Source organism: Lissotriton vulgaris, unplaced genomic scaffold (genome assembly GCF_964263255.1).
Source record: "Lissotriton vulgaris unplaced genomic scaffold, aLisVul1.2 SCAFFOLD_354, whole genome shotgun sequence".
Classification (NCBI taxonomy): Eukaryota; Metazoa; Chordata; class Amphibia; order Caudata; family Salamandridae; genus Lissotriton; species Lissotriton vulgaris.
Window position 1 is genome coordinate 414,962 of NW_028253275.1, and position 72,089 is coordinate 487,050.

The following is a 72,089-nucleotide window of genomic DNA, read 5'->3' on the forward strand; positions in this document are numbered from 1 at the left end:
CTACGTACGATTGATCTGCTGAATGAGGAAGTCCAACTTTCACCTACTGTGGTAGACTATTTCTTTGCCAGCTTAGAAGATTTGATGTTTTCTCCTCACAACATGAATGATGTTTGAAAGATAGCACACAGCGTTCTACTTGACTCTGTATTCAACCTTCACTATTCAAAACAAAACTTCCGAACTTCAGAACTCTATTTTTATGCAATTTAACTTTTTCCAAAAAGTACTCTGCTTAAAGTAGAACTATTCTTAGAGAACAAGTATTCTTTGAAACACTTCTAAGTGACAATATTTGATCTTGTCCACAACCTAAAAATAATATATATTCTGTCATGAAATGTTCTTGACTTTTTCTTATGTATTTAAGAGCCATTTCATAAATATTATTTCATGATTCATTCGGATAGCATTTCCAATGTCATACTATATGCTTTTGAATGAAAACATTGCTTTTAAAATTTGTACAGCACAAATGCTAATTTTTTCGTGTACAACCACTTCAAATGCATTTTATGTATTTCGGGAGGGTTATTAACACATCATGCTTTAGATAGGTTTTAAATGCTTAGACTTTAGTAGTATCGAACATTATAAAGTGGAGTGAGTGTGGTGTAGCGTTTTAGGATCCAAGCGTAATTTACCGATTCATGCCCTTATATAGGTATAATTCACCTTGCCCTTATATAGGCATAGAAATCATAACCATATTTAGACATAACCCATCCAGTCCAATACAGGCATGGCTACTTCTACTAGTTCCAAAAAGCCACAACGATTTCTTGGAAAACTCAGCTTCAGCAGTCAGGGAGATCCCTTTTTGTTGAATATTGATTTGTCCTAGAAATCATGGAGTTTTCAAAGAACTACCATTCCCTTGGGGTTCTTTGGTGACGTTATTATGTCCGACTTTACGTCAAACAAGGCACCTTCAAGGTATAAATATGCCTACACGTGCCCTAGCAAACACACGGTAGTTCGGAGCAGCTCAATTATCTACTTGCCCGACGCAGCTCGCTACAGCAAGTGCCGAAGGAAGCCGACCCTCCAGTTGACGCACTGACAGAGAGGCTGCCTTTCTATTGCTGAGAATCCATCTCCAGTGTTTTCAAGCTCCCCTCGCGGGGTGTTGGGAAGTCGGGTCCCGAGACGGTGATACTAGACGTCCTGAAACAGATTCAAAATGAATACGGGGCAGAGCCTGCTCTAAATCTGGGTATGAAATTACTGAAAGTTTTCAAACAGGTCTCAGCTATAATATTAGCTAACATTAAAGGTGACGCAGCATCCGTGGCGATCCGCCAAAAACTAAAACCTCTAGGATAGATTCTTGGCAAAGAAATTAGGGGCAGATTTATGTTAACTGGCGCATCCCGAGGGATGCGCCAGTTAACATGCGCCACAGTGCGCCACAGCTACGCCACCCATGGTGCGCCGCATTTATGATGCGGCGCACCATGGGGCAAAAACGGCACAGATGCGTGACGCATCTGTGCCGGAAATGTGGCGCATTGCTGGAGCTGCGTCGCAAGCGCGACGCAGCTCCAGCAATGCTCTGGGGGGGCCTATTCTTTCAATGCTGCCTCAAGCCTTACGCCTGCTTCAAGCAGGCGCAGGGTTTTGACGCAGCATTGCCCTGAAAGTGACTGAGTGAAATCTCATAGATTTCACTCAGCCACTTTCAAGAGGCGTTCCTGCGCAGGAACGCCCCCCCCTGCGCAGGAACGCCTCCTCATGGCGCAGTGCTGTACAACGTGACGCATCTCCTAGATGCGTCACGTTGTAAATAGGGCGCAGGGATGCGCCACGTTTCCGCGTCGTTGCATCACGCAACGGCGGCGTAAACGTGGCGCATGCCCTTCATAAATCTGCCCCTTAAACTTTTGCTACACCATACCTACTTCTTCCCTCGTACTAGACTTAGGTTAGGTACATTGGGGTAGGCGTATTTTAGAAGCACCAGTTGAGTACTTTCTTTTAGTCTTTTGTTATTTATGTATGTATTTTATGGCTTAGAAACCATATCATGCTTTTACAGTATTATTGCATAATACTCTTCTTGCTGTACGCATTATACTTTACTACCAGTATTGCAATTTTAGCAGTTCATTTCTTTTGCATGAGAAAGAAGACTGTTCAATAAATCCTTTTATTGAAAATGCCCGTCTCTCTATTTCTCTGCACCTCTGATGAAACGAAGCATGCACAATTGACTGAGTAAAATATCTATCTATTGTTTCCACAACTCTGAAGATACGTTTTATCTTTGGGAAACAAATTTGTCATGTTCATGCGGTTGTCAGAATCGAATCCCTACTTGTATATTCAAGAAAGTTTCTAGTGACCTCTGAGCTAGCTGGCACTCACTCAATGGGACTTGATTTGGATTGGTGCTCTAGCTGAAGTTTTTGTGGTCTAATTTTTTAGGGAGTGATCCTGAAAGTGCCAAGACAATCCAACCAAGGTGTTCACCCGATGGGCAAGAATTCCTGGTTTGTCCCTCTCTGTGTTCTTTTGCAGCAAACTCGGAGGACCTTAGAGGCTTTGAAGAGTCCTGCCTGGTGAGAGCGTATGTACTGGCTCAAAATGTGACTAATTCCCAACGTACATCATAAGAAGGGGGAACTGACAGCAAAACCTTAATGTCAAAGTAACCTTACCACCTACAATTCTCAAGTTCCTCCGACTTTAGTGTTCAGTTGTTCAAGATCTCTCTGAGTGGACATGTCAGCCTTCTGGAATGCATTTTAGCCACAGTGTCTTGCAGTGTCCTTTCAAAGAAGAGAGTAAGGGAGCTTTGTGGAATGCTGGGGACCTCCCTCCTCACCAAGGGGGTCATTATGATGGTGGACAGACTTCCGGCCAATCGCCATCGTGCCAGTGCCTGGGACCTTCTGCCTGGATTGCTGCGGTCCTGCACACAAGATTACCATGTGAGCGCCACCGTGGCGGTTGCATCGTGCATCTCTGACATTGTGGCGGGTGCTGCTGGCTGCTGGTTGTTACAGAATGTTCGTTTATAAAATGCATTTCTGTCTAGTATTTTAGTAATTTTGGGTTTTTGCATCATAGGTCGCGGAAAAAACGGACATGGATTGTGGGACATTCATTGATTAAATGGGCATCGGTTTTTGCAGAACAGCAAATCTGTGGAAGGGGTTTGAGTTTGTATGGTAAAGATCACGAAGTTCTGTGGAAGGGTGTGGGGGGTATGAGGTGGAAAGACCTTTTCCTGTTATTGTCAAAATTGGCTGCTGAGTGGGGTATTCCGGATCTTCTCATTATACACCTGGGTGAGAACGATTTGGTGGAACTGTCAGGCCTTACCTTGATAAAACAAATGAAGTTGGACCTGGCAGTGCTGAAACAAAACTGGGTTGGAACAAGGGTTGCGTGGACTGGTTTTGTTTGCAGGCACCAATGGAGAGGGGCGAGGCTACACTCAGCGGTGGAAAAAGGCCGTCGGAAATTGAACAGAGCGATGTCAGTGTTCTGCAAGACAATGGGTATCACGGTATTGGTACATGAGCATTTTTCGAGCGAGATGCTCCATTTATTCAGGAGTGATGGGGTACCACTGTCGCAGATGGGTCAAAGTTATTACCTAATGGAACTGCGGGATGTCCTGGCAAAACTGTGGGGGGTTGATCTGTGGTGTTCTCACAAAGCAGTTAAAAAAAAAAGCCTTTTGTGTTTGGTTTTAAGGGCGGATTTTTTGGGTGGGGCAGGAAAACACTGGAGGTTTTCCTCTGTGGCGTGTTTTGGGGGATAGGAGAGTCTAGAGCCGACATATCCTTTCTCTCTGGGGGGTAGGTGGTTAAGGGTAAAGAAAATTGGAAGAAAAACTTTGGTTGGGATATATATATACAGTTTTGGAGTTTTGGAAAAATGAGGAAATCATTGGGGAATGTGATGGAAAAACAGTTGTGGAAATGTTTTGTGAAAAAGGTACAAAGATTGGTGTTTTAATTGCGGAGTCTGTCTTTGGCTGTCCTAGTAATAAAATGACCTTTTATGCTTTGAACAGAAATGTGTGGAGTGTCTTTATTGTGCGATGGGTCCCGGGGGGACTTGGCATGCGCCGATGTCCCCCTGGGATGGTTCGCACAATGCGACCTCCTACAGGAGGTGGTTGGTTGGTTGGGGTTGTGGGAGGGGCTTAGCCACGCTCGGGGCGGGAGCGGGAACAAGGCGTCACTCGCTGCGAGTGATGAGGGCGGCGTGTCGTTTTTGCCCACCCACCCGCCCTAGGTTGCAAGGTTGGTAGGGTCTGTTCTGTGTATATATGTCAATGTTTTGTGTTTTATAAAAAAAAGGTTATGTCACTTTAGGGCAGCAAGGATAGCGCTCCTGTTCTGTTATATGTTGGTAGGCGTGTTTTGGGGGATAGGAGAGTCTAGAGCGGACATATCCTTTCTCTCTGGGGGTGGGGGGAGGGTAGGTGGTTAAGGGTAAAGAAAATTGGAAGAAAAACTTTGGTTGGGATATATATATACAGTTTTGGAGTTTTGGAACAATGAGGAAATCATTGGGGAATGTGATGAAAAACAGTTGTGGAAAAGTTTTGGGAAAAAGGTACAAAGGTTGGTGTTTTAATTGCGGAGTCTGTCTTTGGCTGTCCTAGTAATAAAGTGACCTTTTATGCTTTGAACAGAAATGTGTGGAGTGTCTTTATTGTGCAATCCATTACATTTAGCTTTAAGAGATGCCTAAGACATGGTCACTTGCACCCCATAGACTAACAAAGGCTTTTCACTTACACATTTCTTTCTATGGATGATTTTTGCTTGTGCTTGAAATATTTATCATTCTTGCTCAGCCAAAACTTCCCCACTGAAACCTGGCTTTAAGGAGCTACATTGTTTAACTTTCTGAGAGCTCAGCCAGGTGGTCAACTGTTTTCATACAGAATGTATCCTACCTGTAAATGTTATTGGTCATATTTAGGAACTTTGGGCATATTTTGGCCAATTCATGAATGGTTCAATTGGGCACCGTGAGCACCTGAAACTAAACCAATCATTAATTTCACGGATTATGAATTCATATCATTTTTAGGAGTTTGTGCATTTTTTGGAGTAACCTATGTTCGAATTGCCTGTTCTTTGCCACTACTTCAACATACCCATTTTGCATATGCAAGAGCAGTTAATTTCACAGTTCTATCCACATTCAAACCGAGGCATTCACAGAGTCAGTTTACGCATGTGTTTTTTAGGGGGTGCACATCCTTTTGCATGTCTAGGAACACTTTTCTGAATTGGATCGGTCCCCGGGTTTCACCAGTTTTTAACACATTTTTATAAGATAACTTACAGGCGCAGACATTTGTAAAAATTCAATATAATTAAAGCTGAGCTCTTAAGATGTAAGGAACCTTCTCAAATAACACTTTGCAAATAGCAACAAGACAATTAAATAAGATTGTACGCTATAAAGTTTAAAGTTCTAATAGTTTCAAAAATATGTAGTTTGCAGTTCTGAATTCCACCAAATGGCAAACTAAAATATAACACAATTATTGGTTCGGATCCTGACCTAAGCGCTCACGTTCCATATATTTTTTAATTATTTTTGACACGGAGGATGTTGCTTTTAACGAATGGCTGCAGGCAGCTTTAACTGTCTGTTGCCCTGTGCTAATGTCATTCATCACCCAAACGATGGACAGCATGTTGGGGATGGTTACACATATCACTACTAGCTTTACATCATGACTTTCTCGTGACCTAAAATAGCTTCTACAATTTAAAATGCCTGGAGTATTCCTGCCATCTCTTGCCTCACTATGTGTATTACAGGCAAACATTTAGTATGCAAATCTGGTGCAATGGTATTTGTCAATACTTGTTTGCTTTTAACCAAACTATGGGGATCTGCTGTCTTAGGTTATGGACTTGCGTAGAGGAATTTTCAAATCACATAACAGAGCTTTCTTCTGTAATCTAGACATTACCATACTGAATAGCAAATTTTCCAATATAAATCTTCACCAAAATATATGCAACTGAACAATAATGATATGAATCTAGATGAAAAAAATACCCTAAATGGAATTTAAAAGAATGAACTAAAATATCTGTGAAACTGTTTGTGATTTTTTTTTATTTCTTATTACTTGTGAAGCTGTAATTGACAAAGAAAATAGAGTAAGCCCAGCCTAAACTGTGATTTGTCCCTGGTTTGTATTGTTATTCCCCCACATTTTTTCACTATACATTATTTTTCGAAACACCGAAGAGCCTCGAGATCGTAGGCATGTATTTTATTTTTTTGCCTCCTAAACATGATCTTTGTCCTACGAAAGACTCAAATAGGTAGACTGTATGTCAGAAAACAATTGTCAGAAATAGAGTCTTACATAAATATCGCATCATAAATTTACAAAAATATTGCACCAATGGGTGTAGATTTCCTAATATTTATGTAAGAAGGTATTCTGGGAACTTTTGCATCTCAGAATATTACATACAGAAACATAGGTTGCCATATAATCGTGTCCGAAATATTGTTTCCAAAAATATTGTCCTATTGGGTGTAGATTTTCTATTAACTCCAATGGAGCTATGCTTTAGGACACAATATTTGGACAAAACATTTATGTCAGATGATAGTTTAACAATAAAACAGATTTCTGGCACCCCACAGCCCGAGAATAATTTTTACCAAATAGGAGTGACATGGACCAAATACAGCATAGTGATGTGTATCTGTGGATAGATCGGTACTACAACTGACCAGCAAAAGTGCTTACTTTTGTGTGAGAAGCAACCTCCCCAGCCAGCTTATAGTCTCTGCTTTTCACCCTTTTCCCCCTCAGGAACATTTTGTCCTCCTTTGTGTTATGTGACTAGATTCCTTTAAGAGCTACCTTGACATTTAAATGAATGGTTACAGATTGTTAGGCTAGTTGTTCAGCTCCAGTATTTCACTACCTAGCCAGAAGGTTTCTTATGTCCTTGGCTTCCTCTTCTGAGACATCCTTATGGGTGCACTTAATCATTGTTTAAGTGGTGGCATGCAAAGTTGCAACCTAGAGGGGCTGTCCCCTTGTCAAATAAAAGACTAATATGATAGAGCAACCAGTGTGTCGAACCCCAGAGACTCAGAAGTCTGCAAAATATTCACACTAGTCAACTAAGAAGTCAATCTGTAACAACTCCATTCATCACAGTTTGATGTAACAAGACACATTTCTCTTTAACACCATTACCTTTTAAAAACGCCTACATTTTCTTCGACTATAAGCATAGCACATTCCACAATATTAAGGCCTTTTATGTACAAACCTGTCTTCTCCTTATTAAATCTAAATATTCACACTTTTATTGTGAGGAATTTTGTTGAACATCACCTTCACGCCATGAAGGCATTTAAAGTACCCTCTGACAATCTTATCCAAAATGTTATTCATCCCTTGCCATTGGTAATCAAATCTCAATTTTCAGTTCATCTTGGTGATTTCTTTAGTGCGTCATTCCAACCACTTTTTGATGGCAAAGCATGGAGTGGTAGCAACCCCAGTCAGAACAGATTTTTCAAACATAGCTTCTCTTGCAGTGCCAAATACCTTTCCAGCTCTTCTCTAAACTCGCTCCTGTCCGACAAACCTTTCACACCCATTCTCCAACCGCTCATAATACCAAATATGTTTCCGACCTCCTTTATCGAATCACCTTTCGCCAGAAAACCCGTTATGTGAATGAAAACTCTTTCCAACGTCTCCTCACTATCTCCATCTCTTTGACCACTGGAAAACGCAATTCACAGTGAGTAGTTCACTGGGTAAACTCCCCCCAGAATCTATGATCCTTTGCTTTTAGATATTTATGCTATCTCATTCACATTTCGTTACTTTTCTATGCCGTTTACACATGTTCACAATGATGCTGCCAACATCCTTTACAATGTGATGTAATGTGCCCTCAAGCCTATGATCAGGAGTAGTTGCGTTTAACTCTCTGGTGTTTGGGGACTCACTGATAAAGCAACTAAACCTTGCTTTAAATTGATGCTTTCTCTTTAACCCTTTTCTCTTTTCTTTCAGTGGAAGACCTCATCCTGAAATTTGACCAAAACACTGTTAAAGTGTTTCTTACATTCTTGCATATTCTTGCCAGAAACAAAAACATGATTTTGATAAGGCTTAATTTCTAGAGGGCATACAAACATATCCAGAATTCTTTGAAACACAGGTGCTGAGTACTCTGGACCACTAAATCCAACTAGAGGTATAGAAAAATGGGTGTGAACATCCACAACCATATGTTTGTAGGTATTCCCAAACTCCTCTCCTTCCCCTTTCCATCATAGAAAGGGTCACATTTTTACACCCAACAAGGTCTGATATAAATACCTTTCCATTGTGGGTAGGGGAAGGGATTCTCCATGAGAAAGACATTTCTTATGTACAAAAAAAATTTGCACAAGAGATCTTCATTCTCTGTGTGAGAAGGTAATCAAAAGTGAATATGTATAATAAAACCAAGTGCACATTCTTTTCGTATTGTTCTCTTCCCGCGAATACGGTAATCAAGCTTACGCAAATATATTTGTGGTATTTAATCATAGAAGTTGGTCATTTCAAGTTTAATCATTATAATAAAACCAAAGAGTTTTTAGACAGTTGATAATTGTGTGTTTGATTTTGTTGCCTTTTCAAAAGGGATTTTGTTTCACAACTGGTTTAAATGAACTTAGAGGAATTTGAATCAAAGGCTCATTAAATAATTGAGCCAAATGTATCCACAGGATTACTTCAAAATTAATTGTATTATTTCTTAGGACAGAGTATACATAATCTCTTTGATAATTCAAAGTAGAAAAGAGAAGCGAAAAAGCACACAGCCAAAGGAAGTTATGTTAAAAGTCAATTGTATTTGAATCAATCACAAAGAACAAATCATGGGGACAAATAATAGAACAACACTTAAATAAAAGTCATGAAAAGCAGTGTTTTTAAAGATTCACTTAACAATTCATAACAATTCATCAGCTCCAAAGACAATTTTAAACGAAGAAAGCCAAACACAACATATGTATAAAGGTGTTCTTCAGTACATAAAAACTGGGGAGTTGATGACTTTGGTCGAAGTTTTGGTCTTTTCTCGTTAGTTATGTAAGACCATCTTCAGGACTTAATATTTCATCAAGCAAAGAAATCCCCTATGTATAAAAATAATTATATACAATTAATTAATGTATCAACAGAAATTCGAGACAACATCAACTAGCTATTTACATGCTATTTATAACATTCCGGCTGTGTGCATACCATCAATCATGTTTTAAATTCATTCAGACTTTACAGATTCTTCTTTACAAAACCAACACAATTTTAGAAGATCAGCTACAGACACCAATTTCCACAATGTGAGTGTCCTATTGCAATAATAGCACTACCATGTATTAAAAATTAATTTAAAACATGATCATGGTCGCACCTTTCTCCTTTTCTTAATAAAATCAGTGACCATGAGTCCAGATCCTTGAAATTAAAAAGTTGAGATAAAATGTGTCCTTGACAGACTAATTTTAGTAAACAGCTATTAGGATAGCATACGTTCTTTCTTAAACTAAAGGTTCCATCAGTTTATGTATACTCTGTCCTAAGTTCATTTAAACCAGTTGTGAAACGAAATCCCTTGTAGTCACTTTTTACTTAAACCAACCATTGCCCAAGTCTACAAGGGTTTATTTGGTTCCCCACGTCCTAAACGCCTTTTCAAAAGTACACTGTCTAATGCAATGAAAATAGCTGGAAATAGCTGAAAGGCCACAATGCCACGTATTTTTGAATATTTATTCGGAAAGTCTTCAACAAGCTTCCAAATAATCTTATAAAACACTGTATACAGAGAGTGATGAGTGAGTGACTATCTTCATGTCTGGCTATAATGGGGATAAGCATAACTGAGGGCTGTTGGAAGGCTATCAGCCTTCACTGGGTGTCTGGCTGGCTGCTTTGGCGATTGGCTAGCTATCTGACTTGGGTTGGCACACTGATGGAGTCATTATAGCCAGGGGGTCTAGAAAACCAAACTCTGCGACTCAAGAAACTGTAACAATGGTATGATACCTAAACCTCTAGTCCAGCTAGAATGGCATAAACCTGCAACCATTGCGGTATGGCCCCAGTGGCGTTCTTCTGATCCTCTGCCATCTGTTTGGTATACAGGGGAAGTTTGGGAAGGTTATAAGAGCAGAGGGTGAACAAGCTGAGACATCAGCAATGGAGAACAGAGCTGCAATGACAAAATATGGGATAAATAAAGCCGGGGAGAGGAAATGGCAAGGGGATGGAGCTAAGAGAAAAGTCTAGCCTGAAAGAATAGGGAGGAGTAAAGTGAGATGGGTAGAGGGTGGGGAATCGCCTAAGAAGGTGAAGAGAAAAGCATCCATTGTGGAGGAAGAAAGTGTAGAGATATTAGAATGGGGTCCACAAAATGTACTACACTTCATATGTCAACAACAAAAGGGAAGAGTGCATTAAAGGAGTGCAGTCGAAAAATACCAAAGCAACTGTGGCAAAGTAGTCAATGCCAGTCCTGTGACATAGTATCAGTCACTATCCACCAGATGCAGACAAATGTGTTTTCCGCAGACAGATAGTTGATGTGAAATTAATAAAGAAGGCTCCTCATCAGCTCCAGTTGAGGGGACAAGATTGATCAGAATCTCTTATCTGGATGTCGAGTAATCTTGGAGTCCACCAAGTAGTCAAAATTGACAAAAGGGGCTGACCTGAGGTGAAGATCAGTGGGTGCTGTTCAGAGTAGGTTTTCCCACATAAGCAAGCTGGTGTTTGTAAGTCAATTATTCAATTTGGTAATTTGAGCTTCAAAAAATGCAAAACCTACTGGGTTTTTTAATTTAAGTATGTAAACAGCTACGCAGTTGGAGCCACAAATACAATAAGGAAGTCACCAGGAGCATACTGTGAGGTTCTCTTCTGTTGTCAGTCATATATGTGCCCATTTACTTTTGGGACGGGCTAAACTGCCGAGATGTTGTGCATCGGAACAAAGTTCTGAGAGGAACAATCCATCAGTGTACTTCCGAGGCACAAGGGGTCGAATCAGAAATGATACCAGCATCAGAGTTAATCTGATCATTGGCCCCTTCTAGGTTAAAGCCTAGAATCCAAAGGTGAATACGGAGGCAGGACAGGCCCTTCTTCAGCCTTTGGCACATGTCCCTGCTCCTCAGTGAGTAGACAATGGGATTGACCAGGCAGCTCAAGAGACAAAGGTTGCTACAGAACGCAAAAGCACTCTTTATGCCTTCAGTAGGGTTACCAAACAAACTGTACATCATAAGCAGCAAAACCGGGGCCCAGCATGACAGGATTACTGCGAGAACCAGGACTAAGGTTTTTGCAAGCAGGACGTTGATCTGCATTTTGGCCTGCTCAGGCGTCTGCCCGGCTTGCTGCCTGTGGTAGTTCATGCACACAACTTGCTTGTGGGCTTTCAACAAGATGTGGCTGTAGCTATAGACAATAAAAGCGAGCAGTAACATGACCAGGGAGATCCAAAATGTCAAGTACTTGTTATCAATCAGGGGAAACAGTTCTGAACAAGGAGAATTTAATCTACAGCAATTCCACCCCATTAAAGGCAAGTAAGCTATAAGGACAGCGAGACACCACGTCGCAGCGAGAGCTACCAATGCTCGTTTCTTCGTGACCACGGACTTGTACGCAGAAGGCATGTGTATGCAGATGTAGCGATCGAAGGCGGTGAGCAGCAGGCTGCCAAGCGACACTGTGAAAGAAGCAGTGACACCGCCAAGTTTCAGCAGGAAGACGTTAGGAGAGCCCGCTCTTCCAAAAACATGAAAATCCACAAAGCTGGAGGTGAAGAAGATGCTGGCCAGGAGGTCTGCCAGGGCCACGCTGGCAAGGAACAGGTAAGAAGGCTTTCTCCTAAGGTAGGAGGATGAGAGTATGATGCACAGCACTACAGAATTTTCTATAATACACAAGGATCCGACAGTGCAGCTTAGCAGAGCGAGAACGTTTTTCTGCCAGGTGGTGTTCAACACCATGTAAGATTCCAGGTGCTTGATCCTTGAGGCGCAGTCTGTGGCATTTTCCACCCCATCCATTCTCTTTTGTGGGGTTGGGGTTCTCTTACACAGTCCCTTCACTTCAGAGTTTACATTCAGAGCTGGAAAAAAATAAAAAAATATTAGTAATATCTGCTAATTCATACTAATTCATAGCTAAATCATAGCTAAATCATCCTGAATGAAAACACCAAATCCCTGAAAAAGTGAATGGAAAAGAATATAAAAACAATTAACATCTTGTTGCTTACATATACGTTTCTACATTGAAATACTACTGTGTTACTTCTGTGGATTGGCAGTGTGCAATATTTGGTGCATAATCAGGCGCACTGGGGTTGAGATTCTGCAACTGTGTTGTGTTCTTCAAAGGTATGGATTCACTGTCTTTGCCACTAAATCCACATTCTGCTGCATAACTAGGAAATTGTTTCCAACTGAATGGAACAAATGTTACAAAAAAAAGGACCACAGGTGGTTCTGCACAGTGACAGTCCCTTCGCAAATGTTAACTGGTTACCCTTTAGCTGTGGACTGCTTTATTCAGATGTTAAATCAGTACTAATGGGGTGAGACCTTTGCCCAGACAACATTGTGTTGTAAATTGTCAAAACTGTCAGCTAACAGGGCCACAAAATATATGGTAATATGTTGTATAATTTGACTTAACTTGGTGCATAATGTAGTCATCATTGCAACATAATTTGGTTCTCCATTGCTGCATGATTCTAGTGGCCCAGTGCATAAATCAAGAGGCTGGAGGTGTCGTAAATCATGGACCCTAGGCCCACATGCTATAGAAATGATGACGCAGACATGGGGTGATGCTTAGTGAACTGGCCACAAGCACGTCACTCAGGCCCTTTTATTAGCAGGCCCACGTCACTCTGCCCACTCACTGCCTGTTGTGGATGGGTGTGGGGTGTGGGATGTGCGTGTCCGGCTCTCAAGGGAGAGGCTGGTAAACTTGCGCCTGCTGGGACACTAGAGCATGTCCCGCAGGACACAGCAGTGTCCAGCATTGGCTCATGAAAGCCAGATTTATACAATATTTTAAACATACCAACTATGTAAACGAATTGCATTTCGAGGTAATGAATACAAATTTAGCCCATGGTAATAGCATGAATTTTTGCACAGATCTCGCCCTCTTGGACGAACGTTGTAAAGACGAAAGCCAAGTGTTGTAAACCACCAAAGGCCCTGTATTTTTTTTTTTATCAAATTCATCCATCAGTTTATAACATATTTGTACACCGTGTTTGTTCTTCATCTCAATATACAGAAATACAAGAATTCGAAGGTGCCCAGCCCGTATTTTTATCAGGTGTGGCCCAAGAGTATTTTTATGATGCCCTCCTCAGTAAGCTCCGGAAGCAGCATGTGAGGTTCTAAAAATTACGAATTCGTTCGTACTCAGCCTCCATTTTGTGACCGCCGCCGCTTTGTGTTGCCCTCACTCAGGCAGCTCGGTGAACACAATATTTTTGTCGTTTCTACCTTTGCGTGTCAGGTGGCTTCTCTGCTAATGTTTACTAGTGAGTGTCAGGGTCTGGCCGAGTACACTAATTCCTGTCTGAGCTGATTAATCCCCGTCCGGACTACATGTTGGTTCACACCATTGTTTCCTCTACTTATCTTATCTGCTGTCCTTCGCTACATGTCTCCTGCATTCTCCTGTTTCACGACTGTCCTCCTGCAGCACACACCTGTGTGTTTTATTTGCTCGTAAACTGAATAATGTGGATTCTTTTGTAATTTACTTAAGAGGTCGAGCAACAAACGAGACCGGGAATTTGAGTTGTCTTGGTCTTAAAACATTGTTTCTAACGTTTGCTTATAGCTCATGCTCTTGTGAAATTGCCTTTTTGCATTGTGTTGTACTGTATATAAACCTGTGCGCCACGGAGTTAAGTGGCAGTCTCTTTTGAAACTCGTTGCATTGATGACTTCTAAGACCACTGTACTAGCTGCAGCTAATAAACGCAATCGTCTACGCCAGACAAAGAGTCTGTGTCTCTGTATTTGATAAGGCAGGTGAACTCCGGGGATTTAGGCGTACCCTGCGCCGCCGGGCCTTTAGGCTGCGGTTCTCCACATGTGCGCCCTAAAAATGGACGGATTGCAAGTAGGCTCACTGGAATTAACATTTAACAATATAGCCTTATAGCCCGCCGTAGAGGGCTATACCAGCTATTAAAGGCCCTCTCTAGCGTTAAAGGCCCCGAGCCGAAGGCGAGGGCCTTTAACAAGGGAGAGGGACTTTAATAGCGGTATAGCCCATCTACGAAGGGCTATAAGGCTATTAGAACATTCTGTCACTAGAGGACAGAATGTTCTAACAAAAAAAACAAAGCCTTTTGGGAGCGTGAGGGGATTGGAATCCCCTCAGGCTCCCTGAAGCCTTTGTTCACAGCCAGAGCAGTGAACAAAGAAACATTGGAATGTTGGAGCTCCAGGCTTATACCAGCCATTATAAGCCCAGAGCACTCCATTGTTTTCAATGGAGCTCCCAACATTCCAATGTTCTAATATCTTTTATGTTCTCCAGAATAAGGTTCGTTCGTGATCTTGGAACAATCAGACTACAACCAGAGTCTTGGGCCATAAAGTTTTGAATGTAAAAATCAAAATTTTAAAAGAAATCTTGAATCACAAACCATTTTGATAATGGAACGCATCCAATTCCAGCAAAAAACACACACCTGCAAAGTAGCAGAAACTAAAATCCTTTTGCTCCTAAGGCCTCCTTACAAAAGTGTGCTCTTGTTTGTGTTTTGTGATGTGGATGTATGTGTTAAGGGTCTTAAAATTACCTTTGGAGCTGTGATATGTAGCTTTAAGTGTGTATGGTGGATAGTGGTCTTGACATTTTTTCCCAATGGTGCCACTATATATATCATATGGTATTTGTCTTTTATGTCAAAGACTATAGACTGCAGTGTCTTGTCTATGTCGTAGTAGATATAGCAGAAAGTAGTATTTTGCTATGTTCATTACGAACAGTGTAACAAGTTGCAAGCAATGGTTGTAAAATAATTTTTTTTTTAAATCACTGTACTGCCCAGCGGGTCCCTACCCTCTGATAAGGACTTGACATCTCCCATCACATATTTTCAGTAGGAGTACCCAAACAGGTTCCCAAATCTCTTCAAATCATAATGCCAAAGGTCCCAGCACCACTGCCCGTCTCCACTTCCTCTTCTAGCACCACCCACAGACCAAGCCTTAGCTTCCAAGTTCACCTATTAAGCAAAACATCTAATTTAGTGATGGAGCAGGTCCAAAAATGGTCCGTAGATACGAGGCAAAGCGGAGGAGTCACTTTTGCTTTATTTCATGGACGCTACTCATTTATACCACAAGTCGGCAATCTGTACTAAAACATTTTATATCACATTAATTGGGCACAAGAGATTACTATGGATGATGCAGAGGTGGATCTATGTTCAGGACCACATTCACGAAGGTTCTTCGGTATAGTAAAGTTACGGAGTCTCTGTACTACAGTCCTTAGCATGGGCGTAGCTTTAGGAGAGGGGGTGTTTGGGGGTGTTACACCCTCCTAATAAATGTATTTTCTGATAAATATTTGAGTAGAGGTACTTTCAGACATATATTGTGAGAAGTCAGCCGTATTTCACCAAGATTTTGTACATACACAGAAGAAAAAAACACACTACCTCTGTTTTGAAAGTCCTCAAACATATTGGTTATGTTACATATCATTTTGTTTTCTCTTAGTACTCCTATCAATCCGCTATCCTCTCCATTTCCACTGTCCAAACGGCCCCTCTCATGCACCCTGCTGGTGGTATATTATATTTAAACATGATATGATAGACTGAATATCGGAAAATCTGAAGCACACACCCCAAACCTTAGTGATCAATCTACGCCCATGGTTCTAAGTGCAGAGATTCCGCCACAAGTATGGAGTATGGAGTCTCTGCACTCGAACTTTACTACAGGTAAATATCTCCATGAATCGGGCCCCAAGTGCGTAAATTGAGTGAGTACTACCAGCACTCTTTTTGGGGGGACAGAAACTTATTTTTGAATCATCAGACCTGGTCTGAGAACAAGAGAGAATGGCAGCAAAGTTGGAAAGGAGAAAGAGGAAAAGAGGCTTGGAAAAACAGTGATGAAGAGAGACTGTAGGAATGAAAAACTGTCTGTATACTGGTAGAAGAAAGAAACATGAGGAGAAATACAGGTGGGGTGGAGCTTGGTCATTCAGATTGGGGCTTGTGAGCTTCAGATTTTCCGACAATCACGGTGGCATGTAATGTTAAAATGCATTATACGACCAGCAGAGCACATGAGAGGGTTAAAGAAGCAGTGGAAAGGGAGATGAATGAGTACTGGTAGAGGTAATAAGTGAGAGAAAGCACAATATTTTGTATAATAAGCATTTTTAAAGACTTAAAAGCGCGCACACACACACTCTTCCCCCTCTTTGCTATCAGTTTGTTTTGCCTTGGTATTTGGCAATACAGTCGGTCGGCAGCGGCGCCTTCGGGCTTTTGATAAAAATTACGACCTGCCAGAGCTTTAAGTGGGCCGGGTCCTGCCGGTGCGGACCACAAGCAATTTTTAAACGGGGACCTCAAAACGGGTGCCTATCGGGCTCTGTTTTATGACCTAGCACAGGCGGTCCGTTTTTTTGCAGACTGCAGTGAGAGCATGCAGAGCGATGTGCACATACTCATTTTGCTCACTTCTCACTAGTGGAAAAGTCACAGCATGACATCATGCCAGGTGAGCATTGTAGCCGGAAAGAAAATCCTTTAAAGAGGAGCTTTTTCTCTATGGATTTCCCTTCTCTTTTTGCAACACTTGAGCAACGACATTGTCGTGGTGCCAGCCATTGGAGTGGGGACATCGTAAGAAGACCCACCGATGACCGGACCAGCACTTGCTTTAAAAACTGAAGTCAGACAGCCAGCACAGCCAGCCACCAGCAGGACCCTTGTCTAACCTTTTAAAGTGAGCGAAGAGCATGGAGCCTGCAGTGTAATCCAGCCACAAGTGAATCATTTCTCCCTCCCCTTCGAAAGGGGGTCTGCTTGATCCTGCCCCAGCAGGGGCGGCTCTAGGCTCATGGCGGCCCTGGGCAGGGAGCGTAGGTAGGGGGCCCCAGAAGAGGGGTCTGGGCGGGGCGGAGTGCAGAGGCCAGTGAAGAGGGGGGGGTCAGGGTGTGTGGAAGTGGAACAGAGCCGGAGGCCGCCAAATCCCTGCCAGGGGCCGCCACGCAAATATGTATCCATCCTCAGAGAATTATTATATTAAGAATATATATTGGCGTGGTGGCCCCTGGGGTTTGGTGGCCCTGTGCAGGTGCACAGCTTGCACATGCCTAAGACCGCCCCTGGCCCCAGTCCTAATGGCACCAGCATGTTTAAAGCCTGCTGAACGTGAAATCCACCTAAACTTAACGATTTGGATGCTGTATTTTCTGAAGGTGGGATAATTGGAGGGGAGATAATTGGTTTTATTTTACTCACTTGCTAACTCCAGCACAACAGAACAAGCTCATTGGTTGGTTTCCTAGCTAAGCACCAAGCAAGCAGTAGCTTGTTTACCAAAAACTTCTGATTACATAGAGGGATGGGGTTGGGGGGATGAGGGTGAGAGGGACTGGTCCTAATATCACCTCTATGCTTTACAATGTTGGTGCAGACAGGAAGTGTGAAATTTTGCAGGTAGCGAACATGAGCGATGAAACTTTTATATTTGCGAATGAGTTTGTTCAAAATCCATCGCAAATAAATAAATTATCAGAAGCAAGGGCTTTCTACTTTTGGACAAAAGTGGGCATTAAGTGATGGAATCAGGTGTGAATTGTCCATCGATTGTAGCACATTCGCTGTGGTCAGAAGTGAACAGAGTTTCCAGTTTTTAATTGTTTGTCATTCCCAGAGCTACTGCATATCAGACATGATGCCGGCCAGGACAAGGGAGTCATTGTTGGACCTGTGATTGTCCACTACCCCTGACTGAATGAATGGTGAGCTGCTGTTCGTGAGCAGTGGGGGTCAGTGTACTGCGATTAAGCTAATGTATAGCAATCACTATTCAATCTTGCTTTGGCAATTTATGAAATCGTTAAAGACACAAAGTGATGTCACCCCATTAATAGTGATAAGCTATGGAGGAATAGATGATTATACATATTGACACTTAGCCCTACTCGTTCTATGGGACGTTCCCAGTTTCAGTAGTACAATTTTATAAATTGAATTATTGCAATACGGATCAGTGCTGACTATTTTTGCATTTGTAGAACTGAGTAAATACTGTTAAACTCCACATCTCTACTGTTTGCATTGTTTACTAATGTCAGCGACCTATTTTAGCCTGTTTGTCGTTATTTTAGGTTCTAGTCAATGCAGAGATGGGAAAAAGCCATGATCTAAAGAATTGAGCCATTATACTGAGGCGGTTCGAAAGACTATGAACATTTGGAAATGTTTTCTGTTTTAGGAGATAGGACAACTATAGTTCCATATTTCTTACCTTTTTTTATAAACAGATTTTATAACCCCCTATTTTGTTATTTGTTTAAATGTCGGTGAATAATTTTAATAATAAAAGAATGCTACCTGTTTTTTTTGTTTCTCCTCAAGTGGTGGATGTTGCTTTTTGGTTTCTAACACCATTAACTAGCAGTCTGTATATTTATCTATGTAATTTAGTTCTGTAATTTATATAAACAAAGGGTTTAGTGGTGAAAAATAATGGGACAATGTTCTTGTTGAAATGCATTAGGACAATTGTCAAACTAAAATGCTGCTTCCTTAGTTAACTAGGCAGAAAGACAACTCTGCTAGCAACAGACTTCTTATTCTGCTGCTCTTTGCAATGAGTGGCCAATAAAGACCATTTAAAGATAAAATTAAATTTCATTCAAACTTCATTCAAGTGCTAGGTTCAGCAAAGCACCCCAGACCATTTCCAGCGCAGCGGATTTCCAGCTCCCCAGGATCAGACAGAGGTACACCGTCCTCACTCACCTCAAACCGCGACTCCACCAAAGACTGCCCTAGGCTCAGCTCCATCCTGCACCGAGGCTCCGCAACGCCAGACTTGCAATCCTCCAAACCAGGTATGATGCAGGAGAAAGCCTCAGTAATATTTATTCATAGAGGTGTGTCTGAATAACCAGCATGTCCTGTAAAAATAAAATGAGGCTCTCAGCTTCATTAGCCCTTTGGAGAGATCTGGACAATAGAATTGGAGGGCTCGGTCAGAGCCAATCTCATCTCGGGAAACTGTATAAAACCATGTGCAAACCAGACCACTGAGGGGCTGGTCCCCCCAACATGGGAATACTAAATTACTAAGATGTGTGCAGGCTGAACTGGCAAATATTGGTCGTGATCCGCAGTTTGAGAAACACTTATTTAGAGTGAAGTTATGAAACTATACATGTCCATTTGTTTTGAGTGCCATTGTGTGACAAGTCTGGTTACAAGTATCGGCATATGGACTTTTAGAGCACCGGGCAACACATATTTTGGGCCTTCAAGATCAGGAAATCCTTACAAATCTGGTCAGTAAATCAAAAAGCTAAAGCTGCCTGGCGTTCCTCAGCCAAAAATGAACAAAATAAAGATTGAACATGCCCTTTCCTTTTGATCTTGATATTTTTCATCTTGTACCAGTGCATTAAGTTGAATTGTTTGATCAGACTGCTTTTCCTTAAACCATTAAATTGATCATTCCTACCTCCACTATTAAACAAAACTGAGCAATAGCGACACTGCTAAATGCTTGTGCAAATTATCAACTCAGTTCCTAAGGTGGCAACAATTAACTGCACTGTGGTATTTTACACAATCTCCAGATGGCAGGTATATTCACATAACTGGCAAACTGGTAAAAAAAAATATAAAAAAGTTCTGGGATTCTTTCCATTTAGGTTTTATCCTCAAAGTTGAAAAATTAGCTGCAATGGTTTTGCAAAGCTGAATAGTTTTCTCCTGAAATGTTTGAGGTCATATGCACTGTTTAGTCCCTGAAACGTCATTAAAGATATTTTACAAGAAATATGTGTTTTGTGTAAAAATTGTACAAGTACTTCAAAAGCTACACGCTGTAAACTGAACAACTAAAAAAATGTTCAGAGTCTGATGTTGTAAATTAGCAGTGACTTCAAACTACTAGTAAGACTAACTAGCTTTCCTTGCCATTGACAGGGTGCTAAAACTGTTGAAAGAATTTTGTAAGAAAGTCCACTGCACAATGAGATCCTTTTAGGAGCAGCACAAAATGAAGAGGAACATCTGCTTGCCAGATGGTACTTCAACAATGTTTAATTGATCACTGGAGTAAACTTTAAACATTTTGTTGCAGATAAGAAGCTAAATATTCTTATCACCTGGAAACAAAAACCAGTGGAGTATGATTTTCTTTTCCAGATACACCAGTCCAGGCTTCAAGCAGGAAGTTCTAAATTTAACATGGCTAGTAGTGGCTTGTCTGCTTCCGCTTTGAAGCGCAAGTCTCTGCAACCTTCAATGTGTGACTTCCTACCATCACTGAAGCGGCAGCGTATTACAGAGGAGGCTTGTCCAGAGAAACCAACTAGCGGAGGGGCTAGTAACACTCTGCAAGAGTCTGCCAAGGACTTTTCACCTTTACAAGGACTTCAATGTGTGCCAGAGACAGACACTGCCAAACAACCCGACTGCTGAATCACTAATCAGTGGTATTACTTTCAAGATGAATATAAATGGTGGCATCTGAAGTCAGGTTGTTCTTTGTGCAAACAAGCTAAATCAACAGGTCTTTCAGTACACAATAATACCCAGGGCATGTGCATAAGTCAAGTGCATGTGGATGGCAATGTTGGTCCTTCTGGTGATAGAAAAGCTTTTTAGGCAGAAACAGGTCACAAATAAGATTACGGAGCATAAAGCGAGTGCTGCTCATTTGGTAGCTGAAGACATTCTTGCAGCTAAGCAGAATACATTGGTGATGAAAGTACAAGAATTAATGCAAAACACATGAAGAGCACATGCAGGGTATCTGACACTGCCTTCTACTTGGTAACAAAAGCTCGCCCTTTCGCAGACCACCCTGAACTAATTTTTCTTCAGACAAAGATCGACGGTGCAATGGGCCCTGTATTGCACAGCAATGCGGTAGCAACTGAAACAATCAAACACATTGCACTGGAAATACAACATAGGTTGGGTTGGTCTATCATATCAGAAAACACAAACCAAATATCATGGTATGAATTGATGAGAGCACAATCCTTTAACAATACTTCTACCTTAATCATCTACCTCTGTGGCATTTTTGGAAATTAAAGTACCCCAGTGACCATCTATTTCAGATAATGGGAGCTGGCAGAAACAAATGCCCTTGGCATAAAGGCAAAAGGTTGGACTCATAAAACGTCTGTTACATGACATCTTGATTGTGGTATGTTCTGATAGAGCAGCATAATTCTTTGGAACAGGAGGAGTAGTAGCATTGCTGAAATCAGAATTTCCAAATCTTGTACGGAAATGGCACTGTCTGGCTCACAGAATAGAACTTGCTATGGCAGATACAGTTGATGAGATGGCGGGGCGCAATCACATCAAGATTTTCATGAACTTGTATGCCATATTCAGCAGGTCATCAAAAATACCAGAGCTCTAAGTCTGGCCGCCAGTGAGCTAGATAAACAGCTTCAGAAAATTGGGAAAAGGCTTGATACTAGATGGGTAGCATTCAGCTACAGATCTGTGAAAGCAGTTTGGAACTGCTTCCCTGCCTTATGTAAACATTTTGAGGATGCTTCTAAAGACCCATCCAGATCCATAGGAGACTGGATTAAGTATGGAGGTCTCTTAAAGAAACTTACATTATATTCTTTCATCAGAGATTTGGGGGTAATGTGTGATGCACTCCAGCAACTCAAAGACTTTTCATTCTGCTTACAGAGGAGGGACATTGCAATTGTTCATGCCCACAGGTTTTTGGCAAGTCAAGTACATATATTTAGAGCAATGGAGGACTCACCAGGTGTCTTTGCTTCTGCGGCTCAGTGAGCAGTTGTCAAGGGCAAATTCAAGAACATATCTCTTTTCTCTGTTGCTCTTAAAATCAGTTTTACCAAAGTCTGTCTGTAAATATCAATAAACAATGTGCCCCGGATTCTAAAGAAAGAACTTACAGCCAGCTTCAGTGTGCTAGATGCAGGCAACTTGCCTGCTGGTAATGAATGCATTCTTTATGGTGAAACAGATATACAGAAGCTGTGTTCAGAGTTTCAGCTGCCAGCAATAGAGACTATCTAAGCTTTTAGACTTGGAGAAGATTTTGGTGGAAAGAAAACCCCTGAAGCATTACAAAACAATTAGTTGCTTGCATGGATACCCTGCCATCAAGTAAAGCAGATTGTGAAAAAGGTTTCAGTGCAATGAACTTAATTGCTTCTCCAACTACTGCCTCTCTTCTTGTAGAGACCATTTCTTCATGCTTATGGGTAAAGCTCAGTGGTCCTCCATTTGAAACAAAGCTGTATGTAAAGAGTTTGCTGGCAAAAAGTAGAAGGTCTGCTGAAGAAAATTGTTGTTGTGAGAAACCCCATCAAAATATGCAGAATGAATATCTTCAAGCGTTTTGGAAATCCTGCAATAGATTTCTTTGTAGTGTAAATATTGACTGGGAATCACCCACTTTGAAGATCAACTGTAAGTAGTGCTATGCAGCACCAGCACAAGTGGTCATGTGAAGGCACCAGAATACAGTATGCATTGGCCAATCCAATAAACCTGGTTTGTGAAGGTTAATTTCATTTGTATTGCAAGAATGTGCACAAAAAAGAAACTTAGAAAATATGTGCCCACCTAAACATGGCTGCTATGTGCGGTCATTAATCCTTTTACATTTAAAATTCATTGTTGTGGCCATTTTACTAGTTATTTTGTTTTATAAACTTTGTTGTGCCATGCACTTTATTATTATTTGTGAAAACGACAAGAATAAATCACCAGCTAACTTAGCACTCAAATTGCAGTCAGGTACAATGTCACCTAAACACTTTATAGCTTTGAAAACAGTGACAGAAAATAAATCCATATTTAACTGGGCACCCAAAGTGCAGGCAAACTAAATAACTGCTATTTAAAGTTAAGATTGTAAAGAACTACAAGGAAAAAGCACACTTTCAACCAGCCTTATCTCTGACGAGATAGGAACTATTTTAGGTAGTTGTGAACAATGTATAAAGATTTTGTGCAGTCACTCAAAGTGAATGGAGCCAGCAGGTAAAGTGGACTAACTCACTTTCACACACTTCATGCTGTGGTGGGTGGAAGGATAATGAGAACAACAATTTAACAGACCAATTGGCGATTGTGGAAGCCTGCTGACCAAAAGCCCCACTATGTATGTATATTTTAACAGTTTTTGGGAAAACAATAGTCCAACGAGACAGCTAAAGGTAACCCAAAGACCATACCTAACAATGTAGAAATAGTCACTCATATAGTGAAAAGGGGAATCAAAAGAGAAGCAGAAAGAAACTGGGGGCAAAAGGAAACAGAAGGGAGAGTAAGGGCACTAGTTAAGGCACTCACCCACCCAGTAATATTAGAAGATCTTTGAGAAGGAAGACCGATACACCTGTTGACAAAGGTAGGGGGAGAAGAGGGTCAAATAGAAAGTTTGAGACAAAACCTAAGAAAGGTGGGTGCCCACCAACAGACAGAGAGAGAGCGAGCCATGGGATGGCAGAAAATGACAAGATATCAAGGAGTAGGGACAGCACTATATCGAGACAGCTAGTTAGCCATGGATAAAGTAGCAGACGCAGTATACCAGATATTCACTTGCATAGGAAGAGACAGGGAGGGTCAGACGGATTCCACCGGACACAGGAAAAGGCACATGAATAATAGATATGAACTGAAATAAACATGTATGGGGCATATTGACACCTAAACACACAGAGAGCCGGGGGAGAGACGGATTCACACATTAGCACAACGATGAAGAAAGAAATAGATGTGCCAACCGACATAGAGCGGTTCCTGGAAGAAGAGGGAGGTAGAAAACAGGTACAGATGGTGACAGGAGAGAGAGACAGCCTGGCACGCAACGGTGAAGAGACAGCCAGACAGCAGAGAGCATCCAAAGAGATAGAAACAGACATAAAGACAGTCAGGCATATGCACATGTTGAGAAATGGAGAGACCGAGACAACTATTGACTGCTTAGAAACGGTGCGAGGCAGACACCATACAAGACTATGGGAGACGGTGAGAAACAAAGACAAAGGTAAAACCATGGATGAGAAACCGATATACAGGGACACTGTGAAACATGAGTGAAGGATATATGAACATTTCTTACAAGAATCGGAGGAAAACTGAGTAGTTTCCAGAAAAAAGGAGAGACTTACAGCAAGGACAAGAGGATCAATGAGAAGGGTGGAGACAGAAATAAAGGCAGCAAAACGAGAACATTTGAGAAGAAACAGGCAGACAACCTGGGATACAAATATGGCTGGTGATGAGATACATGCATTGTTTCAGTGCTTCTTGGACAGCTTTGGGAGATAGAACAAGAGGGGTTACACAGGAGAGATTAACGTTTGCCTCCTTAAAAACGTTTCTTTCAAAATGGCAAATGGAAATCTCATTGAAAAATAATTACTTCTCATTCTTGTTTGGCAGCAGCATTCCGTCAAGTGAAGTAAAGTGAAACAAATTGGAATTTCGCAATTCTGACAATATTGGGAAATGTTTGGTTTAAAGATGGCCACCACGTTTCCTCACTCATAAGGCAGCTTCTTGGGCGTCAAACTACTGCAGCGGGAAAGTGTCACTATTCGAGCAGCTAAAGGTCTCTTGCCTCCTGTGGCTCACAGCCTGCAGCTTGTGCAAATACCGGGAAGTTTATCCCGATGGTGATCTGGCTTCAAATATGCTAAAATATCTAAAAAGCATAAGCACAATCCCTGACACACAGGAGATTAATGCCACCACTCACAGTGATGGAAACCAATGGCTCAAAGTGGGTTGACCAACTGCCTCATGCTCTATGTTGTGTTGGGCGGAAGCAAAATGTGAATTAGATATCAAAGGATCAATGGATGAAGAGAGCTAGCTGAAATCCACTGTAGGGAAGAATGTTCTAGATATTTTTTAGTAAAATCAAAAGGTCTTGACTATCACAAGGCCTAAAAATAGGTCTCAAAATGGTCTTGTTTCCATGAGAAGTAGAGTACCAAAAGAGCAAAAAGTTTACATTGCCTGTAGCTCTGAAAATCCTTGCACCACAGCTGTGTTGAAGACCTTTCTACAAACTCCTGCTTTTGACAGAGGCGGTCTCCCAAAACTTTATTTTCACACCTATAGATGGTTTCCCATTTCCTTAGTGGTGGCTAAGGCAGGAATACTACAACACTAAGATTCTTCAGGTGCACACAATGGATGATTATGTTAGCAAGGATAATGTGTGCATTGTAAGAGGAGTATGTGGATATGCTCGCCATTCTGCTTTGTATTATCGATCTCAATAAAATAAATATTTTAAATGAATCTCCTACCTTTGTCTAGAATAGGTTATATTTCCCATTTTGTTTTCTGGAGAGAATAAATGTAAATTATTTTGTGTTATATACAAAGGTTCTTTTCCCCCCAAAAAAAGATTTGATTGCTGTACCAATCCATCACATTTGATGTGGCAGAGCATGAAGCGTGGTAGCAAGCATCCCCAAGCCATTACCAATATGGTTAAGCATTTTGGGTAGTCATTCAGCCAATAGCTTGGAGGATTCCTCAGCATCTCTGGCAAGAGTCTGGCTTTACTGCCCGCTGACTCTGTCAGCCTGGCAGTATCAAGAAAAGAGGAGAGGTCTCTCTTATAGAGCACACAGGGCCTGATGGCATGCATTTTACTGTTTGGCAACTAGGTAGAATCCTTTGCAACATGCAGTCAAGGGAAATATAACATCTATGTTGAATGTTCAGTGTAAAGATGACATTTTGCACTGGTCGATTATTTCTCATGCCATTTATGCTCCAGTTATTTGGTGCAAATGGCGGTGCACAATTTTCCAGCACATGTACAATCTACGTAATCCGCTATCTAATTAGGGACAGTGCTTTGATCTCTTGCCTTGAAAGGCATTTTGCTACCTCCTTCAATTATAGAACAAAATATGCTGCTAAAGGGCTCTCAAGAGCCCTCCACTGTTAGTATATTAGACAACTGCTTGTCATTGCTTTGCCTGTGAACCACATTGTGTCAGTGGATCCAGCTGGTGAACACTAGCGCTTATTTCTGGGGATCAGGGCATGTTTTTCATTATCAGACCAGTGGCAGTTCGTGTTAAGTATCTTCAAGGCACAGCCCTGCCACCTTTGTGGCACCACAATGATGGGATGTTTCACTTGCACTGCTGATTAGTAGGCTTAGCAGTGTTCACGAAAACATGGCTTGTGTTTATCAACACTGCCAGTGAGTCTCTGCTCCAAGCTCCTGATGACAGAAATAGGAGGAGGGGGCTGAGGGAACTGAGCAATGATCCATTTGCATACTGTTGTTTAAAAACACAGCACTCTGAAGATGAATATCTGGATTGCACATGCGAGGGGTGTTGTTCAACTACATACTCTCACACAGGCACACTCCATTTTATTTAGCAGACATACTCCGCTTGCCTAAGGTAGCAGAGTATATCTGCTAGAATGAGGATATCAGGGACAGATGAGTGCATCCCTGAGGCCAATGAGAGAACACAGGAAACAGTGGCTGGATCCTCAGCCTTGTCTCTGCTTCTGACAGGGTTGGGCTTTCAGTCCTTTTCAAAGAGCTGGGAGAGTGCTCAAGGTGGGCCCTCCTTAATCCTTGGCCCTGCTGCGCTATGTGCCTCCCTTGTTGGGAATCATGGCTTGTTGGTTCCGATGGCTAGCACTAGACTCCTGCTCTGCTACGGCCATGAAGCCTTTGAGTTGCCAGCAAAAGTCGAAAGTTAAGCAAATAACAGGGCTGTTTTTCTGTGCATGTGAGTGAGAACTGTGTTTGTGAGTGATTGATTGAGAGAGAGTGCATGTTAATTTAGCATGTTTGTGAGTGTCAAGGAGAGTTAAAGAGCATCAGAATCAATGTGAGTGAATGTGTATAAGTGAGAGGGAGTGTGTGGGAGTTAAGCAGTGTGAGTATGTTAGAATGAGTACGTGAGGGAGATTGTGAGTGGGAGTGAGTCAGGGATGCTACTAATAATGGTGCAGCAGGTATAGTGACACCGGGGCCCAAAGTCCTAAGAAGCCTTCTGAAACATATTTATTAAAGCAGAACACCTGCACCCCAGGAGTTAAAGTCAGAGCCTCTATACAGCAGTAGTTGTGAGTGAGGGCCACTGATTGTGAAAGAGTCCGTGTGTGCAAGGGGGGAAACACCCATAACACCGACAGTGTTACGTCGCACTGCCATCGCATCGCGACCTTTGCATCCCGGGGGCGGATACATCGCATGCTATCTCAACGCATGCAATGAGATAGCGCTTACTGTTAGATCGCAAGGCATTTGGACGGCAATGCGATGATGGAATGCATTTGAACGGAAGGCATTTGTGTCGCAAAATGAAATTATTGTACATGGTGCCGAGCATTTGAACGGAAGGCATTTGTGTCGCAAAATGAAATTATAGGTGCCGAGCATTTGGACGGCAATGCGATGTAAATGATGGAAGGCCGAGTGAAAACGGAAGGCTTTTGTGACTGAAATGAGCGGATGGTGGCTGAATGAGTGGATGTATGGATGGATGAGTGGATGGAGGATGGATTGAAGGGTGAATGTCGGATGGTGGCTGAATGAGTGGATGTATGGATGGATGAGTGGATGTGGGATGGATTGAAGGATGAATGTCGCCCAAGGCGATGTAAATGATGGAAGGCCGAGTAAAAACGGAAGGCATTTGATGGATTGAAGGGTTAATGTCGGATGTATGGATGGATGAGTAGATGGTGGATGGATTGAAGGATGAATGTCGCCCAATTATAGTGTAAACTATTCTTTCATTGTGTATCTGTTAACGAAAACAATAAAGATTGGTGCCAACTGAAAACGGAAGGCATTTGTGTCAGAAATGAAATTATTGTACATGGTGCAGAGCATTTATTATTATTATTATTATTATTATTACATTTTATAAAGTGCATAGTCACCCATGAGTATCCCAGCGCTAAAGATCCATACAACTGCGGGTCAGTGGGGGCAAGGGGGAAAGGTCAGAAATTAAGGAAAGAGGTGAGTTTTCATCCGCTTCCTGAATCGGAGATAGTCCGGTTCTGTTCTCAGGTCGCGGGGTAGCGCGTTCCAAAGGCGTGCAGTGTGGACGGCAATGTGATGTAAATGATGGAAGGCAGAGTGCAAACGGAAGACATGTGTGTCTGAAATGAGTGGATGGTGGCTGAATGAGTGAATGTATGGATAATTGAGTGGATGGGGGGTGGATTGATGGGTGAATGTCGGATGGAAGAGCGGACGGATGGATGATTGAATGGATGAGCGGATGGATGGTGGCTGAATGAGTGGATGTATGGATGAGTAGATGGTGATTCCGGGGGATATCAAAAATATTATAATGAACTCCTATGAAAAGGAAGTAGTTCCTGAACCTCTAAAACATGACTTCAGTACCCCATTCCAGCAAAATAACCGTCAGTAGATCCACATATCCCTGTAGACTGCCAGCCATCTTTAACCTACCCTTTTCCAACAAAATCATGGAAAGGTACGTGGATGTATGTCAGTACAACGTGATCTTTTAGATCGCTGTACTTTACAACGCTGCCATTACAACGCAAGTCGTTACACCGACTTGCGTTGGAGGGCGCGGATTGTGGAATATTATAATTTTATATTACAACACTAGTCCACGTAACAGTAGGGAAGGTGTTGGAATATAAAATTACAATATTCCTTAACCAACAGCGCCATCCATTGCAAGTCGTAGTAACGACTTGCGTTGTAATGGCAGCGTTGTTAAGATAGTGCGGTGTAAACACTGCGTTGTAAACGATGTTCCCCAGGTACGTTCTTCATGATCCCCAATCAGTGCTCAGATGAGCAAGACACTAAGTATGGTATGGTCCATAGCCAACTTAGATGTATAAACACACAAAAAAAGAAGTCAGCATAATTATTCTCTGACATCTCTACAGTTTATGATATGATGGACCATGATCAATTCTTTCTTTCATACCATACACAAAAAAAAAGAATTGGTTGTGTGAAATCATCTGCATGATTTGTGTCACACAACACACTCTAGATTTACCTCTGGCTTGTCTCCTCTTTAACCCCAACATATGCCTCCTGGTGCAGCTCCTCTAGCAATGGCAGGTGAATTATGAATTCTACAACAGGGACAGCCACATCCACTGACAATTTGAAAATCAACCTAGCATCACTTCATGGGTGAATTACACATTCTATTGAAGGAAGCATACTCGGAATTGAATGAAAAGGGGCAAAACCAAAATCCCGCAAAAGGAGGGAGAAAACCAGATTAACTGTCCCTTGACAAGACCTATTCCTTGGAACATTCCTGTCTTCTTCACTAAAAGTGAAAGTAATAATCTTTAACTAGTAGTTTCTTGTGTTCCTCAAGCCAATTGTGTCCTTGAAGAGGTCATGGTGCAGCTCCAAATCCTCCAAGTAGAGCTCACAAGTGCATTAGTGTTGGCACATCTAGACTTTCTATAAAGGCCTTCTGATGAAAGTTATTGACAGGCCCCAAAGTTTACTTAATGAGGCAGCCTGAAGGTGCTAGAACCTTCCCAAAGGTGACCACATCAAGTCAGCATACTTCCACTCCACTGGCTCTATGCGGATACTGGGGGTATGTCTCATAATACAAATGCTCTCTAGCTCCCACTAAGAACCAACCAGGAACCATCACTGAGTGACTGCATACCACATCTCCCAACAAAGCTTCAAACAGAAGAAACATTGTGGTAGATGCCTGAGAAGTCCATTGCCATAGGATGGTTGTAGGAAGCTGGCTTTTTATGTAGTATACCAAAACAAGGTATACTATGTAGAAAGTCCATACAACCATTATTGGTTTAAAGGGCATAAATTAATAATCGCAAATGCTCTCTTTTGAGGTATTGATGGCGAGCAGTTTAGGCTTATCAGAGGGTAGTGTTAATGCGTTTGTTGAACACACACACAGTCAATAAATGGGACACACTCTCAAGAAGAAACTCGAGACAACTTTAGGAAAATAATAAGCATTTTTATATTTATTTTAACCCAAAGAACTTTGTAAATGAGTAAGTACTTTTCGTAACAGCAATTTTGGCAAGTAAGTAAAACTGTAACTTAAATGTGTCTTTTCACTGTAATGAGTTCCTATGAAGACAAAGGCATAAACTGAATACAGTTATTTGCAAACGATTCTCTGGGGTCCCCGTAAAGACTTAAGGTGATGGGGGGCCAAGGTCCAAAGTACCACCAGCACTTTGAGTTTACCTGCTCTGGAGTATCTGGTTGTACAGGTGCTGGACGGGTTGTTAGCCTTGCATGTTATACCCTAGGAAAAGAGCGGGGCCACCCAGGCTGCAGAGGAGGACTTGGGGACAAGTCCAGATGGTCACAATGGAGGGCTCGGTTTGTGGAGGACCTTGGAACAGAAGAGTACCGTTGGTTGTCGTGGACCCGGGCCGGGGAGCTCGGGTGCAGAGTTCTGGTGACCTGGTGCTCTTGCAAAAAAGGCACCCACAGTTCTCGGTAAGGCCTGCAAAAGGTGACAACTCAGGACAGCTGAGCCACTCTCTGTGGCTTCTGTGATGCGGATGTACCTCATCTTCTGCCCAGTCTTTGTGGGCATGGCAAACAAGGTGTGTGCAATGTTGTGTTTTTACTTTTGTCTGCACCATTTTACGCAGCCTGAAATGACAGTCTGCATGATTTTGGTGGTGGGTGGCACAATACATGCTGTAGCCCTTATGGACTCTCTTTAGTGCCCATGCCCTAGGTACCTTAGGTACCATTTACTAGGGACTTACATGGGTACTAAAGGTCTTGCCAAACAATTGAGCAGTTACCCTGTTTTAGGGAAAGAACACTATATATTAAAACCTGTCCGGCTGGACAGAGAACATAACACTGATTGAGTCTATATTGATTTGTACTTTACCAGAAGACTGTCTAGGGACCAGGGCACAAGTCCTAAAAAAAGAAGTGGGTTGGACCCTGACGTCACAACAGGAAGTGACGTCACGAAAGGTGGCTTGCACCATCAGACTCATTGCCTCCCCTTGCTCACCCATTAGACGCGATTGGATCAGAGAAGCCAGCGCGTGAGCAGCGTTCTGAATGAGCTCCGATCTTGCCCCAGAGAGGCCAAAGAGTGAATGTGCGGCTCCATTGCTAGAAGCAGTGACAAAATAAAGACCGTGGACCATATGAATAATTCCTTAGATCAGCGAACAGTATGTACTTTGTATAAAATCAGGGTGCAGTGGTATTCATACCTCATGCTGCCGTGAACTTTTCAAACAACCAGTTCTTTCTAATGACGGGGATTTCTTAGACCAATCGAAACTACATTGTCTGACCGCAGAGCTTACCACAATTAGAGCAAAGTGCATTATAGTCCCAATGCTGCAAGCACTGACGTATTTTTAACCAAGTGCGACACGCACAAAACACTTCATGTTACTCAGTAGATTGGAGATAGGAGCGTGTGAGCAGAAGTGACAGCAGTGAATGGTTAGAGAAGTCACAACAAGTCAACAGAGACAGGAACCAGTGGAGTCAAAATGGAAGGTGAGTGGAACTAGAAGGCGTTGGAGTCAGCGAAGTAGAGTCAGGAGTCAGTGGAGGAGCAAGATTGAAGTCAGGAATCACTGGAGACAGTGGCTTTGAGCTGGAAATCAGTGGACTGTGAACTCAGTGGATCCAGGAAAGAAGTAGAAGGGTGGAGAAGAGAGGCAATAGAATCAGAGAGTGTATTCAGGAGATTTGGCCAATAATCAATGGAATTAGGAGCCAAGGGCAGGAAGGCCTTTAAGGCCAATGGGTGTTGCGTGCCTGCCTCCCACCCAGGGCTATATTTATCCAATGGGTACGCCCAGGCGTAATGACGGCAGCTCGGCCCGAAAGACACCCCAGGAAGAATACATTGCCGAATCACCTGCATTGATGAATCAAAAAATCATCTATCAACTCTGCTGCCCCATGTCCAGTGGTAGAAGTGGGCGGGATCGGAAGGGCACAGAGTGCCCACACTTCTAAAAAAATCTCCAGTCCGTTCCCCTACTTCTTACTTTCAAAAAAGCATCCCGGAACGGCAAGAATAATCCGATATCTTTTTCATCCAGCTTCCAGGAGCTGCTCGCACTTCTCTGTTGAGCTCCAGAGGCCACAGCAGCCCCTCCCTGAGCTCTCACAGACTGTGGGAAGGCCCATTGTCATTCCGATTGAGGCAGATTATCTCCTTTGGAATGACAATGCGCCCACCCTCTGCCTTTAGCATATATGTGCCAATGAGATCAGAGTTAGGGATTACAGAGGAGCTTTCCCCAAACAGAGTACTGTGGGGAATTTGCCCCCTAGTGTAATTTGTCAATGTTGTACACAGAGTGAACTGGGCAGGAGCAGTGACGGGACGGAAGAGGTGACAGGAAAGGAGAGGTAATAGGGCAGGAGAAGTGACGGGCAGGAGAAGTGACGGGGCAGGAGTGGTGACGTGTCAGGAGCAGTGACCGGGCAGGAGAAGTGACCGGGCAGGAGAGGTGACGGGGCAGGAGAGGTGACATGGCAGGAGAGGTGATGTGGCAGGAGAAGTTACGAAGCAGGAGAAGTGATGGGCAGGAGCGGTGATTAGGCATGAGCAAGAGTGGTAACCGGGCAGGAGCAGTGAACGGGGCAGGAGCAGTGAACGGGACAGGAGCAGTGAACGGGCAGGAGCGGTGACAGGGCAGGAAAAGTGACAGGGCAGGAAAAGTGACGGGCCTGGAGCAGTGATGGGGCAGGAGAGGCAACAGGAATGGAGAGGTAACTGGGCCGGAGATGGAACTGGGCAGGAGAGGTGACCAGGCAGGAGAAGTGACGAGCAGGAGAAGTGACGGGGCAGGAGATGTGACGAGCAGGAGAAGTGACGGGGCAGGAGAGGTGACGGGGCAGGAGAGGTGATGGGGCAGGAGAGTTGACTGGCAGGAGATGTGATGGGGCATGAGCTAGAGCGGTAAACGGGCAGGAGCGGTGAACAGGACAGGAGCAGTGAACCGGGCAGGAGCAGTGAATGGGGCAGGAGCAGTGAACGAGGCAGGAGCAGTGATGGGGCAGGAGCAGTCACGGGGCAGGAGAAGTGACGGGGCAGGAGAAGTGACGGGGCAGGAGAAGTGATGGGACAGGAGAAGTGACGGGGCTGGAGCAGTGATCGGGCAGGAGTGCTGACCGGATAGGAGAAGTGACGGGGCAGCAGAGGTGACGGGGCAGGAGAGGTGATGTGGCAGGAGAGGTGAGGGGACAGGAGAAGTTACGAAGCAGGAGAAGTGATGGGCAGGAGCGGTGATTAGGCATGAGCAAGAGTGGTAACCGGGCAGGAGCGGTGAAGGGGCAGGAGCAATGAACTGGGCAGGAGCCCGGAACGGGGCAGGAGCAGTGAACGGGACAGGAGCAGTGAACGGGCAGGAGCAGTGAACGGGCAGGAGCAGTGACGGGGCAGGAAAAGTGACGGGGCAGGAAAAGTGACGGGGTAGGAAAAGTGACGGGCCAGGAGCAGTGACGGGGCAGGAGAGGCAACAGGAAAGGAGAGGTGACTGGGCAGGAGAGGGAACGGGGCAGGAGAGGTGACCAGGCAGGAGAAGTGACGATTAGGAGAAGTGACGGGGCAGGAGATGTGACGAGCAGGAGAAGTGACAGTGCAGGAGAGGTGACGGGGCAAGAGAGATGACAGGCCGGGAGAGGTGATGGGCAGGAGAGTTGACGGGCAGGAGAAGTTACGAAGCAGGAGAAGTGATGGGCAGGAGCGGTGATTAGGCATGAGCAAGAGTGGTAACCGGGCAAGAGCGGTGAACGGGGCAGGAGCAGTGAACGGGGCAGGAGCAGTGAACGGGGCAGTGAACGGGTCAGGAGTAGTGAACGGGATAGGAGCAGTGAACGGGCAGGAGCGGTGACAGGGCAGGAAAAGTGACAGGGCAGGAAAAGTGACGGGGCAGGAAAAGTGACGGGGTAGGAAAAGTGACGGGCCTGGAGCAGTGACAGGGCAGGAGAGGCAGCATGGAATGGAGAGGTGACTGGGCAGGAGATGGAACTGAGCAGGAGAGGTGACCAGGCAGGAGAAGTGACGAGGAGGAGAAGTGACGGGGCAGGAGATGTGACGAGCAGGAGAAGTGACTGGGCAGGAGAGGTGAAGGGGCAGGAGAGATGACTGGCCAGGAGAGGTGATGGGGCAGGAGAGTTGACGGGCAGAAGAGGTGATGGGGCATGAGCTGGAGCGGTAAACGGGTGGGAGCAGTGAACAGGGCAGGAGCAGTGAACGGGGCAGGATCAGTGAACGGGTCAGGAGCAGTGAACGGGGCAGGAGCAGTGAATGAGGCTGGAGCAGTGATGGGGCAGGAGCAGTGACGGGGCAGGAAAAGTAACGGGGCAGGAGAAGTGACGGGGCAAGAGAAGTGATGGGACAGGAGAAGCGACGGGGCTGGAGCAGTGATCGGGCACGAGTGCTGACCGGGCAGGAGAAGTGATGGGGCAGGAGAGGTGATGGGGCAAGAGAGGTGATGTGGCAGGAGAGGTGACGGGGCAGGAAAAGTTACAAAGCAGGAGAAGTGATGGGCAGGAGCGATGATTAGGCATGAGCAAGAGTGGTTACCGGGCAGGAGAGGCGAACGGGGCAGGAGCAGTGAACGGGGCAGAAGCAGTGAACGGGAAGGAGCAGAGAACGGGCAGGAGCAGTGACGGCACAGGAAAAGTGACGGGGCAGGAAAAGTGGCGGGGTAGGAAAAGTGACGGGCCAGGAGCAGTGACGGTGCAGGAGAAGCAACAGGAAAGGAGAGGTGACTGGGCAGGAGAGGGAACTGGGCTGGAGAGGTGACCAGGCTGGAGAAGTGACGAGCAGAAGAAGTGGCGGGGCATGAGATGTGACGAGCAGGAGAAGTGACGGGGCAGGAGAGGTGACGGGGCAGGAGAGATGACAGGCCAGGAGAGGTGATGGGGCAGGAGAGTTGACGGGCAGGAGAAGTTACGAAGCAGGAGAAGTGATGGGCAGGAGCGGTGATTAGGCATGAACAAGAGTGGTACCCGGGCAGGAGCGGTGAACGGGGCAGGAGCAGTGAACGGGGCAGGAGCAGTGAACGGGGCAGTGAACGGGTCAGGAGTAGTGAACGGGATAGGAGCAGTGAACGGGCAGGAGCGGTGACAGGGCAGGAAAAGCGACAGGGCAGGAAAAGTGACGGGGCAGGAAAAGTGACAGGGTAGGAAAAGTGACGGGGCAGGAGAGGTGACGGGGCAGGAGAGGCAACAGGAATGGAGAGGTAACTGGGCAGGAGATGGAACTGGGCAGGAGAGGTGACCAGGCAGGGGAAGTGACGAGCAGGAGAAGTGACGGGGCAGGAGATGTGACGAGCAGGAGAAGTGACGGGGCAGGAGAGGTGACGGGGCAGGAGAGATGACAGGCCAGGACAGGTGATGGGGCAGGAGAGTTGACGGGCAGGAGAAGTTACGAAGCAGGAGAAGTGATGGGCAGGAGCGGTGATTAGGCATGAGCAAGAGTGGTACCCGGGAAGGAGCGGTGAACGGGGCAGGAGCAGTGAACGGGGCAGGAGCAGTGAACGGGGCAGCAGCAGTGAATGGGACAGGAGCAGTGAACGGGCAGGAGCGGTGACAGGGCAGGAAAAGTGACAGGGCAGGGAAAGTGACGGGGTAGGAAAAGTGACGGGGCTCACTGGTTAGAGGCGGCAGACCCGTGAGCAGAGGACGGCCTGGGACCAGGGTTCGATTCCCGGCGCGGCAGGTTTCTGGACCAGGGTCAGCGGACTCGATAATTCTCTCGCGTCGGTGCCCACTCTGATCAGCGATCACACTCGGCAACTCTGGGCATTAGCTTGCCTCATCTTCACTAACGGCCCCACCAGACCGCCGGGGATGCCTGGTCTCACCCTGGAGATACCCATTAAGGGACCATCTCTCAGGGAAGCCAGGAAGGGTTTTGCAGCGGTCGAAGCGCCTTGGGACCCTACGGGTAAGTAGTGCGCTATATAAATGCCTATACATTTACATTTACATTTACATTTACATTTACGGGGCAGGAGAGGTGATGTGGCAGGAGAGGTGACAGGGAAGGAGAAGTTACGAAGCAGGAGAAGTGATGGGCAGGAGTGGTGATTAGACAGGAGCAGTGAACGGGCAGGAGCAGTGAACGGGCAGGAGCAGTGAGGGCGCAGGAAAAGTGACGGGGCAGGAAAAGTTAAGGGGGTAGGAAAAGTGACGGGCCAGGAGCAGTGACGGGGCAGGAGAGGCAACAGGAAAGGAGAGGTGACTGGGCAGGAGAGGGAACTGGGCAGGAGATGTGACCAGGCAGGAGAAGTGACGAGCAGGAGAAGTGACGGGGCAGGAAATGTGACGAGCCGGAGAAGTGACGGGGCAGGAGAGGTGACGGATCAAGAGAGATGACAGGCCAGGAGAGGTGATGGGGCAGGAGAGTTGACGGGCAGGCGAGGTGATGGGGCATGAGCTGGAGCGGTAACCGGGCAGGAGCGGTGAAAGGACAGGAGAAGTGAAAGTGGCAGAAGCGGTGAACGGGGCAGGAGCAGTGAACAGGGCAGGAGCAGTGAACGGGGCAGGAGCAGTGAACGGGGCAGGAGCAGTGAATGGGGCAGGAGCAGTGACGCAGCAGGAGAAGTGACGGGGCAGGAGAAGTGACAGGGCAGTAGAGGTGATGGGGAATGAGAGGTGACAGGGCAGGAGAGGTGATGTGGCAGGAGAGGTGACAGGGCAGGAGAAATGATGGGGCAGGAGAGGTGACAGGGCAGGAGAGGTGATGGGGAAGGAGAGGTGACAGGGCAGGAGAGGTGACCCGGTACAAGAAGTGATGGGCAGGTGACATGACAGGCAGGTGATGTGACGGGCAGGAGAGGTGATGGGCAGGAGAGGTGATGGGCAGGAAAGGTGATGGGCAGGAGAGGTGATAGGGCAGGAGAAGAGACAAAGCATTAGAAGTAATGGGGCAGGAGCGGTGATTAGGTATGAGCAGGAGTGGTAACTGGGCAGGCACTGTGAACGGACAAGAGCGGTGAACGGACAGGAGCAGTGAACGGGGCAGGAGCAGTGAACGGGGCAGGAGCAGTGAACGGGGTAGGAGCGGTGAACGGGGCAGGAGAAGTGAACGGGGCAGTTTCACGAGTGGTGAACGGGGCAGGAGCAGTGAACGGGGCAGGAGCAGTGAACGGGGCAGGAGCAGTGAAACGACAGGAGCAGTGAATGGGGCAGGAGCAGTGAACAGGGCAGAAGTGATGGTGCAGGAAAATTGACAGCTTGCGGCCTTCCTCGAGACGAACGGACCCCTCGACCCTTCGCAGTCTGCTGGTTTCCGAGCCAACCACAGCACCGAGACCGCCCTCATCGCAGCCACGGACGACATCAGATCCCTGCACGACAACGGGGAAAGAGCGGCCCTCATCCTCCTGGACCTCTCTGCAGCGTTCGACACTGTCTGCCACCGCACCCTAGTACAGCGCCTCAGCAACATCAGAATCCGAGAGAATACACTGGAGTGGATCCTCTCGTTCCTCGCCGGAAGATCCCAGAGAGTCCGTCTCCCCCCGTTCAGATCCGAAGCCACCGAAAGCATCTGCAAAAACAACAAGTGATGGACCGAATGTGGATCAATGTCACACATTCCCCCAGTCAAAAGATCTGGGCCAAAATCCATCGTTTTTTTGCACTCCACACCACCCTGGGTTAGACAATGGCGATATGCAAATCAGCTCTGACCCTGTGCCCCATGGGAACAGTCCAGTCCGAACTACAAAAGCCATGTCCTTCCCAGTACGGAATCAAGCATCCGAGGACCGGACCGGTTTCGAGGTAACACCTCTCATCAGCCCGGCTAGCTTGACTCCAAGTGGTGTGGAGTGCCTGGGACCCACGTCTGGGCATCCCCAGCGCACTTAGGGCGGCAATTGCAAAAACAACAAGTGATGGACCGACTGTGGATCAATGTCACACATTCCCCCAGTCAAAAGATCTGGGCCAAAATCCATCGTTTTTTTGCACTCCACACCACCCTGGGTTAGACAATGGCGATATGCAAATCAGCTCTGACCCTGTGCCCCATGGGAACAGTCCAGTCCGAACTACAAAAGCCATGTCCTTCCCAGTACGGAATCAAGCATCCGAGGACCGGACCGGTTTCGAGGTAACACCTCTCATCAGCCCGGCTAGCTTGACTCCAAGTGGTGTGGAGTGCCTGGGACCCACGTCTGGGCATCCCCAGCGCACTTAGGGCGGCAATTGCAAAAACAACAAGTGATGGACCGAATGTGGATCAATGTCACACATTCCCCCAGTCAAAAGATCTGGGCCAAAATCCATCGTTTTTTTGCACTCCACACCACCCTGGGTTAGACAATGGCGATATGCAAATCAGCTCTGACCCTGTGCCCCATGGGAACAGTCCAGTCCGAACTACAAAAGCCATGTCCTTCCTAGTACGGAATCAAGCATCCGAGGACCGGACCGGTTTCGAGGTAACACCTCTCATCAGCCCGGCTAGCTTGACTCCAAGTGGTGTGGATTGCCTGGGACCCACGTCTGGGCATCCCCAGCGCACTTAGGGCGGCAATTGCAAAAACAACAAGTGATGGACCGAATGTGGATCAATGTCACACATTCCCCCAGTCAAAAGATCTGGGCCAAAATCCATCGTTTTTTTGCACTCCACACCACCCTGGGTTAGACAATGGCGATATGCAAATCAGCTCTGACCCTGTGCCCCATGGGAACAGTCCAGTCCGAACTACAAAAGCCATGTCCTTCCCAGTACGGAATCAAGCATCCGAGGACCGGACCGGTTTCGAGGTAACACCTCTCATCAGCCCGGCTAGCTTGACTCCAAGTGGTGTGGAGTGCCTGGGACCCACGTCTGGGCATCCCCAGCGCACTTAGGGCGGCAATTGCAAAAACAACAAGTGATGGACCGAATGTGGATCAATGTCACACATTCCCCCAGTCAAAAGATCTGGGCCAAAATCCATCGTTTTTTTGCACTCCACACCACCCTGGGTTAGACAATGGCGATATGCAAATCAGCTCTGACCCTGTGCCCCATGGGAACAGTCCAGTCCGAACTACAAAAGCCATGTCCTTCCCAGTACGGAATCAAGCATCCGAGGACCGGACCGGTTTCGAGGTAACACCTCTCATCAGCCCGGCTAGCTTGACTCCAAGTGGTGTGGATTGCCTGGGACCCACGTCTGGGCATCCCCAGCGCACTTAGGGCGGCAATTGCAAAAACAACAAGTGATGGACCGAATGTGGATCAATGTCACACATTCCCCCAGTCAAAAGATCTGGGCCAAAATCCATCGTTTTTTTGCACTCCACACCACCCTGGGTTAGACAATGGCGATATGCAAATCAGCTCTGACCCTGTGCCCCATGGGAACAGTCCAGTCCAAACTACAAAAGCCATGTCCTTCCCAGTACGGAATCAAGCATCCGAGGACCGGACCGGTTTCGAGGTAACACCTCTCATCAGCCCGGCTAGCTTGACTCCAAGTGGTGTGGAGTGCCTGGGACCCACGTCTGGGCATCCCCAGCGCACTTAGGGCGGCAATTGCAAAAACAACAAGTGATGGACCGAATGTGGATCAATGTCACACATTCCCCCAGTCAAAAGATCTGGGCCAAAATCCATCGTTTTTTTGCACTCCACACCACCCTGGGTTAGACAATGGCGATATGCAAATCAGCTCTGACCCTGTGCCCCATGGGAACAGTCCAGTCCGAACTACAAAAGCCATGTCCTTCCCAGTACGGAATCAAGCATCCGAGGACCGGACCGGTTTCGAGGTAACACCTCTCATCAGCCCGGCTAGCTTGACTCCAAGTGGTGTGGAGTGCCTGGGACCCACGTCTGGGCATCCCCAGCGCACTTAGGGCGGCAATTGCAAAAACAACAAGTGATGGACCGAATGTGGATCAATGTCACACATTCCCCCAGTCAAAAGATCTGGGCCAAAATCCATCGTTTTTTTGCACTCCACACCACCCTGGGTTAGACAATGGCGATATGCAAATCAGCTCTGACCCTGTGCCCCATGGGAACAGTCCAGTCCGAACTACAAAAGCCATGTCCTTCCCAGTACGGAATCAAGCATCCGAGGACCGGACCGGTTTCGAGGTAACACCTCTCATCAGCCCGGCTAGCTTGACTCCAAGTGGTGTGGAGTGAGTGCCTGGGACCCACGTCTGGGCATCCCCAGCGCACTTAGGGCGGCAATTGCAAAAACAACAAGTGATGGACCGAATGTGGATCAATGTCACACATTCCCCCAGTCAAAAGATCTGGGCCAAAATCCATCGTTTTTTTGCACTCCACACCACCCTGGGTTAGACAATGGCGATATGCAAATCAGCTCTGACCCTGTGCCCCATGGGAACAGTCCAGTCCGAACTACAAAAGCCATGTCCTTCCCAGTACGGAATCAAGCATCCCAGGACCGGACTGGTTTCGAGGTAACACCTCTCATCAGCCCGGCTAGCTTGACTCCAAGTGGTGTGGAGTGCCTGGGACCCACGTCTGGGCATCCCCAGCGCACTTAGGGCGGCAATTGCAAAAACAACAAGTGATGGACCGAATGTGGATCAATGTCACACATTCCCCCAGTCAAAAGATCTGGGCCAAAATCCATCGTTTTTTTGCACTCCACACCACCCTGGGTTAGACAATGGCGATATGCAAATCAGCTCTGACCCTGTGCCCCATGGGAACAGTCCAGTCCGAACTACAAAAGCCATGTCCTTCCCAGTACGGAATCAAGCATCCGAGGACCGGACCGGTTTCGAGGTAACACCTCTCATCAGCCCGGCTAGCTTGACTCCAAGTGGTGTGGAGTGCCTGGGACCCACGTCTGGGCATCCCCAGCGCACTTAGGGCGGCAATTGCAAAAACAACAAGTGATGGACCGAATGTGGATCAATGTCACACATTCCCCCAGTCAAAAGATCTGGGCCAAAATCCATCGTTTTTTTGCACTCCACGCCACCCTGGGTTAGACAATGGCGATATGCAAATCAGCTCTGACCCTGTGCCCCATGGGAACAGTCCAGTCCGAACTACAAAAGCCATGTCCTTCCCAGTACGGAATCAAGCATCCGAGGACCGGACCGGTTTCGAGGTAACACCTCTCATCAGCCCGGCTAGCTTGACTCCAAGTGGTGTGGAGTGCCTGGGACCCACGTCTGGGCATCCCCAGCGCACTTAGGGCGGCAATTGCAAAAACAACAAGTGATGGACCGAATGTGGATCAATGTCACACATTCCCCCAGTCAAAAGATCTGGGCCAAAATCCATCGTTTTTTTGCACTCCACACCACCCTGGGTTAGACAATGGCGATATGCAAATCAGCTCTGACCCTGTGCCCCATGGGAACAGTCCAGTCCGAGCATCTGCGGCATACCACAAGGATCATCACTTAGCCCAACCCTCTTCAACGTCTACATGAGCCCTCTCGCAGCCATTGCACGCAAACACAACCTCAACATCATCTCCTACACCGACGACACCCAGCTAATCCTCTCCCTCACCAACGACCCCGCCACCGCAAGAACCAGCCTACACGAAGGGAAGAAAGACGTCACCGAATGGATGAAGAAAGCCGCCTGAAACTGAACTCAGACAAGACGGAAGTCCTCATCCTGGGACCATCGCCCTCTGCCTGGGATGACTCCTGGATGCCCCCTGCCCTGGGCACCACCCCCAAACCAACGGACCATGCTCGCAACCTGGGCTTCATCCTGGACTCCTCCCTATCGATGACCAGACAAGTCAACGCCGTCTCGTCATCATGCTTCAACACCCTGCGCATGCTCCGTAAGATCTTCCGATGGATTTCCACCAAAACCAGGAAGACGGTCACCCAGGCACTCGTCACCAGCCGACTGGACTACGGAAACACCCTCTACGCCGGAACCACAGCCAAACTTCAGAAAAGACTCTAGCGCATCCAGAACGCCTCCGCACGACTCGTCCTGGACATCCCCCGACACAGCCACATCTCCGGCCATCTGAGAGACCTGCACTGGCTCCCCGTCAGCAAGAGGATCACGTTAAGGCTCCTCACCCACGCACACAAGGCCCTCCACGACTTGGGCCCCAAGTACCTCAACAACCGCCTGATCTTCTACGCACCCACCCGCCAGCTAAGATCGGCCAGCCTCGCCCTCGCCCCCATACCACGCATCCGCAAAGCCACTGCCGGGGGAAGATCCTTCTCCTACCTGGCAGCCAAGACATGGAACTCCCTCCCCATCCACCTCCAGCTGACCCAGGATCACCTCTCCTTCAGGAAGCTCCTCAAGACCTGGCTCTTCGAGCAGTAGCGAACCCCTCCACCCCAGCGCCTTGAGACCCTTCCGGGTGAGTAGCGCGCTATACAAATGCCCATGATTGATTGATTGATTGATTGATTGATTGACAGGACAGGAGAAGTGACGGGACAGGAGAAGTGGCAGGACAGGAGAAGTGACGCGACAGGAGAAGTGACAGGGAAGGAGAGGCAACAGGGCAGGAGAGGTGACCGGACAGGAGAAGTGACCGGGCAGGGGAAGTGACCGGGCAGGAGAAGTGACGGGCAGGAGAAGTGACTGGGCAGAAGAAGTGACGGGCAGGTGACGTGACAGGGCAGGAGAGGTGACCAGGCAGGAGAAGTGACCGGGCAGGAGAAGTGACCGGGCAGGAGAGGTGACGGGGCAGGAGAGGTGATGTGGCAGGAGAGGTGACAGGGCAGGAGTAGTTACGAAGCAGGAGAAGTGATGGGGCAGGAGCGGTGATTAGGCACTAGCAAGAGTGGTAACCGGGCAGGAGCGGTGAACGGGGCAGGAGCAGTGAACGGGGCAGGAGCAGTGAACGGGGCTGGAGTTCTGCTTTGTGTTCACTTCTTGAATGAAAGGACACTTGAATATATATGGCCTGGCAGTTCAGGCTGGACTTTTTCCATTGGGCGCAGGATCAAGATGGATTTGCATATGGCTCGGTCCAAACTGGAATGGCATGGTGAGCAAAAAACTATGGATTTAGGCCCAGATCTCTGTACTGGGGTGAATGTATGACATTGTTCTGCATTCTGTCCACCAGGTATTCTTTTTGCTATATTATGATTGAGCAGCTAGCTGGCTGACATGAATATGAATGAGCCTGTGTGGGTTTCTGTGAGTCTAGATTCTCCTGAAGAGTCCCTTTCTCTTCTGAGCCCTGCTTAACACACATGTACAGGAGGAGCCCTGTATTCATGTCCTCAATGTTTGAGACAAACAATACTCCTGGATTTCTGAACAATGAGAGTAAAAGCATTAAGGTAACATGTTGTTCCTGCTTATATTTCTCACGCTTTACATAAACCTGTATTCCCTATGAGTGTTTGCTTTTTCCTGAATTAAACCTCAAATAAACATGTTGATCCATTGTTTTAATTAAATAACGTTATAACATTATAAGCTGTAGCTGGTCAGTGAAATGCTAAACGTACTAAAAATTGGTATCTTTCACTATTTATAGCCACACCCCTGACTCTGCCCACTGATTCAATCTTCGGTTATTCCCGCCTCCCGATTCTCCACCCACAGTTCCCCTACTGTTTATTTCCCACTTCGACCACTGCCCATGACAGAAATCTATAGTACCGGCCCTGCCTAATAAGTGCCGTTGCTGAGCACCGGAAACCACTGGCACAAATTAAGCACTACGGCCTTCCACTTTTTGTCATCATCCTGTTACCTTTTCAAACGGCCTGTCTCGCTGCCCCCTCTTCTGCAATATTTCACCAGCGATCATCTCCAAGGAAACTATTGAGACATGACACCACATGTCACCAGATGTAGGGGTTTTGGTGCAGTGCTGTCATAAGGGAGTTTGAAATCGTATTGGCTTTTTAACATGTTCTCCAGGGAATAGATAGTCACGGTAGCTTTTGCCCTCCCACCCACTAACCACAGTGGATGCTAGAGTTTTACTGTTCTATGGGAACCAACCTAAACCAGGAGGCTTCGCTCTAAAGCATCCTGCTGCTTCCAGGAGTAAGCGCACAGACACACAGCATGCAAACAGAAGGACACACACACCCTGCATACAAGCCATCTTAATTGCTCAGAAGCCTATAACTTGTAAGTGATCAGCAGAATACTGCTGCAGACAGGTTTATTCCTGACCTATCGCTTTGGGACTGATGCCCATAAACCTGTAGTGTAAGGGTGTGTCATGTTTTCAACTGAGAGAAGTATTCACTAAAAGCTGTTTTCCAGTTCTTTTTTTACTACGCTCAAAGCTGGGATAACGCTGACGTGCTTCCACCGTCGCACTGCTACCCTCAAGATCCCTCCAACCTTCCACTCCCCGATGCCTACTACAAACTCACTCACCTAACTTTGTGTATGGCGCTCTCACTTTTTAGTTGGGCACACCTGGCAACAGTTTTGATATCTAAGGTTTTCGCAGTTGGACTTACTGGCATATGAGCTTTAAAATAATACACAGGATCCGAGCCGCCTGAGCCTGTTGCCAGCTTTAGAGGCTTTTCTCCCAAAAATGTTTTATTGCTGAAAACACGATGTCACCGAAAGACAAATACATTTTTTAAGGTGCTGTTCGAGGTTGTGCCTTTTTACTCTAAAATGGTTAGTGAGTGAATTCCCTAATCCCTTTTATACTTTACAGAAATTTCAACTGTACGATTTCAGAGATACAATTATAAAGACACTCTTGTCTTTTTTAAAGGTATCTTCAAATATACATAAACATCATAGCCTTTATATGACAATAGTTTGGAGAAACTCCGATTTCAGATACAGTGCAATAAAATGAGTACCTCGTTAAACAACGAGCAAACAAATACATTTGGCCCAATTTTCAGATGTGAGTTTAAGTTTTCAATGGTTAAAACACAAAAATTGAATTATTTTCCTTTGTGAACATTAATACTCACTCTTTTCCGGTACATGGAGTAAGGTGCATGTTCTTTGTTCGTCGGTCTCCGAGTTGTTAAGCTTTCTTATCAAAATATCTTCTGCTAAGGGCAGTGAATGAGATCAATTTCAGCCCCAAACTCTGACGAAGGGATCTCTTATTGCAAGTTAGTTTTCTCATCCCATACTATACAGCAAGACACCGCGCACTGGATGCTCTGTCGAAGTTTGTTGTAACAACCACACTTTAACTGTTGTCGCAACTTCCTCTTTGCTCATCTGTGGTTAATGTTTTCCAGTTGAGGTCAAGATAGTCTCAAGATCAAAGAAATGTAGCTTCAGGTTTTAAAGACAACATTTTTTTTAAATAGCTCCTTATTAAGTTTTAACATGACATCTGTCACACGTTCATACAATTGTACATACATACAAAAGCAGTATTATCCTTGTTGATATGTAGTGGATAGATTGATGAGTGTCAGTCTTGAGCTATAATACAAAATAGGAGTTCCATTACAAATTATCCCTCGCAATTGCAATGTGTCCAGGAGCGGCCCATGTAGGTAAGAGTGGTGGTGCGGGGTGGGGAGAGGTACTCGACAGACGACGACAAGGGAAAATTCATTATTTATATAATTTTCACTCATCGTCGTCTGTCGCGTCCCCCACCTCCTCCGCACCACCGATTTTACCTGCACCGGCCCTCCAGAATCTGTCTGGTTTGATTCATCCTACTACTACGCACCCCTTCACAGTCAGGCTCCTCACTCTCTTCTTGCATTCCCCATATCTTGTTTATGACAACCTGTGCTTGTGTTAGATTATGTAATGAGAGTTTGTACACCGCACTTATCACCAGAGGGGGTATCCAGGCGCTAGAGCAGATATGTAGACTGATTGGAGCTCCTTGTTGAATAGCCAGGTCTTCATTCGTTCTTGACTGTCTGACATTCTTGGGGTTGAAGGGAGCGAGTGTCCGCGCAGCATGTGATCCAGTTGTTGAATGTTTTGATGTATATCTACAGGTCTCCATTGAGATCTCGTTGGTTGGCTCTAGGGGTGTTGGTCCAGTCTGCTTCCACTAACTTGTTCTAGCTGCGTCTGGGGTTGCTAGTTGGCTTCGGTGTGGGGAGATGGGGTGCCACAATGTAAAAGTGAACAATGGAGTGGTCAGTAAAAGTGATTGGCTGTGAAGATGGGATTGAGGGTGTTTCCTCATTGTGTGTTGGGCCTTGGATGAGCTGGGTGATTCTGAGGTTGTCAAGGATCTCGAATCGGGCAGTGAAGTTAAAATCTGACCACCGAGTAGGATGAAACCGTTTGAGGTGATAGCGATGGGGGCGATGAAGTTGGTGAGGAGGTTGCTAAAAGTAGTGAGTGGTTCAGTATGCAAGGGTTCCTTTGATGGTGGTGTGGTTGCTGGCTTGTAGACAGAAGTACATGTGCTCCATGAACAGTGTGCTCTCGTTGTTGGAGGTGATGCAGGTAAGGGAGTCCTTGTGGATGAAAGAGAAGCCTTTCCATGGTTTGCTGGGCTTGTCCGGTTAGTAGAATTGGTATCCTGATGGGATGGCCATGGCGATGAAGTGTGTGGATAAGAGGTTGAGCCAGGTTTCGGTTAGAAAGAGAATGTCAGAAGAGTGCCTGTCGATTATGTCACAGACCTCAGTCGCGTGTTTGCAGAGAGATCTGAGGATGAGAAGAATGTATGTCAGGTGGGATGAGGCATGCGTGGATGGATGAAGTAGGAGTGCTGAGGAGAAGTGGCAGTGAGCGCATGGCAAAGGTCCTACCATTGAGTGAGGTGTTGCGCAGAGGCAGCTGTCATGGCGGCATCCAGTGTTGAGTGCTTGCAGGTTGGAGAATGTTTAGTGGTGGTGTTTGGACGGGCCAGGGTCTATAGTGCTGGCATGGTCGATGCATGGACGCGCGCAGATAGGCTTGCAATTGGTGCACCTTTGGCAGTCGTGCAGCGGCCACCATTCAATCAGGTGACTTGTAAAGCGTGACTACTCACCCATAAGGATCTCAAGGCACGGGGGGAGAAGACTGCTGATCTGTCAAAAGGCACTTTGGTTCAGTCGAAGAGCCAGGTTTTGAGGTCCTTCCTGAATTGAGGCAGTGATGGCGATTGCCTGAGGTGGAGAGGCAGGGCGTTCCATGTCCTTGCTGTGAGGTAAGAGAAGGATCTTCCTCCTGGAGTGGGCTTGTGGACATGTGGCACAGCAGCCATGGCCAGTTGGGCGGAGCAGAGGTCTCTGGTAGGAGTGTGGAATAAGAGGCAGTGGTTAAGGTGTAGAGATTTGTAGGCATGTGTGAAGAACTTGAAGTTGATTCTTTTGTTGACTGGGAGACAGTGGAGGTGTCTCAGGTGGCCAGTGATGTGGCTACAGAGGGGGATATTGAGAATGAGTCTAATAGAGGCATTCTGAATGTTCTGCAGTTTCTTGAGGAGTTTCTGGATGTACCGGCGTAGAGTGTGTTGCCGTAGTTGAGTCTGCTGCTGATGAGTGCGTGGGTGACTGTCTTTCTGGACTCAGTGGGGATCCACTTGAAGATCTTTCGGAGCAGGCTTAGGGTGTGAAAGCAGGATTATGAAATGGTGTTGATCTGACTGTTCATGGTGAGTGAGGAGTCCAGGATGATGCTGAGGTTTGTGCGTGGTCTGGGGGAGGGGCCCAAGATCTGCGGACCACCAGGAGTCATCCCAGGCGGTGGGGGTGGAACCCAGGATGAGGACTTCAGTCTTCTGTGAGTTTAGCTCGAGGCAGCTATTCTTCGTCCAGATGGCAACAGCCTTCATCGTCATGGAAGTTGTTCTTGGTGACTCTGGGTTCGTTGAAGAGTTAGAGGAGCAGCTGGGTGTCATCAGCGTACAAGATGATGTTGAGACTGTGGAGATGAGAGACCATTAAGTAGAACCTGGGAGAGTGGAGGAGCATGGGGCAGAGGGTGGGGCTGGGGCAGGGCATGGCACAGAAGGTTGGAGAAGGCACACGAGAAAGACACAGGAAAACAGATAAGGAGCGAGGGAGGTGAGAAAGCATGGGAGGGAGAGGTGGGAGAAGGGAGAGATCAAGGAGGGACAGGGAGAGAAAGCATTGCTGGAGATGTCAAAGGGGAAACGAGAATAGAAAGATCAGCAAAAAGGCAACAAGGGGTGAGAGAGTGTAAAAGTAGAAATGGGCAAATAGGCAACAAGAGTGAGAGAGGCCGTGAAAGGAAAAATGGGCAACAAGTAACAATGAGTGAGAGAGAGTAAACAAAAAACAGACAAAAAGGCAACAAAGAGCAAGAGGGAGAGTAAAAGGTAAACTGGACAAACAAGCAACAAAGACTACGAAAGAGAGACTAAAAGAAGGGCAAGTGAAGTAAGGAGCTACATGGAGTGAAAGCTAGCGAGAGAAGGAGAGCACGAAACAAGGTAGGATGTACAGGTCAGTGGACCAGTCCAAGTAAGTGTGAGCTGGGGCCTAGGCACCAGTATAAGAGGTGTATCTCAACATTGTGTGAGTCAGTCCGCTTATGTGTCGCCGCCTATGTGTGGGTCCCCTCATTTGACTCATCCATGCATCTACATTGGGGTGAGTGGTGTTTTTCACCTAGATCTCATTGGTCCCAGTCCAAGTCATGCATAGCATATGGCATTTCAGCATGTGTCATGGTTAGTTAGTCGCGGTCAGTCCCTCCTCAGGGGGGCCTCTCATCTGATTTGGTTTGTAGTGTCATGAGTAAGGTGTCCCATTTAGTTAATGATGTTCCTCTCCCTATCTATTTATGTATGTGCAGTTGAGCTGCAATATAAGTCTTGTAGCCACTAGGCCACAGTTGGAGGCCCGGATACCTTCCAGTGCATTGCTATGTTACACTTCCCCAGGAGGAAGGCCTTCTCATCTGTTTCTCCATTTGTCTCTTCCTTACTTTCCTCATGTGTGACTCTTTCACCCTGCACCTTCTCTCTGGCTCAAGACTCTCATCATCTCTCTCTTCCTCTTTCTTCCTGCTTGTCTCATATTGTTGCCCCTCCCCCCCCCCCACTCTGTGTGTCTGCCATGCTTATCTCTCTCCCTTTTTAGTTTGAGCTGGAGAAAGCAATGCGAAGCATTGCGTCCAGCTCGACAACTAATGTTGCCCGCCTCTTGGGAATCTGAGACAGGGGTCAGGCACGCGCGACGATTGGTATCTGTGAACGCGCACGTCTAGGCCGGCGCCGTGCACATCTCCTGCCTCAGATTCCCTGAAGTGCGCAAACACACACACACATACACACACACAGCCACGCACGCACCCCCCCCACCACTCACGGGGTCACGCGCACACACACAGCCACGCACGCACCCTCCCCCACCACTCACGGGCTCACGTAAACACACACAGCCACGCACGCACCCCCCCACCACTCACGGGCTCACGCGCACACACACAGCTCCCCTCCACTCACTGGGTCTCTCAGGCTCCTCTCGTCCCGCGGTGGTGGCGGCATTACACACGGACACATTCATTTTTGGTAGGCACCGGGGATTAAACGATTTGCCCACAAATACAGGATGAAGAGTAGAGGCACTACGCCGCATTCAAGGTCTCTCTAGCACAACAGGGATTTCCTGGAAGTCCGCCTTACGTCACAGAGCGTACTCGCTCTCCTATTGGGCGTCCTCTCTGTCAAGTAACATTGTTCAAGACCTATCCTTAGCCCCTTAGCCCTGTTCTCGTAGGCAGTTGAAACTCCGACGTGACACCTTCGGATAATGTCGCGCTATAGAAAATCGCATTAGATAAATAAATAAATAAGTGCTGAGACTGGAAAACATTAACTGCGAGGACCCGTATGTTAGGGGTTAAGGTAGGGCAGCAAAAAGGAGTTAAGGTCGAGTCGTGAGTAGTCTGACAATCAACTTATACAATTAATTTTTGTTTTTTCACTCTGCCAAGGAGAATGTGTTCACAGGGAGAAGCGTGGCGGTAAATCTGTTGTGGCTTGTTCAATGGGTCACCAGAGGCCGCGTTTGTCACGTGGGCCTTAGTGGTGGCAGAGCTACACATGGCCTGCTTCTAATGTACAGCTCAGTGCGCCTAGTCTGGATATGTTGCGATGCGCAGGTTTTTATGTTATAGTACCGTGTTCGCCAGTTCCTGGATCTCTTGGCACTCTAGGGCCAAGGGAGCTGTTGAGGCAACAACTGAGGCATGAAGGGAAGTGCAGCAAGCAGGACCGAGTCAGGTGACGCACAGTTCGAAGGGCACGTGACGCAGCGTAAGTACAATTAAGTCCACTACAATCACAAGACGAGTGATAAAATGGAGAAGTTTAGTGGATAATGCTCCCCCTCCCCCATCCGACCAGGGGGCGGGGCCTGTGCTTCCAGCTCCAGTCCGTTTCTATTGCTCTCTAGCGTCAAACTTCGATTTTTGCAGGGCTCGTTTTTACCACTTACCTGATGTCTTCTTGGCACTGGATCTATGCTATTCTGAATCAAAATCAAACAGCAAAATAGCATCTCAGATTGAGCAGGTCTCATACAAGATGACTGAGTCACATCCAAGCAGGCATAAAGAACTGGCAAAATAAGTGCCTTGAAATAACTTAGCAACAAACTAAGTTCTGGCATGCAGAGGACACAAGCATCCCTCCAGTCTCCAGAGTACCAGAGTGGCTGATGGGCAATGTCCTGCAAAGAGGTCACTTTGGGAGAAGCAAAAATGATGCCTCTTAATGGTTGTGGCCTAAGTGTAACAGTTTTTTTTATATATCGCGTATTCGACCTGAAGGTATTGGAGCACTTTATATGAGCACCAGTTACATTTAACAAGGACATAATTATTTTTTTGGTAGGCACAGAGAGATAAAGTGATTTGCCCAGAAACACAGGATGTTATAATAATTATAGCAGTAAGCATGGCCTGAGTGGCAAAAGGTACACCCTGAATGGAGCACCAGAGAGACACTAGGCAGACAGCATGGCTACCAGTTTGTCATCAAAACTTTTTTTTTTGAGTTTTCTATTGCGCGAAGTAGACCCGAGAAATCGGGTCTCAGAGCGCTTTACATAGCACCAGCCACAGCATCACTCGTCACCGCCACAACATCATTCAGAGCCACCCCAGCATCAATCTGTGCAACCATTCAACAACAACTGATTCAAATATGTTCTCTCAATGTTTCAAGCTTTATTACAAATGTCACAAAAAGATGTTGATATTTATTTGGATTTTGTCACAATAAAATACACTGAACATAATCTTCACAAAAGTTATTTACAAAAGTTTAAACTATTAAGCTATTGCCTTTATAAATTACAATACCTTTTATTTAAGTATTAATTATTTAAAAAAATTCAAAGCAATTGTTATTTGTGATATCAATACATCTAAGTCACTGAAATACAACACATATTGCATTAAAAATGCTATAGGTGTCACATTTGCGAAAGTAAAAACTATTGGCATTGTAAATGACAAAGCTATTATTTCGCTATTTTCAAAACCAACACATAAAAAAAATTGTCATTTACAAGACCAATAGCTCAAACTTTCCTGAGACCTATTGCATTGCAAATGCTTGTTTATATTTCTTTCTCCACTCCTGCTGTCCACCCTCTGCATATTTCTATCTTCTCTGTCTTCCTCCCTGGGTCTGTGTTGCTCAAGTCCGCCATTTGCAACTGACAAACCTGCAACGAAGAAAATCTTTGCCAAGTTAGGGGTCAGAAGCCCTGCAAAAGGCCACAATGGTATACAATTCGAAGGGCAAGTGAACGGATCTTTGCCAAGTGCAAACTAGCCAAACTCAGTGTAGGCAAGCAATGCTAAATAAGAATCTGCTGAGGCTTAAAAGGATAGGTGCAAATAGAAAGTTTAAAAGGGTGGAAAAGGGCTAAGAGGTTACCCTAACCATATTGGGAACACTCGGCTTAAGTGAAGGCATGCCAAAAGCAACAGCGCTCAGTTGAGACAAGTGTAAGAGAATTAAGTCAAACTGAGTTAGACCCGAAATAGTTCAACAAAAAACAATAAGCTAGGTCTAAACAGTGAATCCATGGTAGGGCAACGGGCCACCTAAAATAAAGCCGAGCAACTCCAGGACAAAGCTGCAAACTGAAACGGAGCACAATCATACCACTTGTGAGTGAACTTAAATCCATAGTATGTTTAACCGAAAACACATTTTCCGCTCAGATTACAAGACTCTGGGGAACATCTAAGGGACCTATTATATTTTCAAAGAAGGATAGATCTAGGAGTATTTTATTTAATGTATTTATTTATTGAGTTATATAGCGCTGGCTAGACCCGGAGGTATCACAGCGCTTTACATGAGGAATAGACATTGTTTCAGAACATGGTTGCAAAGTTACATCAGTTACTCGAGCTTAGTTACAGGAATTACATGAGTACAAAAGCGTAGCATAAACATGAGGAAACAATAGGCAAGGGGAGAGAAGAAAGGAATAGGGGAGGTAGAGGAGAATAATGGAGGGAAGAGGAGGGGGATGGTATAGGAGGCAAAGTGGGGAGATGAGGAAAAACAGTGTCCGACGTCCGGCTGGGTAGGTGACGGCCGAGGGGTGAACCAGAGCCAAACTCCTCTATAGCTGGGTGGGACAGCTCCACTGGTCATCGAACAAAGGTTGCTCAGGCCCGCAGTACAAACAGAAAGGGGGGCATAATCCAGAAAGTTCCAACTGGTGCGCCGGCCATGGTGTACGGTGCTGTGCTCCCAGTGGTAATGGGGTAATAACACAGGCCTCCGATGTGTGAGACTCCCTTGTCGCTGTGGACTCTCTTAGAGTGGTCTCTGAGATTCCAGGGCAAAAATGCTGGATCCCTCCGCAACAAGGGAAGAAGGAGTGCTTTGGAAAGGGACCCATTCATGGTGGCCATTATTAGATAATTGGTGTGTCAGATGTCCCAAGAGGCTGCCATTTTGCTCTAATTTCGCATCAATAGATGGGACTAGCTGGTTCGACCATTTTGATTCTTAGTGAGGACCTCTTTTGTTTCTGATCTAGGGGTGTTGGTAGAAAGTCCTTTATTTGTTTCTGCTTCAGGGGTGAAGACATCTTTCTATTTCGCTTCAATAGATCGGACTAGCTGGCGCGGCCATTTCGATTCCTAGTAGAAAGCAGGAGCAAAATGAGACGCGGCTAAAGAATATTAGGCACAAATATCAGAAATAGTTGTTAGGATTAGAGCATTCCAGCGAGCAGCCCTGTAGTGTAAGATGAAAGTGCTCCTAGTGCTAATTGAGTGGACAACATCTTAGGGTCAGGCAGCTTGAGAAACTAGTGCAGCCTGAGCATTAAGAACATGGTAGGCTGCAGTTGAGATGGAGTACGTTGGTGATGATAAGAGAAGTCAAAAGGCATTTCAGTAGCGGGCACTCACAAAAGCACTTAATTACATTGCTGCTTGCATGGACGCCATCTTAGGGTCAGGCAGCTGAACACTATTGCGAGCCTGAGCATTACATAAAGCAGCTGAAATGGAATACCTTAGTGAAGAGAAGAGAAGTCAAATGGCATAACAGCAGCAGGCACTCAGGAAAACACTCCGTTACAATGCTGCTTTCTCTGTAAACGTCTTTGTAGAAATTGTTCTTCAACTGCTCGGAGGGAACACGGGCGGCAGTTGTGCTTCTACCTCGACTCGGTAGGGTGATGAAGGCACTCAAATGTCCAGAGCTCCATCAGGGATTATATATATCAGCAACCAATTTGTTTGTGGTAGCACACTCTCTTGCATTGTGTCGAGGGTGGACTGCCCCTCGTAAAATTTTTATATATATATTGAGGTTGGCGTGGTAATTAGTGGCAGCACACACAAAAGAACATACGTGATTCAGAGCGCCACACTCACAGAATATGGGTATGTCAGAAAATGCTTTGCGTGAACGTGAGGCTGAAGCGGAAGAACTATTCAAAAACCTACCAAGGGTTTCAAACCGTAAACAAAGTGTACATGCAAGCGCAACAGAGGAAAATGCAAAGTCACTCTTGAAGGCATTGGAAAAATGTAAATGGTTAGAAATTACTAAATGGTGGGAACAAAAGTCCTTAGAAAAATATAAGGAAGTGGGACGCATACCGAGAGGATTAAGAATCTTACTGGCACTGAGCTTTGGAAATCCAAACCCGAATCTGTGACTGAGTGGGCTGAAAGTAATCTGGCTGCCTCCATGAACCTAGTTAAAATTCTATTGCAGGACAGGAGGCTCCGATTATGCTATCTCATTTCTTCAATGAAATGCCCAGCAGCCATAGAAACAAATAAAACTACAATACCCATAAACACTTGGGTAACAACCATAGAGTCTGTGGTATATAAAGCCATATAGAGAGTCACACTTCCTCTTTCTTTGCTGCTCCACAGCCAGTTAAGTGCTTTTCTCCTTACCTTTACTTGTTACTTGTCATATTGTGCTTGGCTTTACTGCTTTGCTTTACTGCTTTGCTGGTTATCTTTAGCGTTCATTCGCTGCAGTGTGTGCGCCGTATCCGGTTTTCTTTGCCTGTTTATTTTCATTGCGCCGCACTTGTAGGAGCGTATTTCACCTCATTGTTGACTGGGCACGCGGCGCCCGTGTCTATTTCTCAGTGGAGTGGGAGTCAGGGGTTACAAGACTCGCGCGCTTCTAGACTCGTGAGCTCTTCATTTCATTCTGGTGGCGTTTGTACTCCGCGCATGCGCGGCTGTTTGTTTCCGGCTGCTGCTTCACCTCAGGCCTCCGGAGCTTCCAAGAAGGACGTTCTTCGCAGCGTCTCTGCCCACGGCCCCAGGATTAACCCCTTCAGACGCCTATTGCTCGACAAAGGGCTTTAGGCAAGGACAATCGGCATAGGCTTGCCTAGAGTGTGTGTTTTGCTGACAGCAAGCCTCCCTCCACGTTTTAAAGTTTTTTGGCAGGTTCTCTGCACATATTGGGCTTGCTGTGGGGTTTTTACACTCCCCCTGACTTTTGCCTCTGGCATTAAGGACTGAGTCATCTTGTGGGCATATATATATATTTTCACTCTCTGTGAACATGAGTGAGTGCTATGATGAAGATGACTATTATGAGGAGAAGGACGCCTCTGAGTCCCTAGAGCAGGACTTAGTGGAGGCCCTTGATAAGGGAGTGCAACACTCCGTTAATAAAGCACTGGTGCAAGCCATTACGCCTCTGAAGCGTCATTTAACTAAGTATGCGCAGCAGCAGGGATGGGTGCCTGCTTCGCGCAAGTCCTCTGTTTCGCCAAAAAATCCTCATTCTTCTGATTTTCAACGTTTAGCTAAAACATTGTACTCTGTCGCATCCACAGCCTCTGTGGGTGCGTCCTCTGCTGTTTCCCCAGCTGATATGGACGAGCAGACTTCTTCTTCTTCTTCTGATCATGCAGATCCTCCCCCTAAGAAGAAGACATGTAAGGAGCATTTCGTGGATGCTCCTACTCACCCTCCGGTCCTTACTTTTGATCCCACAGACATTCTTCATCCAAATTCCACGTCTTGGCTTCCGTCCCCAGCGGTCGCAGAGTATATGCAAGCTCACATACGCTGGCCCTTCGACAAAGATGTTCGGGCTAGGCTTCGGTCGGAATGTCCTAGACCGGATCTAGCGGATCATCTAGCACAGAGGTATTCAAACTTTTCCAGGTTGAGCCCCCCCAGCTGAATTCCCCCAGATGTTGGGCCCCCCCACCACCCGACCGAAACCTCGGGAATCCGGCACACCACATGATTAACTGCAACGCGCACACCACGGGCCATATCCGGCAAACAATGCTCAACACAACAAGAGTGCCTAGCAAACTGCAGGCCTGTGAGTGGGTGTGGCGAAACGACAGAGGCGTACCACACAGCTCAAAACACAATCCTCCAAGGCAAAGGAAGTCATCACAACCCTCCCCATCCATCATATACACCATGTCATCCACCAACTCCCCCACCATTCATTCCTTCCCTCCATCTGTGCCCCATACACATCCAAACCCCTTCAACCACTTGCAAACCCATCCATCATCCATCCCTCCATCCATCATCTCACCCATCCATCCCTCCCTCCATCCACCCCCTCACCCATCCATCCATCCATCATCCATCCATCCCTTCACCCAATCCATCCCCTCACCAATCCATCTACTCTTCCACCCATCCATCCAACCACTCACCCCTTCACCCAAGCTATCCTCCCACTCATCCATCCACTCCTCCAGTCATTCATCCATCCACTCCTCCATTCATCCATCCATCCACTCCTCCATTCATCCATCCACTCTTCCACCCATCCACTCACTCATTCATCCATCCAACCACCCACCCTCTCACCCATCCAGCCATCCCCCCACCCACTCATCCATCCACCCAGTCACTCATCCGTCCACCCACTCAACCCCCCACTCATCCATCCACCCACCCATCCATCCCTCCCGCTCTCCACCCTACCCCCACTCATACATGCACTCTCTGACCCATCCATCTCCGTGCTCCTCTCCTCACCCATCTATGCATACACCTGCCCATCCACTCTGCCAATCATTCATCCATGTCCTCACTCATCCATCCATCCATCCCCCCCTCTCTCTCCATTCCCCCCTCACCCAGCCACCCATCCCTCCCTCCATCCACCCTTCACCCATCCACCCACTCATCCATCCACTCATCCACTCATGAATCCATCCATTGACCTCTCACCCACTCCTCCATCCATCCCCCCGTCCATCCACCCTCCTCATCACCCATCCATCCATCCCCACATCCACCCCTCCACTCATCCATCCATCCATTCACCCCTTCACCCATCAATACATCAATACATCCATCCATCACCTCTCTCATCCATCCACCCACCGACTCGTCCACCATCCACCCCCCATCGAACCATCCACCATTTCACTGATCCATCCACCATTTCACTGATCCATCCATCCCTCCACCCATCCATCTACCCTTCCAACCATACACACATCCATCCCCTCCCATCCATCCCTCCACTCATGCATCCATCCTCTCTCCCACCATCCATCCACCCCTTCACCTATCCATCCCCTCACTCATCCATCTACCCCCCCACCCATACATCCACCATGTCACCCACACATCCACCATTCCACCCATCACTCCACCCATACATCCACCACTGCACCCATACATCTATTCACCCACATGGCAACATAACGGACGTCTGGTGGCCGGCTCCACCCGACATCCCTCGCTCTCCCTCTAGCTGCCTCTGTCTCCCTCGCTCTCCCTCTGTCTCCCTCGCTCTCCCTCTGTCTCCCTCGCTCTCCCTCTGTCTCCCTCGCTCTCTCTCACTCTGTCTCCCTCGCTCTCCCTCGCTCTGCCTCCCTCGCTCTCCCTCTGTCTGGCTGTCTCCCTCCCTCGCTCTCCCTCTGTCTGCATGTCTCCCTCCCTCACTCTCCCGGTCTGCCTCAGTCTCCCTCGCTCTCCCTCGCGCTGCCTCCCTCGCTCTCGCTCTGTCAGCCTCTGTCTCCCTCCCTCGCTCCCCCTCTGTCTGCCTGTCTCCCTCCCTCGCTCTCCCTCTGTCTGTCTGTCTCTGTCTCCTTCCTCCCTCCCTCTCCCTCTTCATCTCACCATGCCTGTGTGTGCCCGGGCTGACACAGCTTCTGGGCACACACACAGCCAGCCAGGCAGCCGCACCCGAGCACTTCACACCTCTTTAAGAGACCATTCGCATGCTAATGAGCTTTGTTCAGCTCTTAGGCCCCTGCAGCCCCACTCTGACGGAAATCGCCCGGCCCTCACAGAGAGTCTCTGCATCGCGCTGCACAAAGGGAAGATCGGAGTGGAGCATGCGCCCCCCCTGGGATGGTGCCGCGCCCCCCCAGGGGGGCGCGTCCCACAGTTTGAAGAACCCTGATCCAGCAGATACTCCTGAAGTGGATCCCACGATGCTCACTTATCTTCGCAAATATGCTAAGTATCCTAAGAAGGGTCTTGACCGGTCTTGGCGGTCATGCCAGGACAAGGTTCTGGATTTGATGGGCCCTCTAACTAAAATCCTGGACCTTGGTTTCTTGGCCAAGGAGTCATCTGTGTTGGTAGACCCGAATGAGCTCATAGAATGGGCTCAAATGGCTATATGTCAGCTGGGCAACGCTAATTGTGCCCTTTCCAGCGAACCATATAAGCTAAGTATCCAGGTAGGAATCATTCACAATATTTATTTCACATTTGTCAGTGTCATAGCTATGATAACTCAATTAGGAATAGCAACCGAGGGGTTTCAGAAATAACAATAATGAATAGTATCAAAAATATATATTTATTTTTTGATTCTCAATAATTGAATCATTTGTATTTTTCTTTTTTATCCAGAAATCAGAAATCTGGCAACATCAAACCACCAAACCATATATCACAAATCATATGGTGGCAAACAAGCACCTTTAACATATACTGTGGACACAATAAAGGGACCACAATCACATTATTACATATGCAGCCTAATTCACAAATATTCTTTCAAGTGAATTGTACAATATGTTTGTATAAAAGGTGTTTAGGCACCGACGTTTCGTCCATGTTGGTCAAACAGATCCGTAGGACCATCTTCAGGACAGAAAAAGTTGCACAGAGGTATCTAATACAAACATAATAACATAACAACATAAGTGAAACCCTAGGGTACACGGAGATTTAAATGCAGCTCAATACAGAGAATAAAGTGACAAAACACTACACTAAAACATAACCATTCCAGGTGTCGCATGCCACACCAAAAACCACCAAGTGCGTGTAAACCGACTCATATCTACATATGTGCCAAACAAGGAAGGAGACCACTTGGTAAGTGCCAACAAGACTAAGTTACTAAAATCCAAGGTGAGTTCAATATTCTACATTGCTGATGCATAAGGGCGAGTCTAAGTTACCCAGTACACCATAGATGCATTAATGAGCGTAACATACTTACATCGGACCAATACGCCACACAGGTCGTTCTATAATTAAATAAATCTGGGTTAGCTCGAAATAATTACTCCCTCAATTATACACCCAATCGTGCATGAACGTAAGACTAACTTACAATCCGGCAGCCGCCCGAAACTCTAGAAGATATAATAATCAAGATTAGAGGTCCATACAAGCGCTAGAAATCCTACCAGCTCAAACTACCGTGCCTCCAACTTACTTAGACGACCAAGAAACGCCGGCTCTAAGGAGTCCGTGTATCTTCTCCGGGTGTAATCGCGGTAGCCATCCACTTCCGCATACACCGTAAATAACGCTTGGCGCCATGACGTCACTATGCAAGTTAACTCGGCGGCCATCTTAGAGTGGTTTCAGAAACGTACTTGCCCTATATTCCACAACAATATCGGACCACTATGTAAAATATACAACATTAAAACAGACTCAAATAAAAGAAACATAGAAAGCCATCAGTTTCCTAGACTACATCCAGAATCATACTTATCATTATCACATACAGCCGTATGTGGTAGTACAGAATCATAAGACAATCACACCAAGGTAGCCAATGAATGCCATTCAATAAGAGTGTTCAGCCCATTCTCTACTGTGTCACATAACCAAATCAGTTTATTCTCTCTTTGGGCAAGCAGTTTCTCCACATTAGGTCTTCTCCTTGTACCCTTCACAGACTCGATCACAAACCATTTCATATCAGTGGGAGCATGTGACATGTTACTATAGTGCTCAACCAATGGCGCAGTTTGGATTTTGCATCTGATGCGGGACTGGTGTTGTGTTATCCGTTTCCTTATTTCTTGTGTTGTTTTTCCTAGGTAATTAAGGCCACAAGGACACTGGATACAGTAGACCACATTTTTGGTCATACAATTAGAGTGATGTTTAAGTGTCATCTGTCTCCCATTAATGCAGCAGGTTTTAGTTACTTGTGGGGTGGCACAGGCTGTACATCCACCACAGGGAAAGTATCCGACAATGGGTGCCAGGCCCCATATACTAGTTAGGGTGTTGATCTTAGGTTCCCTATAGGCTTTGACCAAATGGTCACGCAGGTTTTTTCCCCGTTTAAAAGCAAATCTAGGAATGGCTAGTTGGGGTTCAACCTTCTTAATCAAATGCTAATTGCATTTGATGATCTTCGTGATTTGTGTGGATTCTGTACCAAAAGTCAGGACACATGTCGTGGTACTGTATCAGGTGTTGTATTAGGGTTCGAAATTGCTAACTGATTCTTCTGTAGGAAGGCTTGTCGGTCATAAAACCAGGCACGCTTCATCGCATGTTTTACCAGCCGGTAAGGGTATGAACGGGTCACAAGTTTTTCTTGCAATATTTTTGCCTCCCTAAAGTAATCATCCCTCCTGGTACAGTTCCTCCGAATCCGGAGAAACTGACCAAAAGGGAGATTATCCCGTAAATTACGGGGGTGATGGCTATTGTACCTTAAGAGGGTGTTCCTTGCCGTGGGCTTAGTGTATAAACTCACGGCAAGTACCCCTTCAACATGTATGATGTTCAGGTCTAGAAAGTTCATGACCTCAGAGTTGCTTTCCAGAGTGAATTGTAGGTTCACATCTTTTGTATTGAGCCATCGATGGAACTCTTCCAGTTTGTCCTTACTCCCCTCCCAGACTATACAAACATCATCGATGTATCTTAAATAATTTGCAAGATTAGACACAAAAGGGTTATTATTGTAGTTAACTCTTTCCTCAAAGTCTGCTACAAACAGATTCGCTACGGTGGGAGCAAAAACTGCTCCCATCGCTACACCTTTCAGTTGTGCAAAGAAGTCACTATTGAAAATAAAGTAGTTTTCTTCTAAGGCAAGTCTTGCACATTCTGTAATGAACCAAGTAGGGACTTGGTGGGGCCGGGTGCGAGTCTCTAGAGTGTTGTAAATTACTTGTAGGGCTTCAGCTTGGTGTATATTGGTGTAGAGACTTTCGATGTCCATTGTAGCCAAGATGTTATGATTTGGGCTAAAATGGACACCTTCAAGTTTGACAATTACGTCTCTACTATCTTGAGTAAATGACCTAGTTTTAGATACAAAAGGTTTTAGGAAATGATCTACATATTCTGCCAAGGGTTGAAGAATAGACTGGCAGCCAGCCACGATAGGTCTTCCCGGTGGTTGTTCGCTATTCTTATGGATTTTTGGTAGCGTATAAAACGCTGGGATACTGAAGTCATCTTTGTTAAGATATTCGAAGTCCTTCCTGGCCCTTAGTAGTCAGTGTCAGGATAAGTTTACAAATCCTAGACGTAGGGTCACTAGAAAGTTTCTTGTAATGTTCTGGGTTGCCAAGTTGTCTAAGGGCCTCCTGATCATATACAGTTTTGTCCTGTAAAATAATTCCTCCCCCCTTATCAGCGGGTTTCACCACTAGATCATCCCGCTCAGATAGGGTTTTAATGATAGACATATCATCCTTCGAGAGATTAAATCGAACAAACTTTCTAACTTGGAAAAGTTGTTCGATTTCAGTAAGTACCACATTTTCGAATGTGATCATCTCCTTGGGTATTAGATTGTTAGCTGGGAAGAATGTTGACGGGCATTTAAGGCCGCTGATGTTCATGGGCATACTAGTAGTAGTCTTGTGAAAAAAGTGTTTCAATCTTAGGGTTCTAAAAAACCTATGAGTCTCAACTAAAATTGAGAAGAGATCATTCCTATTGGTGGGGACAAATGATAGCCCATGGCTAAGGACTTCTATCTCCCTAGAACTCAATTGATATGAAGACAGATTGAAGATTGGTACAACTTCCATATTCGGGTGGTTGGTGGTGAGCACACCTGTATTCTCTATAGAATGTGTGGTTACCATTCGTAATAGTTGTTGCGTGTTTGTCTGAATCCCGGGGTGTATTGGTTCCTGAACCAACCTCGTCCCGGGTTCCGGGATCGTTCCCTGTGCGACGTTTGACATGTGTCCTGACTTTTGGTACAGAATCCACACAAATCACGAAGATCATCAAACGCAATTGGCATTTGATTAAGAAGGTTGAACCCCAACTAGCCATTCCTAGATTTGCTTTTAAACGGGGAAAAAACCTGCGTGACCATTTGGTCAAAGCCTATAGGGAACCTAAGATCAACACCCTAACTAGTATATGGGGCCTGGCACCCATTGTCGGACACTTTCCCTGTGGTGGATGTACAGCCTGTGCCACTCCACAAGTAACTAAAACCTGCTGCATTAATGGGAGACAGATGGCACTTAAACATCACTCTAATTGTATGACCAAAAATGTGGTCTACTGTATCCAGTGTCCTTGTGGCCTTAATTACCTAGGAAAAACAACACAACACAAGAAATAAGGAAACGGATAACACAACACCAGTCCCGCATCAGATGCAAAATCCAAACTGCGCCATTGGTTGAGCACTATAGTAACATGTCACATGCTCCCACTGATATGAAATGGTTTGTGATCGAGTCTTTGAAGGGTACAAGGAGAAGACCTAATGTGGAGAAACTGCTTGCCCAAAGAGAGAATAAACTGATTTGGTTATGTGACACAGTAGAGAATGGGCTGAACACTCTTATTGAATGGCATTCATTGGCTACCTTGGTGTGATTGTCTTATGATTCTGTACTACCACATACGGCTGTATGTGATAATGATAAGTATGATTCTGGATGTAGTCTAGGAAACTGATGGCTTTCTATGTTTCTTTTATTTGAGTCTGTTTTAATGTTGTATATTTTACGTAGTGGTCCGATATTGTTGTGGAATATAGGGTAAGTATGTTTCTGAAACCACTCTAAGATGGCCGCCGAGTTAACTTGCATAGTGACGTCATGGCGCCAAGCGTTATTTACTGTGTATGTGGAAGTGGATGGCTACTGCGATTACACCAGGAGAAGATACACGGACTCCTTAGAGCCGGCGTTTCTTGGTCGTCTAAGTAAGTTGGAGGCACGTTACTTTGAGCTGGTAGGATTTCTAGCGCTTGTATGGACCTCTAATCTTGATTATTATATCTTCTAGAGTTTCGGGCGGCTGCCGGATTGTAAGTTAGTCTTACGTTCATGCACGATTGGGTGTATAATTGAGGGAGTAATTATTTCGAGCTAACCCAGATTTATTTAATTATAGAACGACCTGTGTGGCGTATTGGTCCGATGTAAGTATGTTACGCTCATTAATGCATCTATGGTGTACTGGGTAACTTACACTCGCCCTTATGCATCAGCAATGTAGAATATTGAACTCACCTTGGATTTTAGTAACTTAGTCTTGTTGGCACTTACCACGTGGTCTCCTTCCTTGTTTGGCACATATGTAGATATGAGTCGGTTTACACGCACTTGGTGGATTTTGGTGTGGCATGCGACACCTGGAATGGTTATGTTTTAGTGTAGTGTTTTGTCACTTTATTCTCTGTATTGAGCTGCATTTAAATCTCCGTGTACCCTAGGGTTTCACTTATGTTGTTATGTTATTATGTTTGTATTAGATACCTCTGTGCAACTTTTTCTGTCCTGAAGATGGTCCTACGGATCTGTTTGACCAACATGGACCGAAACGTCGACGCCTAAACACCTTTTATACAAACATATTGTACAATTCACTTGAAAGAATATTTGTGAATTAGGCTGCATATGTAATAATGTGCATGTGATCCCTTTATTGTGTCCACAGTATATGTTAAAGGTGTTTGTTTGCCACCATATGATTTGTGATATATGGTTTGGTGTTTTGATGTTGCCAGATTTCTGATTTCTGGATAAAAAAGAAAAATACAAATGATTCAATTATTGAGAATCAAAAAATAAATATATATTTTTGATACTATTCATTATTGTTGTTTCTGAAACCCCTCGGTTGCTATTCCTAATTGAGTGATCATAGCTATGACACAAATGTGAAATAAATATTGTGAATGATTCCTACCTGGATACTTAGCTTATATGATTCATATTACCCAGTCTTGGTGGGACTATTGGGTGGCTCTGTTCTAGTACTTTCCAGCGAACACCGCCGTTCCATTCTCCTGAAATTGGCCCCAAGTTGGCCGAACTTTCAACTTCGGAGTCTGGCCCTGAGGCTCAGGGTCTGCTCTTCGGCCAGCCGTTCCTCAAGGAACTCACTAAATTTGTCAGCACTTTCCGTGGTCTTGATAAAGCACAGGCCTCTCTAAAACGAGTGTTTCGTCCAGTTTTCACCAGGGCCGGGCGACAAAGGGGATGCTCGTTAGGCCGAGTTCAATCATCCCAAAGGGGATTTCAGTCCCACAGAGGAGGTCAGCAGGATTCCGGATATTCCCAAAAATCTAAATTCTATCCCTCTAAGAAAGGACGTGGACAGTACCAAAAAGGACCCTCCGGTGGAGGCTATGGAGGTTACCAGGACTCCAATACTTCAGGTGAGCCTCATTCCTGCATGCAGTGTGGTACTGGGGGGGCAGGATTCGTTTTTTTCTAGACAATTGGCGATTGATCTCCAGCGATGCTTGGGTGCTGGAGACAGTCCAAGGTTACAAAATAGAGTTCTATCAGACCCCGTGTCAGTCCCTCCCTCCCGCTCCTCTTCGCTTTTCCGTTCAGGATCAAGAGTTCATTTCAGCGATCTGACATCCCTTCTTTTGAAGGAGACGATCGTTCCGACCGTGCGCCATCCTCAGGGGTTCGTCAGCACGGTTTTCCTGGTGGAAAAGAAAGGAGGAGGGTCCTGTTTGGTACTCAATCTAAAGGAATTCAACGGAGGGGTGGTTTACCGACATTTCAAAATGGAGGGGATCCATCTTTTACGGGATTTTCTGAGAGAGAGAGACTGGATGGTTCGCCTCGATCTCAAGGATGCTTATCTGTCCGTCCCTGTCTTCCCTCCTCATCGTCGTTTCTTTCAGTTCCATTGGCTGGGGACATTGTACGAATACAAAGTCCTTCCGTTTGGCCTTTCGTCGGCACCTTGGTGCTTCACAAAACTGCTGAGGCCGGTAGTAGAATCGTTATGCACTCGGGATGTACGTCTGATCATTTATCTAGACGACATCCTCCTCTTGGCGGAGTCTCTGTCCCAATTGTTGACTCACCTGGAATGGTCCATCGACCTTTTGCAGTCTCTGGGGTTTTTCGTGAACGTTCAGAAGTTAGTCTTGAGCCCGACGCAGGTGATAGACTTCTTGGGCTTCCAGGTCAATTCTCTTGCATGTCAACTTCTGTTACCGAATCAAAAAATTTGTTACATCAAGAGGGAACTGACTTCGATTATTTCCAAACCGACTGTGTCGTTGAGGTCGTTAGCACTCGTTGTCGGTCTGTTGGCTTCCTCCATTCAAGCAATCTTCCCGGCCCCTCTTCATTACAGGACTTTACAGAGCCTGAAGATACGTCATCTCCAAAAAGGCCTCCGTTATTCGGATCGGATTCCTCTCTCAGAGGAGGCGAGGTGGGAGATGCAATGGTGGCTGGATCACATGGATGCCTGGAATGGGCGAGCCCTCTTCGGCTCCTCGCCGGAGATAGTGATCGAGTCGGATGCCAGCCAATGGGGTTGGGGAGCTCGGTGCGGTCCGATCTCGACAGGGGGTTGATGGTCTCCTCAGGAGCTCACTCTCCAGATCAACTGTTTGGAACTCCTGGCAGGCTCCTTTGCGGTTCGTTGCCTCTCTCCCCTTCGGTCCAACTGATGTATACTTCTCCGCATGGACAACGTGTCAGCATTCTGCTATATCAACAAACTGGGCGGAACTCGGTCTAGGTTGCTGGCGGAGATTGCCAAAGATTTTTGGCACTTTTGTCTGCAACAGAGGATCACAGTTATTGCAGAATATCTACCCGGCCGCAACAATCAGATTGCGGATTGGAATTCGAGACACCTGAAGGATTTCAGCAACTGGAGGCTGCATCCCCGCGTGTTTCGTTGCCTTCTCCGGACTTGGGGCCAGTGCCACATAGATCTGCTTGCCTCTCGCCTCAACACCCAGCTCCCGCTGTTTTTCAGATGGAGACCGGATCCGGAGGCCCTAGCCATGGATGCCTTTCTGCAAACCTGGCCGTCGACTCTGTGCTGTGCTTTTCCCCCGTTCATGATGATTCCCAGGGTTCTGGCTTACACACAACGTTTTCAATCGGAGCTGATTCTGATTGCTCCTCTGTGGCGGGCTCAAGCGTGGTTCCCGGTTCTCCTGGAGATGTCTTGTGCGGTGCCGCTCCTTCTTCCCCAGAAGTGGAATCTCCTGTTAGACCCTCTTCACAATCCGCATCCCCTGATTCTGTCAGGTGCTCTCCTGCTCCTTGTGTGGCGGATTTCGGGGAACGTTGGTCGGTCCCGGGCCTTTCTGCAGACGCTTCCAAGTTCATTAATGACGCTTGGTTTTCCAGCACACACAAACGCTACAGGGGATCTTGGAAACGTTGGTGTGACTGGTGTGTTCAACGGAAGGTTGATCCCACTTCGGCAGATGTCTCTGTGATGGTTATTTTTTTTGGCCTCCCTTGCTTCTTCTGGTTTGGCCTATCGCACAGTGAACAATTTCCGTTCTGCAGTTTCCTCGGGCCATCTGCACGTCGATGGTAAACCTGTGGGTGAGCACCCTTTAATTACTAAGCTACTCAAGGGTATCCGTCTGGCTAATCCTCCAAGTCCTAAATACGTCTCCTTATGGGACGTGTTGGTGGTCTTACGTTTTCTAGACGCCTGGCCTGCCAATTCTTTATTGTCCCGTAAACAACTGTCGGCCAAGCTCACTATGTTATTGTGTCTGGTCTCCTGCAAGCGGGTGTCTAATGTCCGTTCTTTGGATTTGGCCGGTCGCAGTTTTACGCCTGAGGGCGTCACGTTTCTGCTTTCTTGCAGTACTAAAACGAATACTGCTCTCATTACTTACCCTTCTTTTCCCACCCATCCTAACCTTTGTGTTGTCCAGTGTCTCAAGGATTATGAAGTAAGTACTGCTTCTTTATGTTCTGATATGCAGGGTCAATTGTTGATTGCTTTGCAGAAGACTTTTCGCCCCGTTACCCCGGCTACTTTAGCCCGATGGGTGCGTTGGCTCATGGCGGAAGCAGGTATTGATGTTTCTGTGTTTGGAGCTCACTCCGCTCGAGGGCCGATGGCTTATAAAGCTTTCTCGATGGGGGTCACTTTGTTCGACATTATGAAGGCCGCTGATTGGTCTTCTGATTCTGTTTTTAAGACATTTTATTACAAACCTATTGCTAATATTGCTTCTGTGGTGGTGGATCAGCTTTAAAGAAGCGTAATCGGAGCCTCCTGTCCTGCAATAGAATTCAAAATTTGCAAACATTCGTGACAAGAATTTTCAATTCTATTAAGGAAAAGGAGGCGAGGATTATCCCACCCATTGTTGTATGCATTTTATTAATATACATATGTTGCATTTATGCTTATGATGGTTTCTTTGCATTCATCTTGTTTATTCTACCCCCCCCCTTGCTTTTTATTCTCACTCTTTGCACAGCTTGTGTATTACGGCTTTGTGTTCCTTTTCAGGATCTGATCCCAAATGAAGACTTTTCAAGCCTGCCTGGTTTCTGCCTACCTTCTCCTTCGGAGATTTTTGGCTTCAGTCTTCTTCAATCTGTTGCGTTTTGGATGTTCCTTGGACTTCCTGGATTGGTGATGCTGTTTTCCTTATTTGACTTTCCGGATTGGATTTGTTCTGCTTTACTGGATATGTTTTCACGAAAGAAAGAGGAAGTGTGACTCTCTATATGGCTTTATATACCACAGACTCTATGGTTGTTACCCAAGTGTTTATGGGTATTGTAGTTTTATTTGTTTCTATGGCTGCTGGGCATTTCATTAAAGAAATGAGATAGCATAATCCTCGCCTCCTTGTCCTTAATAGAATTGAAAATTCTTGTCACGAATGTTTGCATATTTTGAATTCTTGTCAAATATGCACAAATAGATCGAGACGAATTGCTCAAAGAAATTGCTAAATTAAATGAACAAATAGACAAATTGGAACAAACCGAATATATAGTGAAAACAAGAAAAGAAATCCAGGACAGAATAAAAAAAAAGGAGGACAAAATTAAACTAAGGAAAGTTCATAAATTTGCCCGGGACAAAGAAGATTATGACCAAGGACAGATTTTCACATTTACACGGCGTTATGAGAATGTGAGGAAGATGCGTCTTAATGAAACATCCAAAGCGACAGGTGGCTTGGCAGCGGAAGTTAATACTATATCTACGAACACGGAATCATCAGCCTCAGATGCCGCTTCACTAACCAGTGAAAGTGGATCAGATGACGGCAGATACAATGCCCACCATAATAATGATGAAAGGAGCAAATTAAAGCCAAGCAAAGAGCTGAATTTTTTAGCTTACGATCGGCGGCAGAATCTCAGACCGCGAAATACAGAGAAACAATTCGGACAAGAATAAACCAAAGGCGCAAAGCCAGGCTCAAACTCAGAAGGAGCAAAACCAAAGAGAGGGCAGAGGCGCAGGTGCTAGAGGACAACACCATCGTCAATCTGTCCCCAGTGACTCTGAGTAGAGCGGAAAAACAACAATTGGATCTTGGCCTCTCATTTTGCCTGGAGAGCAATTTCAGCTACAGCAAAACCAGAGTGGACATTTTCTACTATGTAAGAAAACTCAAATTAAAAAAATGTTTCACTATTAAAGACAATACGCAGCATAACAACAATGTGAGCAATGGTTCAGATAAGGAAGGTACAACAATAAATCTTCAAGCATCTGATACAGGCATGCTTGTTACAATGCATGAACTAAGGATGAATGATTCTACCAATTCAGACAACAATATGGCACTGGGTTCGACACAAGAAAGAGTCAAAACACTAAGTCTTATAGAATCAAGGGCATGAGTCCTTTTAAAAATAAATCCACATTTTGTCCTACGATGCCAAAGGATGCAATCGATATTTTCCATGAGAGAACAACTGAAGATCTCAAAGTCCTATATTACAAAGTCAATAATGAAATTCCGTGAAAAGGAATACGACAACTTGATTGCTAAACTTAAAAACAACCAGGAAATCATAATAAATAAATCTGACAAACATGGGAACTTGGGGCCAGATGTAGGTAAATCTAATTTACCACTTCTAAAATACCGAATCATACCGATTCGGTATTTAAGAAGTGGTAAATTAGAGGGGGGGAAATGTAGGTAATTCTGAATCGGTAAATACCGAATCGGTAAGATTCGGTATTTACTGATTCTGTAAATACCGAATCGATATCCCCCATTGATTCCTATGGGCCTTGAAGCCCATAGGAATCAATGTGGAATACCGAATCGGCATTTACCGATTCGGTAAATTCCGAATGTTGCAAGGGTGCAGGGGGTGTCACTTTGACACCCTCTAGCACCCCAATTCCGGACTTGTGTGCCATGTGGCACAAAGACATGCCCTAAGGGCATGTCTGTGTGTCACATTGCACAGGTGTGCATGCACAGATGTGCATGCACACCTGTATTCGGTATTTTACCACCCAATAGGATTGGGTGGTAAAATATCGATTCTAAAGGGCCTTTGGGACTCAGAAGAGTCCCACCTACATGTAGATTTAGCGAATCGGTAAATATACCGATTCGGTATTTTACTGATTCTGTAAATTTACCGATTCGCTAAATATACAGAATCGGTAAAATATAGGCCCCCTACATCTGGAAACCCTAATACCGGTCGGTAACGGCCGAATTTGGCCGTTACCGACCAGTATTAGGGCTCCTACATCTGGCCCTTGGTGATTTGGCCTCGCAAGGACTACATGCAGGAAGCATTTCGCCAGTTAAATGATACACCTTGCTATGTAAAATCATCTATGGCAGAATACAATAAAACCAAAGACTGACTTAAGAAAATGTTGATGAGCTACAAGCGACAGGGCTTAATATTGAATCAGGAACATACATTTCTGTGTTAGGAATTCCCTGTGATGCCTATCATGTATCTTATTCCTAAAATACACAAGAAAATTGTACCTGTGCCCGGAAGACCCATTATCTCGGCAATTGGGGGAGTATGTAAAACATCAGTCGCTATGTGGATCACTTCCTACAGAACCATGTCCATAAGCTTCCGACGTATGTAAAAGACATGGGGGACTTTCTGAACAAATTAAAACAAGTGGTTTGGAAAGATGATTATTTGCTTATTGCCCTAGTCATTGAATCACTCTATACGAGTATAGAGCACCAAACAGGACAGGAAGCTGTTAAACATTATTTAGACACCAGACCTCTGAACAGTTATAATCACAACATTATGTTTTTGGAATTGATCAGATGGTGTCTTTTCAATACTTTCTTTATGTTTAACAAACAAGTGTACAGACAGCCCAGAGGAGTCGCCATGGGAGCTTGCTTCTCCCCCAGCTATGCGTGTTTACACGTTGGCTGGTGGGAGGAGCAGGCTCTCAATGAGAAATGCAAACATATTGTGGATGCTCATGTAGTAAATTGGTACCGCTATATAGACAATGTCTTTATAGTATGGAAAGGTGACATCAAGAGTGCAGAAATATTTGTATCAGATATCAACTCCAATGACAGCAACTTAAAATGTAAATCTCATATAGACAGGGTCAGTGTTGATTTCCTGGATACCACTGTCTATGTAGTAGAAAATTAGATACATACAACACTACATAGGAAGCCCACAGCAGGCAATTCCACTCTGCATGCTACGAGCTCACATCCGAAACATCTAATCACTAGCATTCTGTATGGTGAGCTCTTGAGGCTGAAAAGAATTTTAAAGCACAGAAACAGAGTTTGATAAGTGTGCAGTGGCATCCTTAGAAAGGTTCAAACAAAGAGGGTACAACGAAATAATACCTAAAGAAGCCATCAAGAAAGCTATACTCTGGTCTAGAGATTCTCTTTTAAACAAATGTGATGCAACTCAGGAAACTAGACAGTTATGCAATGAGGAGTCTAATGCACCAAGGTTGATTACTACCTATAGTCAACAACAGAGGCAGGTTAAAGCAATAATAAAGAAAAATTGGCCCATTTTGCTAACAGATGGTGTGCTAGCACATATTTTACCAGCAGCACCTACACTCACTTTTAGGAGGGCAAAATCAATGAGGAAAGAACTGGTTAAAAACAGCCCAGAATTAACATCCATAACAACTTGGTTAAAACCCCAATTTTTCTTTTTTTTAACTTTCCACTTGTAGGGCATGTAAAGATGGCAGTAACACCACCCACGACACAGTTCCTTTTAGTCCACAGCAAAGAGAAATAAGATGCCATTTTACTTGCCGTACAAACTTCGCTGTTTATGTCCTCTCATGTACCTGTGACTTAAATTACATAGGGAGCACAAAACTCCCGGTACATGCACTTATCTTTCAGCACCTTCGTGCTATTGTCAATAATTACAACAATTATCCTGTAGCACGGCACTTTAAGGCAATTCACAACAATAACCTTAGCTGTTTAAGATACTATGTGGTAACTGCTATTCCTGTACTTCCCCGTGGAGGTAACAGAGAACTGATGCTTAGGAAACTGGAGACACACATGATAATGGAATTTGACAGTAAGGCCCCGAATGGTCTCAACACTACTGAGGAACTGCATTATTATTCATACAATCATTAAGGTCATATTTCCCATCCATTTGTAATACCATGACATGACGTAGTCTTATGAACTTGATAGAATATTCGTTCTAAGTAAGGGCTTGTTTAGTAGTAGGTTTCAATCTCACGGTATCAACTGTATTATATATAAAAATACCATCCAATGATCACACAGATTGTTTCATATAAAACTTTTTTTTTAAATCCCATAAACATATTATTAAATTAGAAGTGTTTTTTAGAAGTGCATTTTAATTTATAATATTGGTATTAAGGCACAACACTATTTGCACTTTATATTGCTTAATTTGCACTAGACATAGGTCCTTGGAGGAATGAGTAAGGATACAATGCCTCAGTTATAGCAAAGTAGATATAT

General features: G+C 45.6%; 1 protein-coding gene across 2 annotated transcripts; it reads right to left on the minus strand.

The window, feature by feature from the left end:
* Positions 1-8,549: 8,549 nt before the first annotated feature.
* On the minus strand, positions 8,550-45,416 carry LOC147661058 (cannabinoid receptor 1-like). Of its 2 annotated transcripts, XM_086951363.1 has the most exons (3): positions 45,238-45,410; positions 19,086-19,243; positions 8,550-12,170 (listed from the first exon to the last, which is right to left on the minus strand). In XM_086951363.1, the coding sequence occupies exon 3, from the start codon at positions 12,106-12,108 to the stop codon at positions 11,047-11,049; it is 1,062 nt and encodes a 353-aa protein (XP_086807489.1). In that variant the 5' UTR covers positions 12,109-12,170; positions 19,086-19,243; positions 45,238-45,410; the 3' UTR covers positions 8,550-11,046. The 2 variants fall into 2 exon arrangements, with proteins under 2 accessions (XP_086807489.1, XP_086807490.1); XM_086951364.1 differs by lacking the exon at positions 19,086-19,243 and having other exon boundaries at positions 45,238-45,416.
* Positions 45,417-72,089: the final 26,673 nt, after the last annotated feature.

What these genes read in the sequence shown, in the direction of transcription:
- LOC147661058 (XM_086951364.1), bottom strand. Translation starts at nt 12,108, where the DNA reads ATGGATGGGGTGGAAAATGCCACAGACTGCGCCTCAAGGATCAAGCAC.